Here is a 72,089-nt window from a genome sequence, read left to right on the forward strand (position 1 = left end):
GGAGCGGCTGGGCCTGTGGGCCATGGCGTCTGGGCCTGCGCGTCTGGAGCCTGTGCTCCGCGACGGGAGAGGCCACGGCAGTGAGAGGCCCGCGTACCGCCAAAAAAAAGACTGTCAGACAGAAATGCTAAGAAATCTGGAAAGGGCTGGAATAAAAACTTGCATTCTAGGATGTCTAATGTTGGCTTGGTTACCAATGGTGTTTCTTCCTATTGTAACACGGAATTGTTCTTAAGATAGCAAGAAACTGAACTACACGAAGGCATATTTCAAATCAAAATAAGGACCACTTATTAGAGCTTCTCTACATTGAAATTGGTTGCTTTGGAAATATGAAAAGTTTTCTATCATTGAAAGTGTATAAAAAAATCTAGATAAGCATTTATCAAGTGTAATGTATGTAAGAAATCATTGTAAGAGCTAAAAAGTTGAGTTGAAGAACTGAAAGACCCTAAATAATTCCAAGATTTATGAATTCCACAGAAGGATAATATCAGATTATCTCTTATTAGAAACTGATGATTTTGAAACTCTAACAAAATTTCTGCTGATACGCCCAGTACATTGATATCACTCAATTAATGAACTATACCAACTTGCTAAAGAGTAACTTCCTCCTTTAATATTTTAACAAAGAGGCCCCAAACCATTATTTTGCACAGGTAATTGTTCAAAATTTAAGCAAGTTTATCCTGAAACCTGAGTGTTATGTCAGGAATAGAAGCATAGGCATTTCTTTTGCTTCTATGCTAATCTTCTCAAATTCCAGTTTCCAAATGACTAAAGTATCAAGGAAGCAACTTTCCATGAAAATAATTCACTCAATGAAGAGAATGAAATAGAGAAAAATGGAAAAAAAGAGCAAGAGAAATCTTCTATTTTAGAAAAAGCCCAACATCTAAAGAAATGTACCAAATGTATCAAAAGTGAAAAAAATTGATGAATTATTTAAAAACTCCATTTATTTCATAATTAAAACTCTCAATTCCCACTCTTCTTTCTCCCCAATTTTAAACGTCTTCCTGCTCTCTCTTCTCCATTCCATCTAACCTGTCAGCTTTCAAGCCTTAATCACGAACGTTTGGACCACTGTGGTCCCCATGCTCGTTCTTGTACCTCTGATCATATCATCAAATGCATATATCTTTAAAAACACAAGTCTGATCTTGTAATCAAGCTGTTTTACAATCATTTTGCAAGGGAGGAAACTACAGCTTATAGGATCACAAAGCTATGAGCATCAGGCTGGAACTAGAGTTCAGGTCTCCTGGACCCTGTTCCAGAGTCTTTTCATCTCAGGTCAAGGTCTTCCTAGGTATTGTATGTATATTGTAGGTACTAACAAAATTATGCTGCCCCCCAATAGAGTTTGAACAGAACACTGGGACTGTATTCTTACCTTAAAATTTTATTTACAAAGTACAGAAAGCCTATTCTTCTCAGTTGTCAGAGTTCAGTGTTGCAGAGCAATTGCTCCTAGCACGTTAAGTTGCCTATTTTTAAAATCATTTCCCTCTATTTGATTGTCTGGGATTTAACTCCCTCTTAAATATGCAGCAAGAAGCATTTTATTTTGTTTTCTTTTTTGCTAACACTTTCGTAGTAAGCACGTGGTTCATATATGTTAAAGGAAAATATTCTCAAGATTAACATTTGTAATATTATATCAACTGTTTATATTTTCTTAATACTGTGTAAAATTTACGATTGTAAAGAAAAAAGGAATATCAAGTGTATTCATTTTCTGCTGTTCACTAATTCCCATTTGATTTTCATATTAAAAATTTCCAAATTCTACATTGAAAAATTCATGATTTAAAGTAATGAATTTGACTTACTTTGCTACAATGTTAATACATGCAAAATTATAGTAAGACATGGAATAGATAAATATTTTGTTTTTAAAATTAGTCAGACCTAAAAGATATTCTGTTATATAATTTATCAAATAAGATTATTAGACTTATTGCAATATAATTAGAATAAAATAAATATAACTGAATTATACAATTATGACTTTAACTTTCATTTTCAAGTTATTTCTGTTTTAAAGATATATTTAAAAATTAAAAGTGAAATTTCCTGATAGAAAGTTAAAGTAAGCATAATTTTTAAAAATTCCATCTTTGTATATATCAAGACAGCTAACTTTTAAAAATATTTAGTTTCCTTGTTGTTTTTCTGTGATAATATTGATGCTATAGTACAACACAAAAATATTCAAACGTGTTTCTTAAATTAAGTGGTGAGATATATTTTATAGTGAGTAATATGTGATTAAGTTTTGAGTTATATAAATATTTGCTCACTAATATCAAAATGTGCTTAGACTTGGATATACTATAATTCACTTTATTTACTGTTAGTTTCAATAATAAAATGATCAAAACATGGTCTTGAATATCCTAGCTATTATTTTTAAAACTACCTAGCACCAAGAAATAAAAACCTGCCATTGATGTTGACCACTTCCATTATTTTAAAAGACTGAATTAAATCCAGCACACATTGTGAATTGTTTTTGCTTCTTTTTAGGAGAGTTGTAAAATAACCAGGCAGCCTTATCTTAGGTGAGACTGTTTCGGCTTGGAAATAAACAAAGCTCTCTCTCAATGAGCTAGGTTCATTTCTTATTTGTGTAATACTCTGGAAGAAATTAGGTTTCAATAAAGTCCATTTTTGTCACTGCATGTAGCAATGAATATCACACCCAGCAGGGCACAGTGGCACCTGGCTGTCCAGACCCCAGTGAGCACAAACCATCTGGGGGTAATTACAACAAGGTATTCTTTAAGGACCAGATGGGACCAAGGAACAGAAGCCCCGACCCCTCCCAGTCATTTACAACATAATTCCTTTCAATGATATACTTAATCCTCCCACCAGCTATGCTTTTCAGCTTGCTGTTGTCACTGTTCCTTTATGTTAATTCAGTTTCAAGACGGAGCAAAAGAGGGGGAGAGAGAGAGAGAGTTCAAGAAAAAAAGGGAGGGGGGGGGAGAGAGAGAGAGCCACCGGCGCCTCTGGAGACCAAAAGAAATTATTCATCTCTAAATTGTTTCCACCACAGCAAGTACAGTAACAAATTTTTTTTTAAAGGGGGCTGAAATTATCCTAAAGAAGGTCAATGCGACAGCCCTGTGTGGCACCAGCTGAGGTTTACTCAGCCACCTGTTAGCTAGAAAGCTCTCTGCACACACGCTTATGATGCATTTAACCAGTTTAAAGGGTCTTTATTGTCGGCCCAGCCACCTCCATTCAGCAGGCCCGAGCCTTTAGGCCCGCTTTGTGGTCATATGTGGCACACAAGCCTTAATTCAATTACGCTGTAAGCCTATCCAGTCTGCATCACTGCCCTTTCACTTTTGTGCCATTTGTCTCGTATGTTGTAAAGAATTTTATTTTGAAGAGGGAAAGGCACCCTACAACCCACTTGTCTTTATTTTTCATTTAAGGTTTGTGCCGCAGGTGCGCTGCCACTCCCGAAATGGATTCATCTTTAAGCGAATTTTAGATGGAGCGTTATTTATTGTTTGGTGACAATGCTTTTCTGGTGTTGCTGACTTTTATTTTTTTTTAATTAGGTGTTTGTTCCAACTCTCCACCAAATCAACAGTCTCTGAACTTGAGAATTGAAAATTCAAAAGGAAAAACATAAATGATGGATGGAAATGACAATTAGCCTTGTACTACCATTTTTTAAAAGAAATGCATTTCTTAGAATGAACAAATGTCAAATTTAGGATTTTTGGTTTCCCTTAAGTTTCTGACACCCAGTATATATCAGTTTATATGAATGAGGCTTAGTGAAGCTCTGTTATTGAAAACTTTGTTTCAGATGAGATTATTAGATATATTAAATCTGTTCATATTGTTTGTATTCTGGGGCTTCCAAATTTCCTTGGCATCAAAGCAATGCATATCATTGTCAAATGCTTGGCATTTTTATAATAATTTATGGGAAATGAAAACATAAATAAGATTTCTCAAAGTCAGGGACTCATGTTTACTTTCATACCAAATTTTTCTTAAAAGGAAAGTTTGTCTCTTTAAAGCACGCTCAACCTAACATTCTTATAACTGTCTAAATCCTACCCCTTGAGTTCAGTGTCCATATGAAGGGTATGGGTAATTTCAAGTCAACATTCCCCCAAATCGTTAAGTGACTTGTCATGGGAGACTGAAGGGACTTCAAAGGAGGGAGAGAAGAATCTTCTTTGCTATTTCATATCAATTTCTCACCCAAGTCAAAGAAAGAACAATAGTGCTAAGTTATCAGTGTTACTCAAGTTGTGTGTATCAATTCTCACTGTAGCAACTTTTACACGTCTTTTGTATGGAAGTCCTATCTCTTTAAATTACTGAATCAAAACCACAAATATGAAACATGCAAAACGGACCAAGACATTCTAGTTGGCAAGAAAAAAATAAAGATATTTGCATATAATCTTCAAAATAAATAGGATTTCAAAAACTGGCTTCTGTATACATATAAATTTAATGGATATGTTTCTCTCAACAATTCTTTACCCATTTCCATTTCCTTTAGGTTCCCATTTCATAAATAAGAAAAACTAAGGGTTAATAGAGAGACTAAGTAGCTCACTTAAGAGGTCAAAATTCTTGTGATTTCTTATTGAGGGCTCTTCCTATTACATCATAAAACCTTTATATAATTATTTCATAAACTTCACAATTTTGACCCATCTGCACAATTCCCTATACATATATATATTAGAGCACCTTATCAATATTCTGTGAAGTGTGAATAACAACTGAACTTATAAAAGTCTAGACAAAAGCAAAAATAAACAAATGGGACCTAATCGAACTTACAAGCTTTTGCACAGCAAAGGAAACCATAAACAAAACAAAAAGACAACGTACGGAACAGGAGAAAATATTTGCAGATGATGTGACCAACAAGGGATTAATTTCCAAAATATACAGACAGCTCATACAGCTCAATATCAAAAAAACAAACAACCCAATCAAAAAATGGGCAGAAAACCTAAATAGACACTTCTCCAAAGAAGACATATAGATGGCCAACAGGCACATGAAAAGATGCTCAACACTGATAATTATTAGAGAAATGCAGATCAAACTACAATGAGGTATTACCTCATGCCAATCAGAATGGCTATCATCAGAAAGTCTACAAATAATAAATGCTTGAGAGGGTGTGGAGAAAAAGGATCCCTCCTACACTGTTGGTGGGAATGTAAATTGGTGCAGTCATTATTGAGAACAGTATGGAGGTTCCTTAAAAAACTAAAAATAGAGTGACCATATGATCCTGCAATCCCACTCTTGGGCATATCTCCAGAAAAGATGAAAACTCTAATTTGAAAAGATACATACACACCAATGTTCATAGCAGCACTATTTACAATAACCAAGACATGGAAGCTAAGTGTCCATCGACAGGTGACTGGATAAAGAAAATGTGGTGTGTATATATATATATATATATATATACCCACATATGCACACACACACATATATAATGGAATATTACTCAGTCATAAAAAAGAATGAAATACTGCCATTTGCAACAACATGGATGGACATAGAGATTATCATACTAAGTGAAGTCAGTCAGACAGAAAGAAAAGACAAATATGATGTCACATATGTGGAATCTAATAAAGTGATACAAATGAACTTAATTACAAAACAGAAACAGAGTCACAGATATACAAAACAAGATTATGATTACAAAAGGGGAAAGGGGAAGGAGGAGGGATACATTAGGCTTGGAATTAGCAGATACACACTACTATATATAAAATAGATAAACAACAAGGATCTACTATATAGCACAAGGAACTATCTTACAATATCTTGCAATAACCTATAATGGAAAAGAATCTGAAAAAGAATATATGTTTGTGTGTGTATATATATATGTGTGTGTGTGTGTGTGTGTGTGTATTACTAAATCACTTTGCTGTACACCTGAAACTAACAAAATATTGTCAACCAACCATACTTCAACAACAACAACAAAAAGTCTAGAGTTACACCCAAACAATGAGAAAAATGGCCCAACTTTGTTACATTAAAAAAAAGAAAGCTCTACATAGGTATAAGAATATGTCTTTAGCCACCTTTAAATCTTTCATAGGATTCTGAAGAAAAAAAATGGCAATGAAATTCGGCCAGTTTCACAATCTTCTGTGTGACTCACTTAACCTGCTTGCATTGTGTACCTCTACATTTTAATATCAAAAATATTTGAGACTTCATTTTTTAAGGACATTGGCATTGTGAAATTCTAGAATATCTAAAGGCATCCTTGATATGAAATGTGAGAACCCATGAAATAATGGAATCTGTAATAACCCCATTAATAAATTCATTATTATATACCAAAGGAAATAGCTCTTAAAATTTAACTGTCCGTTATACTTTTTTTGGTAGCTCACTTTATACAACAGGATAGAATTTTACAATATTCATTTTGTATTCTCGGTTTCCAATAAAAATCATACACATAACTCGTGAAAATAACTTATTTAAGGAAATGTTGAACAAAAATATGTAGAAAACCCAAAACAATAACGAAAGCCATAACTGTTATCCTATTTATGTATATATAATATCTATATACAAAATATATAAATATATTTATATAAATATATAAATATAGTTTATAAAATTTATATAAATATTATATGTATAATATTTGAGAATTCAAACTTAATATAGATCACTAAATCAATGGACTAATGAATAGTTTTGAATATTTGTTATTCAGCAGCTAATATTTTCAAAAAATATTCAAAGCTGAAATTTGAAAACAGATCATAATATCAAATTTATAATACTTTAAGAACGTTATTGATTATTTACAAACTCTCATTTAAGGAGAGTTGTAAGGGAAAAGCTCAGATAAAAGGAAACTGATGACCTTCACACTACAGTGGAACACAATTTTAGCTTTGCAGCATACAGATTCTGTCCAACACAATGGTGCCTCCTGAGATTCAAATGTGCTTTGGAGAAAACTATCACTTCACAACCAGGACCTGCTCCTGCAGACCTCCCTTCCCTTTCAATGGGATTTTCAAATGCATTTAATGAACACAGGATGGGACATACATGAATGTCTCTAAGCCAATTATGTAGTTTGAGTTCAAATAAACTACTTCTTTACCAGATTTTCTGGTTCTTAAACATGCATGAAACTATTCGTTAATCTTGAATTTCCAAAATTTGTCTAGAAAATTCATGAGATTTCTGTGCATATCATTTTGCCATAGTCAATGCTAATATCAAGAAATTTCACATGATGTCATGAGTCTAGAGGAAAAGTAAAAAATCAAGTCAACTGTTTTTTTTCTGTGTGCAGAATGCCAAATCATGGGTGGTGTGAATTTTTCCTTGAATTCATCATTTAAATATTGTTTGGCAAAGTTATATGAACATTTTGTTGCTATGGCCAGCACTTCTTAGTTTGGTATGGTAGCTAGAAACAGGAGATAAAATATGGCTTCATGCTAAACTGAAGAATGAAGACAAGCAAATTCTCACTAATTCAAAGGGAGATGAAAATACTAGAATGAAAGCTAGAAGACTGATGAAATAATCTCATAATTATCTTTTATTCTTATGTCTCCACCACCTCAGACACCCAGGTGACCCTAGCTATCTGAAAGAGAAATACGGTAGGTCAATGACAAATGTTCATCTTCAGGGAAAAAAAGCTCTTGGGTATCCTCCTATTCACCCCTAAAGTGGATTATAGATGAATATTACTTCAACTTTCAGCTCTGTAACAATTTCTCAAGGAACACTTGGTTCTGAGATTACACTGGAAGGCAGTCAGTATGGAATGGGCTGTTGTTTCTTTGCATTAAGAAAGAGGGAAAAGAATAAAATGTAGATGTCTGTAAGTACAGATGAATATGCGAGTGGGGAATAGGGTTTTGTGAGATGGTTCATTTCTTGGTTTTGGCACTCTGGGGAGTGTGTGTGGATGTTAAGTGTAGGCATGTATGTCAGAAACACACATGCATCCACATGATACAGGAGAAATTAGCATCGATAGGGTCATTCTAGATTTCAATGACATATTTACTTATTTTACCAAAACAAACACTGCATATTGAGAACGATTTAAACAAAGTCATTTAATCTTTAACAATCCCGCAGCTTCATTGTACAAATAAGGGAACAGAACCTAGAGAATGGTGTAATTTACCAAGGTCACATTGCTAATAAGAATGAAAGCTGGGGTTTGAACCCAAAGATGTCTGAGTCCTGAGCCTGTGCTGGTAACCACTATATGCCGAGAATTAAACATGTGATAGGTAGTAGCTGTATGATATGTCTACAGTACTAATATATTTGCAAATTCTCTTTCCCTTCCTATTATTCTGACCATCATTAGAAGTAGTCATGAAATCTGGAAATTATCACTGGGGTCGCACCTGGATGCAAGAGTAGATGATTATCCATTGTTACAGAGGCTTCCCAACATCTCTCCCACACTCTCTGAAATGCTACCTAATATAAGTTGATTAATCGGCTACATCTTTTGAAATAAAAATGTCTGTTAGAGTAAGGCTCTCAATTTCCCTTGCCTGGAACAAATATAAAGTCTCCATAAATATTTGAATAAATATTTGAATGGATGAACAAGATATTTCATTTAATTATATTGTTCTTTACTACTTAGGGGTGAATGAGCCCACCTACGGGAATGGAGTTTCATTAGATGTTTTGGAGAAGGGAGCAGAGAAAGGAGCAGATGTAAGAAACCTGGCGAAAGGTGGTCCAAGTGGAATGCCAGCGTAGAGAACTCAGGATGGCCTGAAGGAACATGTGAACACACAATGAGGGGGGCAGAAGGCTGCAGAAGATCACAGTTTAGAAGAAAACAGGGGAATGCCAATGATTTTATATATATGCATGGATTTTATTTCCCAAAGGTTCTCTGGCTCAGTCAAGGCTAGAGAACATGTGCAAAATACTATATATATATAACCTTTGCAAAATACTATATATATATAACCTTTGCAAAATACTACATATACATAAACCTTTGCAAAATACTATATATATATATATAAACTTTTGCGTGTGTTTCCCTGACTCTTCCCATGACCATATTAGAAAATGCTGACGACCTTGTCCTTGGGGCTTTTTAATGAGAGGCGTGGTGCATGTGGCGTCGCCGGGGCGCTTCCTTCTCCAGGTCCAGCTGAGGGCAGAGCAGGACCAACCAGCGGCCCCAGGAGCCGCTGGAGCCTCCTTTCTCCATCTGCTTTTCAACTGCAGCGGCGGCAACAACCCCCAGGAAGCGCGGGGCGCAGTCGGGACTGGGCGGGAAGGTGCCTGCAGACATCCTCTGTAACTAACCTTCTGGAAGGCTATATATATATGTAACCTTTGCCAAATACTTTATATATATAACAAAACTGTGGTCCTCTACATCCAGGAAGCACATTAGCTTCTGGTACTAAGAGCAGACTTGTCTAAGCAAGCTGTCAATAAACACAGCAGACTGCCATACAGGCCTGACTCTACTACTCTACCTTCATTGTCATCCCTTCTTTTTTTTTTTTGCGGTATGTGGGCCTCTCACTGTTGTGGCCTCTCCCGTTGCGGAGCACAGGCTCCGGACGCGCAGGCTCAGCGGCCATGGCTCACGGGCCCAGCCGCTCCGCGGCATGTGGGATCTTCCCGGACCGGGGCACGAACCCGTGTCCCCTGCATCGGCAGGCGGACTCTCAACCACTGCGCCACCAGGGAAGCCCTGTCATCCCTTCTTGACTAAGTTAAGAAACATTCTGCCCTTTGTCTGAGGCTTTTTCATCCAATTTCCAATGTTTGTGTATTTTCCCCATATTTTTGCCATTCATGTACACAGAGCGAGAGAGATGATATTATAATATCAACACTATCAGCATGTAACACGTGTTGCTTGGTCACTGGGTGCAGGCACTCTGCTCAATACCTCACATTTTTTTCTCCCAAGAAGGCTAGAGGAGATTTTATTATTATCTTCCTCTTACAAATAAAGCAGCTGAGGTGGAAATCATGGATCCAAGTACACATGTGGAAAGTAACCCAACTGGAATTTGAATCCAAATAGTCTGACGCCAGAACCACACTCATAACCACTGTACCAGACTCTCCCCCTAGGTTTGCTCATTAATAAACCAAGTGACTCATCAAGACCACTAAATGTTCTCAGAACTGTGCTAAGTCCTGGAGGGTAGAAAAATGAATGGAACAATAGCTGCAACAGCACGGAGGAAAAACACCTGTTTCTATCTCTGCTGGTCTGGATATCTTCACGGAGAATGTAACCATATGAATTTCGAAGAATGAATAAGAAACAAGGGAATGTGAAGCTGGGAGACAGTCTAGGCAGGAAAAATACCTCACAAAGCAAACAGGGCAAAGAGTGTTCGCCCTGGCCTACCTCAGGCTTTCCTCCTGCACATGCACACTTTCCTCTGCTTCTGCTGATTGAAACTATTCATGCTCCAAGACTCATCTAAAATCCTCCCTCTCCCAAAGTCTGAGGTTCTCACTGCTGAGACTGAGTCTCACCCTCCTTGAATTCTCTCTGGCGCTTATCTTAATCCAGCTGGTATTCTGATTACTTCTGGACCTGTTTTGTTTCCTGTCCCAAGCATCAGGTAGTGTCTTTCTCATCTCCCTTTCTCTCACTACAGGTCACAAATCCTTTGACTTTCACCACAGATATTCCCTCTGCTTGGTACACTTCTTCCCTCCAGCTCCTTTTTTTCTTCTTCAGGCTCTCCTTTTAAAAATCACTTCCTAAAAAAAAAAAAAAAAAAAATCACTTCCTTCAGTAAGCCGTCTCTAATTCCCCCAGGGTTCTCTTAGATGCCCCTCTTATGTGCTCCCATAGCACCCACTATGTCCCCCATGAGAGCAGGTGGCACACTGTTTCATAATGGCCTTTGTACAATTCTGTATCCCCCCACTGGACTGTCTGCTTGGTGTGTCATGTTCACGTAAAATGGATTTAACAGATATTTGCTGAATGAACAAAAGAAGAAATGGCTTGTTGAAGTTGACTGCTCTCTTCTTCCAGGAGGGAGGCCAGGATTGAAGGGTGTGAGTGGGAGGACCATGGTGATAGGGTGGAGATGAGATACGATCAGATCAAGGATCCTGTTGGATTAAGGAATTCTACCACATTGGTAGAGGTAGATCCATGTGTGCTCCATTTAGGACCATTTTAACCCTGTTATTTAAGAAGTCCTGCCAAGACCCTAACAAAGAAGGTACTTCCCAGAAATCTTTAGGTACCCGTCAGCATTCCCAGACTGAATTTCTCATCCAAGGATTTCAGTTCTAGTCTCTCCTTTTGTTGCAACAGGAGATGGTATCTTTAAACTTCAAAGCTTGTAACTCAACGGGTACGTAAAAATGTCCACCCTCACTGTAGCCTATTTTATTATCTCTACAATTCAGCGGACATCTGTTATTTTTGCCTGTGTAACTTCTTCTAGTAATATTACCTTCTTAAGAAACTATCCATTCCTTGTCTAAAATCCAGGACATGACCCCAGTTAGGTGCTCTGTATCTGAATCTTGAGGAAAATGTCACAAAAATGAAAACCTTTCATAACTCAGTGCCAATATTTCAGTGGCACGCTGAAGATTGTGGTGAGACTGGGTAAGCTGCTTAACTTCTCTGTGCCTCAATTTCTTCATCTACTAAAATAATAATAATAATCTGTTGGCCCAAAAATTCATTCGGGATTACGGAAAAACCCGAACAAACTTTTTGGCCAGCCCAATACTACTACGACTACTACTACTACTACTAGTAACTACCTTATCACACTGCGGTGTGGATTAAAGATGTTTATATGTGTAGAACACTTAGACAAGGCCAGTCACAGAGAATGGGCTAAATAAGTGTTATCTATTGATATTACAGCATGGCTGTTAGAACTTTGAAGTTGCTCTGTTTCTATCCACTATGAGGCCTGGCTGTAGGATTTTTCCTTCAGGTTTCTAGGTTACTCCAATATCCTTCCAAAAAGAATTTTTTAGCTTAAGTTGGCCTGAGTCAGTTTGTGTTTCTTGCTGCCAGAAAACTCTAATGTTTGCTTCTTTCACATACTGTAGGTCTTTTCTCCCCAAAGTGTTTATTAGACTCTAGAGGACAATAACCATATATTATTCACCTCTGCATCATCTAGAACACCAAGAGTAGTGCTTTGTATGCAAAGATATTCATTTTGGTGACTGGAAGACCAAATACATGAATAATACCATTGACCTCTTTCTTTAGGACTTTATCACTGTTTTTCTTAGCAATAAAAATCAGATCCAAGAGCATCATGATCACCTCCAGGACTCTAAAAGTGGCTCATCTTGCTTCTGTTTTGAATAGTTTTTATAAGTATGCTTGCATTTTGACTTAAATATATCTCATTTTCAAAATTTAACAATATTTAAATATTGGTAATAAATGTTATGGCTCATACCTTGTTGGTATTCAAGAGATATTCAGTAGATACACTTCATAACCAAATTATATTTATATCTGTGTGATGGAACACCTTGGAGAACTATAAGTGCCCCTTTGATGATTACGGCCACATCCAACTTTAAGATCCTGGTAATTACAGTATATACACATTTAATTTTCCTGAGCATTTCTCCTAGTTCTTCATTTCTCCATTGGTGAAGATGGAGCTGGAAAAGGAAGTCTGAGGAAGAACAGGCTTTAGTGAATCTGTCTTGAAATTATGTCATAACTAGAATCTAGGTTTTATTTAAATAATTTAGCATAATTTGGGGAGGAGTTGATAGAGATTATGGACTCTTAAAAGCCCTTACCCCTCACCCCTCATGCTATACTCTAGATAGACAGGTACATTCTGTGAGGTATGTGGTCTTATATAGGGGCAGACTGGGACAATACAATGTGGCTCCTAATCCACTCATTGGGGGCAGGGAAGGAAGTGATTCCTCAGCAGAGATTTAAATTAAAAATGGGGGTGGAGGCTGGTATATGGATACTGAGCACAAGGAAATGTTCAAAAAAAAGTGAACAACCCATACAAAAGCCTGCAAGTAGGAAAGGGCAGACCCTTCTGAGAACTGGAAGTACCTCCTAGGGGATAAAGTGTACAAGGTGAGGGTAGGAATGACCAAGACCAGAGAGGCACATAGAGGAGAGGTCTAAAGGACTTCATGCTACTTTTCTAGTTAGCTCTTTAGATGACTCTGGCTGGATTCACAGTATGTTTACTCTCATTTATTTATTCAGAAAATGTTTATTTACTGCTTGCAATATGCCAGGCTATACAGAAACAAACAAAACAGACAAGAGCCTCGGGACTTCCCTGTTGGCACAGTGGTTAAGAATCTGCCTGCCAATGCAGGGGACACGGGTTCAATCTCTGGTCCGGGAAGATCCCATATGCCGTGGAGCAACTAAGCCCGTGCACCACAACTACTGAGCCCTGTGCTCTAGAGCTCTCGAGCCACACCTACTGAAGCCTGCACGCCTAGAGCCCGTGCTCTGCAACGAGAAGCCACCACAATGAGAAGCCTGCGCTCTGCAACAAAGAGTAACCCCTGCTGGCTGCAACTAGAGAAAGCCAGCACATAGCAAGGAAGACCCAATGCAGCCAAGAATAAATAAATAAATTAATTAATTAAAATATATATATAAAGAGTTCTGTTGTTGTAGAAATTATAACTTGGTCAAGAAGGCAGAGACTAATTTATCAAATAACCACAAAAATAAACGTGAAATTACACATGAGGTGCTCTGAGTGTGCCAAGGAGTACTGGACCATGCTGAGAGCTCAGGAAGGATACATAAGAGTTGTAGAAGGATAAGTAAAAATTGGCTAAACCATAGGAGAGAAAAAGGCATTCCAAATGGATAAAATTTCATGTGAAAAGGTCCTGGGGTAAGCACAGTGAATGATAAAAACTGAAAAAGAACCTTGGGGCCCAGAAGACAGAGGTGGGGATGGGTCAGAACAATAAGATGGAATCATATTAAGGAGTCTGTCTTGTCAGTATCCTAAAAGCTGTTGGGAGCCAAGAAGTTTTCGCCATTAGAAGATGGCCGACACCCTGCTTCTCTTCCTGATTTACGAGATAGAAGTTCGCGCCTAAAATGAAAGCCCGCGCACGCAGCACCAATGATGATTAGCCAAGTACTTCCCTCATTCTGAATCCCGCCCCCCTTTCTCTGCAGTGTATAAATACAGCTACCGCAGCAATAAAAGTTTGAGGCTTGATCAGGATTCTGTCTTGCCTCCATTCTTTCGCGTCTCCTGCCCTTCCCCCTTTTTTCAACCCCCACAGGTTCCTCCTCAGACTCACAAGGATTTGTCCTGCTGGTCGGGACTCCCGGGGACGCCCGGGGCCGTACACAATTGGCGCCCAACGTGGGGCCTGAGGAACGGATCCTGACGGAGGTAGCACGCTTACGAACGCCTGGCCAGGCACCCACTGAGCCGCCGCGAGACTTACTCGAAAGTGCAGCTTGATTAGGTCCCCGGAGGACTGGCCACCCTTCGGCAGTCGTGACCTGAGGATAAGGTAAGCGGAGCTATAAATATGGGACAGGAATTGAGTTCCCATGAACTCTTTCTTCAGGGGATCGAGGATTCCCTCAAGATGCGGAAGATTAAGGCTAGAAAAAAAGATTTGCGTGAATTTTTTATGTTCTTGTCTGATGTTTGCCCATGGTTCCCACAGGAAGGGACAATAGATAAAAAATGCTGGAATCGTGTAGGAAATTGTTTAAATGATTATTATCAAACCTTTGGGCCTTCTAAAGTGCCTGTGACTGCATTTTCGTATTGGAATTTAATTAGGGAGATTCTCATGGGTCATTTTTTTGACCCCGATGTCCAAAAGGTTGTAGAGACCGGGGAAACAATTCTTAAAGCAGCCTCTCGTCTCCATTCAGCTTGTCCATCCGTTACCATTGATATGGGTTCAAATGAAGAGTTCCCAAAAATTCCAGAAACCGGTCATCATTATCCCACAGATGATAAAGTTATCCCAAAGATTTATCCTTCCCTTACTGCTATTAAGGGTGATCCCAATGATGACCAGCTTTCCCCCCAAGATCAGGAAACTCTCGATGAGCAGGCTGCTCGTTATCATCGCAATGATGATTCCTGGGGATTCCCCCTTTTGAAGCCTCCACCATCTTATAATACTCCTCATCAGATGCCTGCCTTTAGCGCCCCTGCTCCCATTGCCCCCCTGATTGATCCCCTTCGACAGGCTAAGATGGCCTTAACCCAGGAAATTTCCTCTTTGAGAGATGTTTTACAACAAAAACGGGAACGCTTGGATCTCCTAAAGGAGCTTAAGGCCCTTGAGGTGGAGCTTACTTCTTTTAATGTCTCGAACGGTCCCAATAAACCCCCGCTTCGACAAAAACCAGGATCCATTAAGTTAGCCTTCCCTGTTACTCGCAGTCAAAATTTACCCACTCAAGGTGAAATTCAAGCTGAAGATAGTGAGGAAGGGGAAGGGGAAGAGGAAGAGGGAGAAGAATCTCCTGAACCTGATGAGGGACCAGATATTCATAATTCTTCTGGGGGCGGCCCTTTTGAACATAAATATCACCGCCTCAATTTAAAACATATAAAAGATTTAAAATCTGCTGTCAATAATTATGGGCCCACAGCCCCTTATACATTGGCAATCTTGGAGGGATTAAGCGATCGCTGGCTGACCCCAAATGATTGGCTTACCCTGGCTCGGGCCACCCTTTCTGGGGGAGATTTTGTTTTATGGCGCACTGAATTTGCAGAAAATTGTAGAGAAACTGCCCAAAGAAATGCTGAAAACAGAACTTCCCGATCATGGACCCGAGATAAATTACTTGGCCGTCCCCCCTATGAATCCAATGAGTCTCAGGCTGCTTTTCCCCCTGGTTTGTTGGCTCAAATACAAAATGCTGGCCTTAAGGCCTGGCGCCGTCTTCCGCCTAAGGGTTCGCCCACAACTTCCTTGGCAAAAATTCGCCAGGGACCAGAAGAGCCTTATTGTGAGTTTATTAGCCGCCTCACGGACGCCGCCGAGCGTGTAGTGGGTGATAGTGAAACTGATAATGCCTTTGTTAAACATTTAGCTTATGAAAATGCCAATCCGGCCTGCCAAGCTGCCCTTCGGGCTCATCGTGGTGGTAGCCTGGCTGATTACATTAAGTTGTGCTCCGGAATTGGTCCCTCCCATTCTGTTGGTCTTGCGATTGGAGCTGCTCTAAAAGATTTTATTAAAGATACATCCGTCCTAGATAAACAACAAAAAACTTGCTATAATTGCAAACAACCTGGACATTTTGCCCGGGATTGTTCATTACATAGACAAGGACAGTCATTAAAGGCTAACCCACAACAACCCCGATATCAATCCCGGGCTCCTCCCACCACCGTTTGCCCTCGTTGTAAAAGAGGCAAACATTGGTCTTCAGAATGTTTTTCAAAAACGGATATAAATGGCCAATTGCTCCCCAAAAAACAGGGAAACTTTTCACGGGGCCAGCCCCTGGCCCCTTCCTTGGAACCAAACCAAGGGGCAATTCGGTTTGTTCCTCAAAAATCTGGACAAGTTCCCTGCACCCGGATGTTGGCTCCCTCTGTCGAGCCACACCCGGAAGCGCAGGATTGGACCTCTGTGCCTCCACCGACTCAATATTAGTCCCAGAACAAGGAGTACAACCAATTCCCACAGAAGTTTATGGCCCCCTGCCCCCAAATACTTTTGGTTTAATTTTAGGAAGAGGTAGTTCCGCTTTGGCTGGCCTCCAAATTATACCTGGTGTTATTGATAATGATTATTCAGGTCAAATTACCCTTTTGGCATCTGCTTTACAAGGCCCTATATCAATCCCTAAAGGTCAAAGGATAGCACAGTTAGTATTGTTGCCCCTAAATTCTTTAAATAAGAGCCATACTAATTGTCCTAGAGCAGATGCTGCTTTTGGCTCCTCAGATGTTTATTGGGTCCAACAAATTACTCCTGAAAGGCCACTCCTAACCCTGTGGTTAGATGGAAAGAAATTTGAGGGTTTAGTCGATACAGGAGCCGATGCAACAGTTATTTCGGAAAAATATTGGCTCTCCTCTTGGCCTTGTACAGTGTCTATAACTCATTTACAAGGCATAGGACATTCTACCAATCCTAAACGGAGCTCTAAAGTTCTTACATGGATAGATACTGAAGGTAATACTGGACAGGTACAACCTTATATTTTGCCACATATCCCGTTGAATCTTTGGGGACGTGACATCCTGTCACAATTAAAGTTAATCATGGCCAGCCCCAATGAGGTGGTGACCCAACGAATGCTAAACCAAGGGTTTCTACCAGGCTTAGGCTTAGGAAAAAATAATCAGGGTATTACACGACCTATTTCCCTGGCATCTAACATAAATCGCCAGGGCCTAGGCAGTTCGCCTTTTTCTTAGCGGCCATTGACCTTCCTGTGCCCCATGCGGACAAAATACGATGGAAAACTAATGATCCCGTTTGGGTGGACCAATGGCCTCTAACAGAAGAAAAACTTACAGCTGCCACAAAGTTAGTGCAGGAACAATTGGCCGCTGGACATTTAGAAGCCACTACTTCGCCATGGAATACCCCTATATTTGTGATAAAAAAGAGATCTGGCTCATGGCGACTTCTCCAAGATCTTAGGGAAATTAATAAAACAATGTTTACTATGGGAGCTTTACAGCCTGGCTTGCCTTCTCCTATTGCCATTCCAGCTGGCTATTTTAAAATCATTATTGATCTTAAAGATTGCTTTTTTACTATCCCTCTCCATCCTCAGGATAGAGAGCGTTTTGCATTTAGTCTCCCAGTAATTAATTTTAAAGGCCCAATGCCACGTTTTCAATGGAAGGTCCTCCCGCAGGGTATGGCCAATAGCCCCACCTTATGTCAAAAATTTGTTGCACAAGCTGTAGACCCTCTTAGGGCTCGTTGGCCTGGTATCTATATCATTCATTATATGGATGATATTCTTTTGGCTGGAAAATCAACTGATGAACTCCTTAAGTGTTATCAAGATTTAAAAGATAATCTTGCTTCCTCTGGCCTTCAAATTGCTTCAAATAAGGTACAATTAAAAGATCCATACTATTATCTTGGTTTCGAATTAAACAAAAAAATAATTACCACTCAAAAGATACACATACAAGTATCACATTTGCAAACCCTCAATGATTTTCAAAAATTTTTGGGAGATATTAATTGGCTACGACCGTATCTTAAACTTACTACGGGAGAGTTAAAACCCTTATTCGAGATTTTACAAGGGCCATCAGATCCCTTGTCACCCCGTAGGCTGACTAAGGAGGCTAAAAATTCTCTTCAATTAGTAGAAAAGGCCATTAGATGTCAACAGATTACCTTTTTAGATTATGGTCGTCCCTTTAGTTTGATTATTTGTGCCACTGCACATACACCCACTGGAGTCCTATGGCAAGATCATCCCCTCTTGTGGATACATTTGTCCGTATCTCCTAATAAAGTGCTTAAGACCTACCCTTCCTTAGTAGCACAGGTTCTTACTTTGGGCAGAGAAAAAAGCCGTCAATTTTTTGGCAGAGATCCTGATCATTTGATTCTCCCCTATACCAAAGAAGAGCTTAGTTGGTTATTACAAACTGATGATAAATGGCTTGTTTCCTTATCCTCCTTTCAGGGTAATATTGATAATCATTATCCACCTGATAAGCTCCTTCAGTTTGCTAGAAAACATCTGTTTATATTTCCCAAAATCACTTCTGCTGTTCCTCTGGGAGATGCTGCCCTAGTATTCACTGATGGATCATCATCCGGTGTTGCTGTATTTGTTATAAATAATCAGCCCTATAGGGTACAGTCCCCCTTTTTATCAGCACAACTTGTTGAGCTTTTTGCCATTCTTCAGGTTTTTGAGATGTTACAGAATATCCCCTTTAATTTATATACGGACAGCTCATATATAGCTTTGTCCGTCCCCCTTTTAGAAACTGTTCCATATATTAAACCCTCTTCCAATGCTGTTCCCCTTTTTCAACAACTTCAAAGTCTTATACTTCGAAGACAAGCGCCTTTTTTTATTGATCATCTTAGGGCTCATACAGATCTTCCTGGACCCCTCTCTCAGGGCAATGATTTAGCTGATAAAAATGCCCGCCTGATGTGCACCGTAACCTCTGATTCTGTTTCTCAAGCTACTCAATTTCATCAGCTACATCATGTTAATGCACATACTCTTCGCTTAATGTTTAAGCTTACTCGAGAACAATCAAGACAAATTGTAAAAAATTGTCCAGGGTGCGTTACATTTTTACCTCTTCCACATCTTGGGGTAAACCCAAGAGGTCTATTACCTAATGAAATCTGGCAGATGGATGTTACCCATCTTGCTGAATTTGGAAAATTAAAATTTATTCATGTGTCCATTGATACCTTTAGCGGCTTTATATATGCCTCCCTTCAGGGAGGAGAAGCCACAAAAAACATTATTTCACATGTGCTCCAATGTTTTACAGTTTTAGGCAAGCCTCAAATAATTAAAACAGATAATGGGCCTGGGTATACCTCCCAGGCTTTCCAAGATTTTTGCACCCGGCTTCAAATAAAACATCTTACGGGAATTCCATATAACCCCCAGGGTCAAGGCATAGTAGAAAGAGCCCATCAAACCCTTAAAAATACCATTTCCAAGCTTAAAAATAATGATTTAACTGCTACAAAAAATTCCCCCAAAAATATTCTTAGTCATGCCCTGTTTGTAATTAATTTTTTACAATTAGATAATAATGGTAGATCTGCCGCCGATCGCCTTTGGCATCAAGAAACTAAAAATCAATATGCACAAGTTATGTGGAAAGACCCTTTGACCTTTAAATGGCATGGACCCGATCCACTCCTCATCTGGGGGAGGGGATCCGCATGTGTATATAATACCAAAGAAGGTGGAGCACGCTGGTTGCCTGAGCGCCTTATTAAACCTATAAGTTCTATAAAGTAATAAATTTTATCCAGGGCCCTTTTCCCTGAGATTGTATTTCTTTTTCTTTTTCAGAAAAAGATGGAGACCCTCCTAATATTGAAAGAGCGGCAGAGACGACATGAGTTATCCGTTGTGACCCTGATCCTGTCATCTTTGCTGGTTGTTGGACAGGCTGAAAGCACTCCCCACTTGCCTCAAAATTTAACCTGATACATTACCATCGCCTCGCCATTACAGAAGCAGAACCAAAGGATGATTCTGGCTGCCCCTCCACTGGAGCGGCATGAAACAGAGACATGCCTACCCCCCTCTTTGATGGAGGGTATGGGTACCGAGTTGAGTGTGGCAGCAAAGCATGCACAAGGGAAAACGTGTATATATGTATATACAAGGTAATCTCTGTTATTCCCTGTGAGTATACCTGAATTATGATAGAGGTTGGTATCTAAACATTGTTTTTGGCTTTTAGTAGCTAAGATTATCTTTGGCTCTGCCTCTCCTCCCCAAAAGATACCAAGAGCCGATGAGTGTGGACACACATACCTTGTCCACGGGAGGATTCAGGTCACTACTCCCTCACTCGGTTAATGCCCACCTCCTTAAAAGAAATAAAAAGGGAGGAAATGTTGGGAGCCAAGAAGTTTTCGCCATTAGAAGATGGCCGACACCCTGCTTCTCTTCCTGATTTATGAGATAGAAGTTCGCGCCTAAAATGAAAGCCCGCGCACGCAGCACCAATGATGATTAGCCAAGTACTTCCCTCATTCTGAATCCCGCCCCCCTTTCTCTGCAGTGTATAAATACAGCTACCGCAGCAATAAAAGTTTGAGGCTTGATCAGGATTCTGTCTTGCCTCCATTCTTTCGCGTCTCCTGCCCTTCCCCCTTTTTTCAACCCCCACAGGTTCCTCCTCAGACTCACAAGGATTTGTCCTGCTGGTCGGGACTCCCGGGGACGCCCGGGGCCATACACAAAAAGCAATAGGAAATTGAACAATGTTCAGCTGAGTTGTGACACAACGAGATATGCACTTTATAAAGATTACTCTGGCTACATTGTAGAAAACATATTTAAAATTTGAAAGAGTATATTCCATGGTGACCCAGGAGAGGGGTTTAGCACCTTGGATTTGGGTGGTAGAGATGGCCGCGGAGCATTTTGGGTATACTAAGAAATCGTTAAAAGGTAAAATCCACAGGACCTAATGGATTAGATATGAAGGTTAGGAAGATGTAGGTAATTGATCTACATCTCCATTTGGTTTCTTTATCATATGATTTTTTATATCTATTTTCTTACTTCTTGCTTATTTGAAAAATATTTAAGTTCAAAGCATTACGTATATCTAAATATGAGTGAAGAATATTAATGCAACAACATGATCAAACTAGTTGTTCAGAAGTAAGATAAACATTTATTTCACCATAAAGAAATTATTTATCATGTTGTATTGATTCTGTGTGAAATAAATTTGATATCATTATGCTTCTTTTTCTTTGGAAATATGACTGTCTTGTTTTTTGCATTTATTTTTGCTAATCTTCCCATTAAAATTATGTTTACAGCACGTTAGTGAATACCTACCTCGGTTTCCCTATGAGTAAAGATAGAGTAATAAATCCATAACGTATTAGGAAAAGAAGTGGCATGTTTTAAGAATGCGAAGGAAGATGCTTCAAACTCCTTAGAAGATCTCAGTCCAACTGATTTACAAAAATAAATGGGTCATTTTAAAAACAACAATAGCTGCTTTAGAACCATGGCTACAATTCCCCATTTAGCAATTTTTAAGGAAGGAAAACTTGCCAGTTTGATTGAAATTTGGTTTAAGCAGGATCTGTCTATTACAAATTGAAAAGGAAAATTAAAAACATGATTAGTTTGAAGCAAAGGCTTGTATAAAGATTGGACTCATTTTTATTTCAGTTTTTAATATTTTAAGACTTTCAGAAAACAATTTCATTGTTGTATGCCTGAATTTCCATTAGAATGCACTAATTACAATATTTACATTGAGTCCCTTAGAAAGAGAATGAAATATTATATAGAAAATAGTAAATATTTAAAACAGAAACAGGGACTTCCCTGGTGGCGCAGTGGTTAAGAATCCTCCTGCCAATGCAGGGGACACGGGTTTGATCCCTGGTCCGGGAAGATTCCACATGCCACGGAGCAATTAAGCCCATGTGCCACAACTACTGAGCCTGTGCTCTAGAGCCCGCAAGCAACAACTTCTCAGCCTGCGTGCCACAACTACTGAAGCCTGCGCACCTAGAGCCTGTGCTCCACAGCAAGAGAAGCCACCGCAATGAGAAGCCCACGCACCGCAACGAAGAGTAGCCCCTGCTCTCTGCAACTAGAGAAAGCCCACGTGCAGCAACAAAGACCCAACGCAGCCAAAAACAATAAATAAAATAAATACATTTATTTAAAAAAAAAAACAGAAACAAAATAATTCTTCATGGAATGTTCAGATGTTCAGTCTTTTTAAACAAAATAATATTTACATATACTAAATCCAGACAATGTGTAGACAAAAATATACTGAAGCATTGAAAACTGGAGAGCCAGTTTGCATTTCAAGAATAAAAGATAAAAATACTGTTTAATTGTAAAAACCACTAGTAGAGTTTGATTTTAATATCTGTAGAATAAAAAAGGTCAGCATTTTGCTTTGTGTTTATATACTATCTGGTTATTACTCAAAAGAACTTAAAGGTAATGGATCAGTAGCCAAGAACTTGGAGGATGTCATCTCAATTTTCATACAAACTTTGGAGACACAGATAACTTCTTCCGATTTGAGAGGAACTTCCCCTGAACTACAATAGATTTAAATAAAGAATAGAAAGTATAATTTAAAAATCTGATTCCTGAATTTGGGGCCAGAAACAACAAAGAGAACATGCTGATGAAGTCAGTTTCCCAAAAAGGAAATTGAGCTTTTTGCTCTGGCAAAAAAGAATTCAATATTTTCATCAAATTTGATCCCAATCGTACAGTGTTCTCTCTCTCTGTCTCTTTGTCTCTCTGTCTCTCCTCCCCCTTTATCTTTTTATCTTTATCTCTGAGTATATATATTCAGACATCTGTACTTTCCAGATTTTTTATTGTTTATGTATTTATTTAAATAGACTGCAAAAAAGAGTTGCCAAGGGCTTCCCTGGTGGCGCAGTGGTTGAGAGTCCGCCTGCCGATGCAGGGGACACGGATTCGTGCCCCGGTCCGGGAAGATCCCACATGCCGCGGAGCGGCTGGGCCCGTGAGCCATGGCCGCTGAGCCTGCGCGTCCGGAGCCTGTGCTCCGCAACGGGAGGGGCCACAACAGTGAGAGGCCCGCGTACCGCCAAACCAAGAAATACTGATCATTTCTTTCAAATATTCTGCATGCTTATTTCTGGTGCAACCACTGTATTTGTACTGTTTACTATAAATTGAATTTGATTGAAGTACAATGAAGTAGCTGAAATTCATGAATTCATTATTCAAAAATAGTTTTATCTTATCTCTTTCCTGACACTGGATTCTTAACAAAATTCTCATCTGCATATTTCAATAGAGTCCTAACTGCTCTGAGGTCTCTAGCAATTCCTTTCCAAATCCATCCTACACATTGCTGCCCGGTTCCAACCTCCTGTAGTTCATCTTCAGTCATTGCACTCCCCTGCTCAAAATTCTTTAAAGTTTCTCTACTGCATATTAAATTAGGAGCATTCATGAGACGCAGGAATTAGGTCCTTCACGATCTGGCCCCAGAATCTTCGCTGCCTTACACATTGTAGTTACCCTCTTTACGTACTCTACACTCAGTTAAACTAGACTACTATGCTACAACTTTGCACTACGTTGCCTGCATTTGGGTTTACTGGTTGCTTTTTTGTTTGTGGGCCTTTATTGTTGATCCCTTTGCTTGATATATTCTTCTCTGATACCCACATCTCTATCTCTTGAAATTCTACCTTTTCATAAAGGCCCATCTCAAAAACCATTTTCTCCATGAAACTGTGTCTGATATTCTCAACGAGATGTGAGGTTCCTCTCCTCTGACTCTTAATGCATGCTTAGTTCCTCATTAAGACACTTTTATTTGGCATCGTAATATATTTATAGGTCTGATCCCATGGTCATATTTGTCTCTGACCACCATAGCACCTGGCAGTATTATGATTACAGTAATCTAAAAATATATATTGAATTCCTAGTTAAAACCTAGAACCACTGAAGTCCCTAATTCATCCCAAATTCTAAAAAATGAATCCCAAATTCTAAAAACACACTACTCATCCCAAATTCTAAAAACACACTACTGCATCTCAAATTCTAAAAACATCCCAAATTCTAAAAACACACTACTACAATTTTGCCTTCTTTAAGACACAGTAGGGAAAGTGAAGTGAAAAAGAACCCCCAAACAAATTTTTTTTAAATGTTAATTTTGTGATGTCAAAGGTATTTGGAGTAGAAAAGTTGTGTCGAGAGAAGATGATATAGTCTTGAATACTGCTCCAGTATGAGCACATGTGATTTTGAATGTGTTATATATGTATGAGCCCATCTACCTACTTATTAATCTAAAAAAATACTAGAAATGCACTGTCATCAGTTGATTTAAAAATGTATATTATTCTTACTATATCATGTTGCATGAAATTTACTTCATATATAAAAAATGACATGCTTATTTAGCCTCCATCTCTAAAACTGGAATACGTACTAGAGTTACTTAACTACTGATATTTAATTATCCATGTTAGGTGTCATGTTTTCATTCTAATACTTCAAGATTCTCTCCGTGAAGAATTGTATTAATAAAGACTATGTTGCTGTTATTATTCAAAAGTATTCTTTTTAAGCAGGGCAAGATTTTTCCAGTGGAAGACACACATACACAACACACACACACTCATGCAACAATCTGAAATCAGAAGGGCAATGCTAACAATATTCCAGAACCTCCCCCCCAGAACATACAATATATGTTTAAAAAATATTAAATACAGTGATCATGTGATTAGTCTCACTATCAATATTACGACAAAGTCTTTTACAGATTGTATGTATATTTGGCCCCAGAAAATGACTTTTTTTAAAAAAGCTGATCGTCTGAAATACATACTAGGAAAGACTAATGTAAGATGAATATGCAGACACTGCTCACAATACCAGCAAACGTCTTTGTTGTAAATACTTTTTCCACCTCCCAAAATATTAGATTTACATAAAGAGTGTTCTGATTTCCTGCAGATACAAATACACTTTTAACTATTCTTCTGGATAAAGGAAAAAGTTGGAGCTATGAATTTATTTGTGTATTCTTTCCTTTGGCTCATTTGTTTGATCACTGATTTGTTCATTCTTTCAATAGCCATCTTTTACGCTCTTGCTAGATGCTATGCCCCATGCTAGTTAGTCAATGGCCTATCAAGGTAAGACACAACCCTGCCATTTTAAGTAGAGAAGAAATGCAGCCCAAGACCCCATTCTGTTTGACAGTAAGTTTGGTGCAAGACTAAAGCCATATTCTGTAGAACTGGTATTACAGAATTCAGTAGTCATAAAGTTATATTTCTATACATTTGGAAATAAATCGGGAAATTTACTCATCAAGCCGTGCTCTTTTAGATTGGATAATATATGCAAAATAACAGTCGGCTATGTTTATTTTCCTTGACTCACCTTCCTACTCTGAGGAACTATTAATTGTCTAAGAGGTCTGATTGCACCTTTCAAGCAAGGAGGTTTTGACCATGATAACCCTTCCAAATATACCAACACTGTGATCAAAGTCTTGATTCCACTTATATTTTAATCCATTTATAAATGCCATTTTTGTATATTCAGCTAATCTCCTTTGTTTCTCTCTACCTTGGATAATATAGGTCACTCTTTCACTTTTGTATTCTATAGATGCCAGACCGAGGCCACACATAAAGAACAGTCCCAGCTTCTCCCCTTTACCCTCCTTTCGTAACATGTTTTATTTGCCAGCTGATTAAAGATTGTGCTTCTAGACAACCCTCCGTAAACAGTTGGTAGAAAACAATGGATGCTGCTTTGTTTACCTTGTGTATTCACAAGTGCTCCTACTGGAAGAACCCCAGAAGTCCCCCTCACTTACATCAAGTGCTTTTAACAATGGTAAGTGTGCCTCCTTTAGTTTGCCCACATGTGTGATATTTCGGAATAAACCGAAGCATGGAAGAACCTATTCACATAAACAAACACAACATTAAAACAGAACTGGTAAAAACACTGAGAGAATCACAGAAAGAAAAATTGTAAAGATCCATTTGATCTCCATGCATAAATAATTATTTAAAACTTAACAAACAGAAAATATCAATATGCATCTGTGAGTAAAGCTTGTTAGCTGTCCTTATTATTACCTGCTTCATTAGCCTTGAGGACATCCCTTCTAAAATAGGAAAAGCACAATCTGTATGCTAGGAAAACTACAAAGAAGCAATAAATTATTGCTGTAATGACATGCTAATTAAAATTTTGCTTGTAACTCATGTAAGTGTTTGAAGCCCAGCAAATTTCTCTTTTCATTTGTGAAGTGTGAAGGTAAATTGCCCAGTGACAGTGGGACATCGCTAACAAGTACAAATTGAATAACATGCTATCTTGCTCTATTAGCCCTGACTAGCATGTCTGAATTAGATATTCAGCACACTCCCCATTGAAGGCCTGATTGATAAATGCTACGGAGAATTTGTCAAAACAACAGGGGCTACACCCAGTGGGACATCAATATGCCCCATTTAGTCACCCACACAGCACTTCCTACATAGGATTGTCACATAAAATTAAGACTAGCCGCTAACCAGCCATCAAGCTTGTAGCAGACGTCAGGCAGCCTGTGTTCTGTATGCATATTAGTCACATGCTTAACAATTTGGGCTGTCAGGACAGAAGCATGCAGTGACCTCTGGAGCAGAGGTTGAATTTTCCAACTATATGGAAACATCATGCTCAGCTGTTCAAGATTTTAGACCATTTCCTGCCAGATCTGTGCACAGATGCAGTGCCCTAAGCTATAATCTGTGGCCGCGTCCAAATGACAAATGGCACAGGGAAGATTATTGCATTATATATTAAGTACCACAAGTCTGTAAATTATAAGTAAACTACTGTTCAGACTGTCTCCTCCAGCTTTCAGGATGATTTTCCTCTCCATTCTTTTTTAAATAAACCTAATAAATATTGGGTGAACCCAGAGATGAAAGCCCAGAGTTTGAATTAGCCATCTCCATTGCTAATTAGCTGCTTGAATATCAAACAGTTTTGGACCAGCTGTAATTTAATAAGGCATGATTGAGGTTGGCCTGATTTTGTTTCCCCACTGAAAATTCTTCTCAGGTGCAAGTTTGTATGATTTTAGAATTCTTGGTGATAGGTTGTTTTTGTTATTTCCCTTGTAAACATAATTAGCCATAAGTATGGAGTAACAATAATAAAAATCATTACAAATCTAACAGAATTTTTAATTGGGTCAGTTATCTTATTTCTATTGCATTATATTTAAGCTCTTCATGTATGAGGTTATCAGCTCAGACAATAAAGAACTAAAATATAATAAAGTCAATAGTGTGAAATAAAATGTATTCTCTGCAAAATCGAAAAACTTGTCATCCTTTAATTCAGATCTTGCCATCTGGCATGAAAGCTAGGATAACATTTTAAAATAAATTGCTTAAGCTTTGTTTTACAAATAGTCTAACAAAACATCTGTATGATATGTTAAAGAGAATATGTCAAATAATTTTTGTCTTTGAAAATCATATATCTGTTGAAACCTGAGGAAAACGATTCTAAAAACACTTAGCACTGATCAATATTCTCCATGTATTTTGGAATTCTTGCTTTTGTTCTGAGACCCAAAGCAGAATTACTCAATTAACATGAGAAATTATATTTCTTATGGCACTCCTATAGAATACAATTACAAGAAATATGTGGTATGTGATGAAAAATCACTATTAGACTTGAATAGTATTTCTTCTTTCTAGGACATAACATAAAGACAAAGCATATTTCTTTTTTCTAGGACGAAAGGCAACCTGCTACTCGAATTCTGTATTTTCCTTTTCAGAGATAACACGTAAGTGAAATCTTGCCTTTTGCTACATTCTGAATTTTATATAACCTACAGTTGGAAATTTTTCAGCTTTTTGATACATCTCAGGGTATGTATCTCTGTTTACGTAACAAATCTAACCATAGGACTCCTTCCATAAAATCATTATTCTCCATGAAAATAAAAGACAACAGCTTCCTTAGCCTATACAAAATAAACATTGAATTTCAAAAAATTGGTGAGCTGTGAAATTCTCATTCATTTACCTTAAACTACAGTAAGCTGTATGTCAAACCTAAAACGAAGTTTGCTCAGTGTGGTTCAAGTGACAACCAACATTGTAACAATGGTCTAAACAATGGCTAGGTACCATCACATTGTTGGGGATTATTATGAAGGCAAGTTAGGGCAAGGAGGAAATAGTTGAACATTTAGCAGTATTAATCTGATGATTTCCTCTGAACAGCTATAAACCTTTTTTCTTCCAATATTCTTTTAAAATTAAGACCTATCCCAGTAATATGAGTGGGATAGCTCACATTTATTAAAGCTAGAAGCAGCAACCAATTCCATTTTTTAAAAGTGCTCATTTTAAACTGTTTGACAAGAATTTTTTGCATAAACTTTTTATTATGAATTTCATAAATTCCCATTTCCTGCCCCCACCTCCCCTCAGTCTTCCAGTAAGAACAGAAAAACAAAGGACAACAGGGTCCTTTTGCCTTAGGCAACAGTCTGCTGATGGATATTGCAGCAGCTGAATTGCTCCCCATTCACATTCTAAACCCTCTCTCCTAATTGTCATCAGTATCATCAATGTCACTAACTGAGACTACTGACACAATTTTACAGCCCTTCAGAGCAATATTGCCTTTGGCTTTTCTCCTGGGGCTTGCTCCTTGCTTGGTGCAATCTGTGGAACCACTTAGCGAAGGATCTATGTTGACTTATAACAGGTACCAGATGATGCTCCCAGACCTCTAGGCTAGTTTTATGCCCTTATGGTTGGTGCGCCTGCCACTGATGTGTGTGTGTGTCCAGATGTCAGGGAAGAGATGACATTTCTGCTGCCATTTTCTTGAAAGAGCTTCAGGTTGGTGGGAATGAACTCAACAGTATGTGAGAAAACTTGATGTGTAAAAGAAATAGTATCTTTCTTATTCTTGATAGCTTTGTACATTATTGAACCTAACCCAGAATTTTCACTAAGCATATTTATATGTCTGTGTTATTGTGATGCTTGAGAAAATAGATGAAATTGCCTCTCTCATCTCACTGATTTCCTTGATATTTAAATATTCTACATTGTTCTTGCAATTTATAAAATTTATGGAAAAATGTTCATATTTACAAGTTATATATAAGGATTTGGAAAGAAACTACTCTCAAGTGGCTATTTTGAATAACAATTTTTATTAATAATGTTCTCTCAATGAGAAAAAAATCATTTCTTTTCCCATAAATTCATATTTAATATTTCTTCCTAAGGGTCAAATTTGGATTAAAGTTCATCCGTAAACATATATACACAAACATAACTTGAGGAAAATTATATTGTCTCTGTAATTGTTACATATCTCTCTTAGTAAACAAATAATTAGATATAAATAATAGCATTCACTTCTCATGGGGTATAAATATATTTGGCATCGCCAGATATATTAGCAATTAGGACAACTGTGTTTGTGAAACAGGTCATGATATATCTACATTTTCTCTATCTGAACTTCCATAATTTCAGCTAACAATTGTGAGTTCTTATTGAGATTATTTTATCAATTAATGTCTTCTTCTATGCACCTGTAAACTCCATGAGAGACGAGATCATGTCCCCCTTTTTACTTATCATTTTATCCACAGTGACTAATAAAAAAAATATCTGGGTCATTGTGAAGATTGGTTGAATGAATTATTATATGAGCAAATTAATAAAGGAGTGGATGAATGAATACATAAAATTACTGGAATTACTAGGAAATTTTTAGTACTTCAAATAAACATTGAACAGGCAGCCTGACATGAATACGGTTAATTCTCAATGCTGTTGAGGGGCTCACTGTGCTGCCTCTACCTGGAATAGCATATTGCCACCTCCTCTGAACTTTTAAGTAGATCCAAGTCTTGAGGAAACTCACTTTAGGTAAGCTGTTCGAACTGGAGAACTGGAGAACAAAGAAGGAAAATTCCTGGGATAACTTAATCTTCAGGAGGGATTCTGATAATTTACTCTTTCATTGTACCTAGGGAATGCCACTTCAGTTGGAATATCTTTTAAGAATTGGGCTTTTGTAATGTATTTATCCTCTCAAAATATGGAAGAAAACAGGGCATTTTTTCATAAGGTGGATACAGTGAAATAGTTATACAGCAGTTCCTCTATTTTAAACAGAGTATCACTAGTAATGCATTTGATTTCTTTCCCACATCTTGGCCTAGGTGGAGATTTCCACCATTTCTCTCTTTTCTTGGTTCTATGATGATTTGCTATACAGATTGGATTACAGAAATACTGTTTGCCTAAGGTTTCCCCTGAGGACCACCCAAGAGCTTTCCCTGCCACAAATGGTAACAGCCTGTGACTTTAGAGGATTGTTTGCCTAAAGCATATAGTACCTATAAAATATAAGGGGCATCTGTCCTGCAGTTCAGATGGTTATGAAGTAAATCATTTCAAAATCTTTCTGAACAAGTCAGTTCAGTATAATGCTTTTGACAGATAATCAGCAATGTTTGATCCTAATGATATCTGTGTGTGTGTGTGTGTGTGTGTGTGTGTGTGTGTGTTTAAGAGTCTTTAGAATACCCTTATTTGTGCAATTAAGGTCCATCATGGCCATCTTCCTGCAAAAAGCAATACAACTGGTTAATGCCAGTTTGTCTTATTCTGCATGGAAGAAAGGATTTTTCTAGGGTCATAAACTAAATTTGATATTCTAATAATACATCTTATATAATAATCCTTTCTGGTAAACATGAATTTAAAATTGTTTAATCCTTGAGCCAATAAATGTTCTGTAAAGTTAAAAACAATGTAATATAGCAGAAGTGATGTTTTATGATATTTACTATATACTGTTTATTTTCAATTGTAATACATATTTAAAAAGTGAAAAAATATGCTTATGACTATTAAACTTTTATTTTCAAGGCAAAAATTACATACACACACAGATTGATTCTGTACGGGAAAGCATAGTGGATAAATAACTGAGAAATATGGTTTCTGCTATAGACAGCAAATTAAATCATTTAATTCCAAAAATTTAATTAAAAATTGAAATCCATATTAGATTTCCACATTGATCAAAATAATGAGGTAATTTCCCCAAATTCACTTCATTCACTGTGTGTGTATGTATTCATACGACTATGGTAAAGAAAAATTCATGTATTCCCCAATATCACTTTTAAATCACCATGCCTAAAATAAAACCTGTTTTTTTTTAATTTCTTCTTATGATTCCTTATTTTATCCAATATTGTCACTGTCAGATTTTCAATCACCTAAATGCTTATAGTTAATTTTGGACCCTCCCTCCTTTGTAACTGCTACAGGACTTGGTAACAGTCCATTAGTTAGAAGAGCTATACATAAGTCCTACACGACTGCTTTTAAGCCCTTCCGTGCTTGCCAGTTCCAACTGTCACTACTCTATTCCAGGTCATTATCACTTGCCCTCTAAAATTCTCTTTCAGCAGCCTCCTAAATGATCTCCTTGCGTTCATACCTCCCACACTCAGATAGCCTTAAAAAAAAAAATTGTTCATTTTATTACTAATGTCATCAGAAGTATCCCATGGCTACCCATGGCTAATAAGGTAGTTCTGACCTGCTTTGGCAGAATTCAGGGCTCTTGATAATTTCCCTTCAACCTCACTTTCTGTCATTGTCTCCCACTCATCACTCAAGCTGGACTGTTCTACTTGTAATGCTCTGAATATTCCTACTTCATTATTTCTGTGAACACTATCACTATTTCTTATACTCAAAATGACCTTCTCACTTCAAACCACCTAGGAACCTGCCTCAGTCAGCCTTTCTAATTTCCTCATCCCTGATGCCCTGCTTTTTAGTAATCACTTAGCCCTTGTGCTATATTATATTGTATGATTATCATGTTTATGGTTACATATGTTTTACCTACCAGCTAATCTCATGGCTCTAACAGAGCCTGTTTCCTCTTTCCCCACTGTGTGCATCACACAGGTAATGTCTCCAAACTACTTACTGAGAGAATAAGAAACTCTACACAAAGGTTAAACTATTTTAACTGTATAAATACTTTACCTGATAGAACCAAACATTTCCTAGCCTATTAGATCATATCATATCAAAATGATCATATCAAGCAGACGTTTTATATAAAATACATTTCCTTTGATGCCAAGATGTGAAATCTCAGTAAAAATGAGCAAAACTGAAGTTAAATCCTAATAAACTTATCCTTTTCTTTGAGAAACACCCACATGTCTCTCATAAATAATCATGTTATTTGAAAACAAAGAAATTTTTAAAATTACATTTTCATATATATATATATATATATATATGAAAATTATTACAAAATGCAACCTGGGTGAGTCTTATTCATTTATCTACTCAGGGACTAGCAGAGTACCCTGCATATATTGTACGTTCAAAATAACATGTATCTGGAAACAAAGTGAAATATTAATGACTGAGATCCCACAAACTATAGTCAGAAACTTGTCCAAGTGCACAATGGATGAGTTATTCAGCTTCCTCCCACAAAACAGTATTTTAAAAGCCACCACTAACATAATGTTATAATACAGTTTAAAATTTAAATATCACATTTGCTTCTGTGTGTGACACTCTGCAAGAATTTTTATCTGCAAAAGCTCTTTTTACCCAAAGATTAGTAGCCATAATAAAGTGTATATATTTAGGGTTGTTTTCCGTGACATTTTTGATGATTTTTTTTTTTTTTTTTTTTTTTGCGGTACGCGGGCCTATCACTGTTGTGGCCTCTCCCGTTGCGGAGCACAGGCTCTGGACACGCAGGCTCAGCGGTCATGGCTCGCGGGCCCACCCGCTCCATGGCATGTGGGATTTTTCACGGACCGGGGTGCGAACCCGTGTTCCCTGCATCGGCAGGCGAACTCTCAACCACTGCGCCACCAGGGAAGCCCTTTGATGATTCTTAAAAGTCCAAAGTAAGCTTGCTCATTTTGCAGATTTGGGCTGAGAAGTACAAATGATTTAGTAGAAAGCCACCAGAAAACTTACATTTGCGGAAACAGGAACACCGGGGGATAGAGCCTTTCTTTCCATGACTTGAGCAAATTATTTTATGGAATTTGTTATTCTGACCACTGTGACACTATTAGATGAATATTTTTTAAGTTACTTCTCAGTTTCTAACATCTTCCTGCAAGGCCAGAGAGTTAGAGCAGTCAGTTAGTGTAGGACTCGATTAATATCCCCCGATTCATCAGACAGACTTCCTCTGTCATAGAATCACAAATAAACTTGTCATCTCATTTAACGTGCAAACCTGTGCTTCTAATCACAGTAGGATGGAGAATTATTAGTAGGTCTTTTCTGACCACTGAAAACAGAAAAGTAACTCAATCCTTTCATGATGAGGAGTAGCAGCACCAACTTTAATTATAAGGAACAGAGGGGGGCTTCTCTGGTGGCTCAGTGGTTGAGAGTCCGCCTGTTGATGCAGGGGACACGGGTTCGTGTCCCGGTCCGGGAAGATCCCACGTGCCGTGGAGCGGCGAGGCCCGTGAGCCACAGCTACTGAGCCTGCGCATCTGGAGTCTGTGCTCTGCAACGGGAGAGGCCACAACAGTGAGAGACCCGCGTACCACAAAAAAAAAAGAAAAAAAAAGAAAATATTTTAAGATATATTTTTGTCCTGACCATTATATTAACATACAAAATAATATTCAAATGTATCTTGTTTTTAACACTGCAAATGCAGATCTACTATAGTACAGGAAGAATTAACTGAAAGTAACGAGAGGTCATATCTTTAAAAGATATATTGCTGTTGAAAAATATGGTTTAATCACACTGGTTGACTTTTTTCTGAAAATGGGTTAAAATTTACACACCACTGGAGATCTGTTTAAGAGCATGTGGGTTAAACACACTGAATCTCCATCCCAAACACAGTAAGGCAGCTACAAGTCAAACATAATGACAGTGCTGATTAATTAGATACTCCTACCCCCAGCACTTCAGAGTGATTTATGGAGACACATCTCTAGCCTGATCCATTGTGCTGACTGGATTAATGGAGTGAGCTAGAAAAATTCACTGGCAACAGTATCTGGCAGCCCAGCAAAACATTAACCCTTGGAGTTTTCTTATCTAGCCTATTGACAGAATATTAATTATGACAAAACGTGCATGTCTCACCTAATTATCTTTTGATAGCTTGGTTTATGTTTGACATATAAATATAGATGTATATATTGTGTTGAATATTTGGATATACAGAAATTCCTTGCATTAGAAAGAAATTGCACATAAACATTTAAGAACAGAATTAGAATAAACTGTGTATCCATTATGGAAAGGAAACTACGCAAGCATGTCTTTTTCCTCTTAACTATATGCTTAGAGACACAGAAATTTCTTACAGAACAAAGAGAACATAAAAATTATTTTTCAAACAAAAAATATTCCCATTGCATTAAGAAATATCAATGTGTAGGTTGCCTGGTGGTAGTGAATTCTAGAATAAAGAGAAATTCTGCCTAAGGGAGAAAAAGATGTCACTGATATATAAACAATTAAACATATTCTGAAGTATGTCTGATCAGAAGTGAGCATATTAGCACATAAATTGCTTCTGGTGTATATAAATAAAGAACCATATATTATCTGAATCTCAAAATTAAAAAGCTTCATAGTGCTATTTCTGCACAGTATTTAAAGCTTTGTAACAGTGAAATTGAACCTTCCCTAAAATATCTAGTACAGTTATGAGATATATCAATACATTCAACTTTAATTATTTTGTGGTATTTGAACCATCCCAGTTATATTTTCTAAATATGTTATGTTAAACATATGAAACACAACTTTTAGGTAGACTTGCTTTAAAAGTCTCTGGATAAAAATGTCTTTCAATTGGAAGCAAAAAATAGAACCGAGTAACAAACTCCTAATCAAGCAGCTCTACCTTGCACTGAGACTAAATGAATAAAGAGTTAATTAATTAAAATATTGGTAAAAACTAAGTTATTATAACAGTATAGAAAGGATAATATAAGGAAGCTTGCAAAACTCTGTATTCTTACCTCTCTGATCACTCAAGGTTCATACTTAGAAGGCTTAGATTGTCGTGTATTTTCTTAAGTTCAGTCATGGTACAAAAGAAAGGAAATGCAAAACTGACTAAATCTAAGTTCATGAATTTTTATTGCTCATGCCATCAAAAAATAGAAACTTAATATCAGGCTTTAATGTCCATAGGTACCATGCCTCGTGAAACCAATAGGTTAGATCAAAGCTGCTGTCATAAATTGCCAAGTTGGAGTTTCCAACGGTTCTGCAAGGGTGATGCTTGGTTCTCAACTGGGGGCAATTTTGCTCCCCAAGGGGACATTTTCCAATGTCCAGAGACACTGTTGATTGTTCAAACTAGGAGCATGTTACTGACTACTAGTGGATAGAGCTCAGCTGATAAATATTCTACGGTGCACAAGATAGCTCCACACAATAGAGAATTATCCAGCCCCCAAAGTCAGTAATGCTGGGGTTGAGAAATCCTGCCCTAGGTAGAGTACATTTAAATAATTTTATCTGAAGTTTTCAAACGAACTTATTAATGTTGAGAATTGTATCTATGAATAAACGTCAAGGCTTGATGATCAGTTATTGCAAAAAGTGGTAGTATCCACTTAAGGATAAAAAAGTACTCTGAAAACTGGAAAAGTGAGCATAAAGCTGTTAACACTCTCAAAGGGTGTCATCATTAAAACAACATCAAGATATTAAGAGGCCCTGAAAATAGAACACAGACTAGTCGATAATTTCATTCATAATGTTTCAGATGCACAACTTTTGAATTTGAATATTTTGGACTTCTAAGGCCATAGAGTATCTAAAAACATTATTAAGTACCAGAAGAAAAGCTTTTTCTTATTTAATGATGCTAAGATTATGAATAGTGTTTAAAGAAAAAAATTAGTAAACCATCTCATGCAAAATATTATAAAACATCACAAGTTAATGAAATAAGTATCTCCACTGAATACATGACTGAAGTTAAAATTGTGCATGAGACGAAAAATTTCAATTTTATTTTCCAATTAATGAAAACATTTTCAAACCAAACTGCTCATCTAATTTCATTCAAAGTTTCTATTTAGCAAAAAATAGACTCCAAAAAGAATAGCTTCTCCTTCTAATCATTGCTAGTAACAAATTTGAGAAGTTTATGTGGCTCCTGTCTCCAAGCTTTTTAATTTCAAGATTAAAATCTAATTATTAACAATAATAACAGCCTTTGCAAATGGTTGCTTCTCACTTGGGAAGGCTTTTTCATATTACAAATCTATTAAAAAATTTCTAGGTTCAAATATAGTCCCAGTCTAGTCAAATCTAGTCAAATCAAATCAAGTCAAATCTAACCCTTCCCAGCAATTCCAAGTCGCTCACAAACATCTTTTCCTCTTAGAAAATTAGAGAACTTAAAATTTGTATCACTCATTTTGGTACTTAATGCTGTATTGCCTCACTTTTTTTCTTAATTAAATTTTTTCCATTTATCTTTTTATCTTCCCAGTTAAATACTCAGATTATAAATTCCATATCATAAAAATCTCTTCTAGTGATAAACTTAGTAATATTAAAAGAAGTAAAGGAGGAAAGAAGGGATGGAGGGAAACAAGAAGGGAAAAAGGAAAAAAAGAAAGAAAAATGGAAAAGAGAGAGGAAGAAAGGGAGGGAGATGGAAAAGGAAGGGTGTGTGTGTGTAGAACAGTCCTTTATATCACTCTTGTGTTATTCAAGAATAAAAGATTTCTCTAACTCTTCTTTAAAATGAAAGTGTTTTCAACTGGCTCAGAGATGCTGAAATGCATCAATTTCAATTCAGAAATGCAGACCCTGATCCCTATGCCTAGGTGTAATATTTGAGGTTTCTCTAGTTTTTCTCATTTGAGATCAGTAATTCTTAAAAATAGAACTACCATATGACCCAGTAATCCCACTACTGGGCATATACCCTGAGAAAACCATAATTCAAAAAGAGACATGTACCACAATGTTCATTGCAGCACTATTTACAATAGCCAGGACATGGAAGCAACCTAAGTGTCCATCGACTGATGAATGGATAAAGAAGATGTGGCACATATATACAATGGAATATTACTCAGCCATGAAAGGAGACAAAACTGAGTTATTTGTAGTGAGATGGATGGACCTAGAGTCTGTCATATAGAGTGAAGTAAGTCAGAAAGAGAAAAACAAATATATGCTAACACATATATATGGAATCTAAAAGAAAGGGATGGTCCTGATGAACCTAGGGGCAGGACGGGAATAAAGACACAGACATAGAGAATGGACTTGATGACACTGGGAAGGGGAAGGGTAAGCTGGGACAAAGTGAGAGAGTAGCATTGACATCTATACATTACCAAAGGTAAAATAGATAGCTAGTGGGAAGCAGCTGCATAGCATAGGGAGATCAGCTTGGTGCTTTGTGGCCACCTAGAGGGGTGGGATAGGGAGGGTGAGAAGGAGATGCAAGAGGGAGGGGATATGGGGATATATTTATACATATAGCTGATTCACTCGGTTTTACAGCAGAAACTGACACAACATTGTAAAGCAATTATACTCCAATAAAGATGTTAAAAGAAAAAAAAAAAAGTATTGGAAGCCCTCAACTTGTAAATGGTCAGGCAGGTCAGAGGCTTGAGGAAACCCAAAATTTGCTGCTGACATCTGAAATGGGGGCATTCTTGTGAAGGACTTGTGGGGTCTGCACTAACTCTTGGTAGTTGGTGTCTGAGAATTGGTGTCAGCATAGTAAACATAAAATGATTTTATTCATAATTTAAAAAATGAGATTATTAGAACTATCAGATTCTACAACATAAAGTTAAGGTTTGGGAGAGTAAGAGGAAAACAAATGGATAAGTTGAATTTTTTTTACATGTATTAAAACTAGACTACACTGCATGTGAATTTAACATATAATAAATGGTATTTCAAATTACTGGCCAAAAAAAAAAAAAAATCAGTAATTCTAAGCTCTACTTTAAGAGAGTAAAACCAGCTCTCAGGGAAGAATATTAGAATATGAGGCAGGATTAACTTGAAAAACATAAAAAATTTAACATAATTACATATTTAGAAGGAAAACCCTTTATTTTCCTAAAATAATATACAGAAAGCAAAACATTTGCAGTCAGGGTAGGCTTCTTCAACCAGATCTCAGCCAATTATTTTCCCATCGAAACCCTTAAATATCTTCCCATCTCCTGGAAGATGAACTCTAATTCTTAAACTGTATAGGCATTCTTTCTACTTCTTTAATCTCTTCTCTTTTTAGTTGCTAATTCAGACTCTTAGCTTGAACCAAACCAAACTTGTTTACCTTTTCCTAAAGCTCCATGCCATCTCTCTCTTTACTTTGCCTATAGTCATGTACCTCAACCCAATTCCCAAGCCTCCTGGTCCCCAACACATGTATAAGTGCATACACACGTACACATATGCAGTCATTATCTACTTCCTACTTCACTTCTTGTAGTTATTCCAGGACCAGCTGCTTCCAGGCCAGGTGTCAGGTCTCTGGGTTCCTCTGAGAATCCTGTACTCCCTCCGGAACTTCCTCTCTCCTGACAGAACCATACAGAATGAGATTGCATGCATGGCTAGTATGTAAGCTCTGTGAAGACCTCTTTTCCTCTCTTACTCTCCTGGTGTTTCTACTGCCTAGTACAGAGTCAAGCAGATATGTGTTTCAATAGATATTTATTAGACTGAACTAAAACAAACTGAATTGGTCAGATTAAATGCATTTAAGTTAGATATACAGATGCAGAAAATTTTTACGTTGATCAAAAGGGGATTTGGTGTTTTGTTTTAAAAGATTGATAAACACATGTGCTCAGATCTCCATAAGTTCTCAATGCCTTTCTCCTGTAGGGAATTCATTTTGTGTTTCACCTAGATCTTTTTCCTTACAAGAGTCAGCTCAAGACAGATGTCAAAAATTCCTAGGGCTACTCAGTGGTTACACATCTGCTATTACATAACTGACCTTTTTTCAGTCTTAAGAAGACTTTCTTCCCTTAAATGATACTCTCCTCTACTCCCTCAAAGCACCTTAAATTAATTTGTAATATGTTCTGTATTTAAAATTGCAGAAAATTTTACTATTCACAGTGTTTCTTTACCAAAATATCTTCTAATAAAGGTTTTCTTTTCCTTTCCAATAATTGAATTAGTAAATAATCATTAGTAGAAATTTTGAAAGATACAAATATAAGTAATATCACACACAGTATCCCAATATCCAGAGATGGCCCTTGATAACATTTTCTTGAATTTATTTTCCATTTATTTTCTATGCGTGTACTTTTAAAGTTAAGATCAATCAGGGAAAATACACTATATCCTGAATTTCTAAAATAATTTTATACCGTAAGTATTGCCCTATGCCATTATCTTTGTACTACACTTAATTTTAAATGACTAATAGTATTATATGAATATATCACAATTTACTTCCCCATTTCCCCATTAATAGCCATTTAGATTTCTCTATGTGTTAGAGTTGTTTTCTGCTTTCAGGAAACAGAGGCTATAGAAGCCCTTGTGCCAATGTACTTGGGTGGAATTTTTTTTCTTCCTTCCTGGTTCATGTAACTTGCCATACAACAGTTGCTTCAGTACAATGATATATTTAGAGAACTGTTCTATAAGTGCACAAATAACATAATTGGGAATTTGGGGAAAGAACCATGTCTTCCTTTGCCTTACACATTGCTGATAAATACAGTCATGACTCAGGGAATGATAATGAGTCATTTAATTTGCTTAAAGCACTTCCCCTCAGATTCAGCGAAATGGCAAGCTTAAAATTGCTGGCAGCTGAAGATGTTGTAGCCCTTTTATATTTAAGGGAGTAGGAGTGCTTTCTGCACCGCTTGCCTGAAGATCGATTGTTCCAGAAGCGTAAAAGATATAATGACTGCATAGCAGTACCTTGGTATGGCAATAAGGCCAATAATGACGATAAACGGATCAGGTTTCAGCGTTCCAAAGGTGTGTAGGTATAGGGACAGGTTCTCCCACAACTTGGTGAATTACAGCAAAACCCATTAAAGTGTCTATAAAATGAATTTTTCTAGATGGACATATTCTTGGCAAAAAGGTCAGTAACCTGTCTGTTAAGAAAAGTCATTTATGCCAACAATTTGCTTCCACTATTGATGAGAAAGAAAGTCAAATAACTGGATTAAATGGCTTTTGCAGTTTGACCTCCCGGAACAGGATGAAAAAAACCCCAAGTGCTCTAAATGCTCAATTAGAAAGTGCTTTGACGATGAAACACCCTTCCTCGGTCCTAGACACTATATTCCCCGTAAAAGATTTGACAAATAATTTCCATTTGAAGGATACTCTTGTTAGGATTTTCTATCCATTTGAGAGATATTACATTTTCTTACCTACAAAAAGAATCCAAGAAAGGGTAAGAAGAACTCCAAGTTCATTCATGAAGTTAGACCAGAATTCAAGGACTCTAATTTTTTTTAATTAAAGAAAGCAACAGAAATAATAGGAAAAACCTTGGTCTTAGTTGTAAGCCTGGCCATTTGACACCCCATGGCATAGATGGGAAGGTCTCATAGATGGGGGAATAGAAAACAAAAAAGAATCTAAATAGGAATGTGGGACAGAAGGAGGAAGCATCCTGGAAGAGTAATAACACCAGCACTTGTCCTGATAGTGCCCCAGAGGATGGCTGTGATGGGCCAGGCCTGGGGACTGTTGCAGACCAACTGAGTACTGACTGTAATTTCTGTAGCAGATGGCCAAACAGGCAGGTGGGTTTCTGAGAGGACGCTCCTGGACCTTCACCCACATTCTCCACGTACCTGGGTACGCAGATGGTAGCACCAGCTGGCAAATGAAAAAGATGAAGTTTATGTGTTGTATTTACTCCCATAAATTATAGAGAACAAAGTCTATCTTCTTATATGTACAAAATTAATTCTCAACACCATATATATCACTTAACTCTGATGTATTCACTTAACTATGATGATTCTATTTTTATTAAGTTTTTAGAGGCTATAATTTTCCATATTGTTTGTATAGACTATCTAGGTTTTTTGAATGACATGTTTTAGCTTGAATATCTAAGAGAGTGCAAAGAAAATTTCCAAGAACAAAGAAACAAAAATCTCATTTTATACTTATATTTTCTATATTCATTCAAAAGAGTTTGAACTAAAAATTTAAAAATATTTAGAAATTCAGAAAGAAACTGTTTCTTAACTACTACTAATTCTCAGTGAGTGGATCATCATCATCTATTTATTACTAAAAGTACCATAATACAAAACAATACTTTTCCATACATTTAAAAATACTTTTAAATAACTAATTATTTCATATTTTAGGTGTGTACATGTTACATATAGATATGAATAGAAATGCTATCACATAAAACAGTATAATTTCATTTTAATCAAATAGCATTTATTGACCCTTTTTGAAGCATGCTTTTTGGAAATGTGTGTCAAAGTGAAAATGCTTTCAAGTGGTTTACAGTTTGGTTGAGGAGAGAGAGAGAGAGTACATAAAAAGGACTCAACCAAAAGCTTGTTATGGAGAAGCAGAACAAGGAAAAATTAATATAGAATAAAATAAAATTTGTTTTAAATGACCGGGAAATAGCGGGGCTAGTAGTATTAGCTGACTTTTTATGATTAATAATGGATTTCCAACAACAGTAGAAACCGTATAATGGCTAGTTTTTTCTTAAGTTCATAATTTATGATACCTAACTATATAGCATCAATTTTTAATCTGTATTTTGAAATCCAGATAAGAACATTCTGAAGTGATTCCACATTGCCAAAATAGACAATGCCATTTACGCACCTTGAAAATCCCTGACAGAAGTAGGAATGTATTAGGCATTTGAGTCCAAAGAGGTTAGGTTGGTCCTAGTGGTTCTCCACATGGGTGATGTTGATCCTCCAGGGGACATTTGATGACAATGATGTCTGGAGACACTTTTGCTCGTCACCACTAGGGAAGGGGGTCCCACTGGCATTTTGTGGATAGAGGCCAGGCATGTGCTAAACATCCTGCAACCGTCACCCAGCCCAAAATACCAGTAGTGCTGAGACTGAGGAACCCTGGTTTATCCCCATATATATCTGCTAAATCCTCAAAGGAAAGATTAGCTCAAAAGGATGAAAAGATTGGCCAAAAAATTAGGAGAGCGTAATATAAGAGATTAGCCTGTTCTGCAATCACAGCTATATTTTACATGAAGTTAAATCACTTTTTAAAAAAGTTTCCAAATCCCTCTTCAATTTAACCCTACTGTTTGAATTAGTTCTCAACAACTTCCTCAAAATGGACTATTTACTCTGGTCATGTGAATCTCCTTAGGGTCTCACAAGTAGTTACAGTTACTGCCATACCATTATTTCTATTGCTCTTTTAACCTCCAACAGTTTCTTTTCTCCAATACCTTTCCTCTCCATCTATTCAAATATTTTATACCCTCTGATAGTTACATAAGATCATTTTCCAAAAAAAAAGAGAACAAAAACTGAACTTTTGTGCATTTATTATCTCCTTCACATAATTTATCATTTAATCATTGCCCATTGTCTTTTGTGGCTTTATGTCTTGCTACATTAAAAAATGTAGACTATATGCTCTTGGGGTAAGGATCAGACATCATCCGTAAACTGTATGATTCTCTTGGTATCCAATACACAGACCTGCATATACAGTAAACGTTCATTAAATTCTCATTACTTTATTAAGTTATCCATTTAGAGTGATAGGAAAATCAAGGTGAAGAAAGATAAGGAGGAAAAGGATAAAATCAAGGGAGAAAGAGGCCTTGTGACAAGTTAATAAATATTTTCATTGATCTTTGCTCACGTGAGTTGTATCTCTTATAATTTAGTCTAACTTGAATTTTATCCTGTCTCAGTGTATATTTATGGATGTGGAAATAAGTTACTGTATTCTAGGAAAAACCAATCGAGGGGGAAGCTCTCATATACTCACTGGAAAGAGCAGACCTGATTCTAGCAATGGAGAGTGGGGACTTCAGTTGGTCTTTGGAGACAGACTAGCTGGGGCTGAATCCTGGATTACCCACATATTAACCGTGTGACATTGGGGAAGTCAGTTTCTCTGACTGGGAGTGTTTCATCTATTCTATGGGAACATTAATAGTGCCCACTTCAGATGGTTGTTATGATGACTAAATGAGATAATCTCTGTGAAAGGCTTAGCACAGTGCCAGGCAAAGCATGAGGGCTCAGTAAATGTGAGATAGCCTCATTACTCAAAACATAACTTAATCCTGTGATTCCTCAAGATCTTATCTGTTAACATGACCTTAGATCTAAGATCTTCAAATCACCTGAACATTTCAAACATATGGTATAATGTCCTTTAAATGAAATTATTTTTTCTCAATCCCTCAAGAAATAACGTTTTACAATTCACTGTGTTTCATGTGGGCAGATTCACGTCATTTTCAAATGTATTTTACATTTTTAAATCTGTCTAACTTAAAAATCTAAAAGTAAAGAATAAAAATGTTCTTAATCTCACATACTATAAATCTGCTTTTGTGTGTTCGTAAACACTGGGTTCATGGTGAAATAAATTAGCACTGTAAAGTACACATATGTCAACAATTACTGGGTGCAGTAATTTAAGGCCTGATTCACTAAACTTTCCTTTGGCCAATAGGCACCCTTGAACAAGAAATGTGATTTAGGGCGGGGAGAAGACTAAAGCGTAAATATTGCACTGAATCCATCTTTCATATTCCAAAGTGCTATAACTTTCAGGGTACTATTTCCTACCCAATTAGCTCCCTCCCACCAACATTTATTTATGTCATCATTTTCCTTGGATTAGTTCTGATTCATAAATAAGCATTCTTGTTGAAAGCAAAGTAGAAGTATGATTTAACCCAAGGTAAGAAAGATGTGTAGTTTAGTTGATCAAAACTTGTAGTAGGCATTGGTGAAAAAAATTCACCTATACAATAAATGGCAAAGTGTTTAAGCTTTACCTGCTTGATTTAGAAGGGTAATTAAGTCAGAATCCATTCTTCTATTTTTAAATGTAAAATTTTAATTGATAAATAGTGACTTCCAGAGGTGTAACACAAGACTTCTCAGCATGGCTAGAATATCTGACTTCCTAATATTTCACCTGGATTCATTTTTTTAATTTATGGAAACCATTTCAAAAGTATGACTCTAAGAGAGAGCGTTTATATTTTAGAAAGAAATACCACATGTGTATTTCTGCATATTGTAAAAGGGAAGAGAGAACATCACAATGTTATTCCTCACTAAAGGGTACTTGAAGTAAGCAATAGGTCAGTCAGTAACCTAGAAAATTCTTTAAAGGCACCCTTCTCCCCTTGCCGCAAATTAAACAAGCAAATAAACATACAATGACAGCAACAAACACCTAGAAAATAAAGTGGCTGAAATGTGCGGAATTTATTGTTAAATTTCTTTACTACCAAGAGAATTGGAAGGTTTAGCTTAAGTACTCTAAGACCAGCAAATGTATATTAATTCATGTCTGTCATTAACAAATAGATATGATTGCAGTGGCCTCTTTATTTGCAGTCTTTCTGTACCTCTGGTCTATGTAGTATATTTCTCTTGGATTATTTTCCCTGAAAATGCTGATTTAATTTCACTCTCTTCTTCTCTAAACATTCACGGCTTATTGTCTGTGTGATCTTGAAAAAGTTATCTTTCCTAATTCTCCTCATCAGCAAAATCCCTATTACGGGTTTAATGAGATAATGTATGTGGATATAATAGAAGCTGAGTCGATTTGAGTTTAACATGAATCTGAAATATTCTGTTTTTAGAAGCATATTCCTGTGGTTCATCAGAAATACAATTAGGCACAAATCCAATAGAAATTGAATAAAATGTGTATTGAATTGGTTATAATTATCCCTTCTAGATCTTCTTTACCCCAGTTTCTCCAACACCAATGATTTTAATACTATTTGCAGATTAATATTCTTAAACAATGTCTCTAAGGGCATCATTCCTCTATACAAAGATTTTCCATGGTTTTAAATTGCTTAAGAAATGAGGACAAACTCTAATCAGTTAAAAGCCCTGTATGACATAACCCAACATACTTTCTACCTCCTCTCTGGCATCCAATGTTAGACCACAGGCTGCTCCACGTATTTTCAGTGTTCTCCTGCCTTTACTTATATTCCTCCCTCTGTACCATTTGGGCTTGTTGAACTTCTGTTGAAGGATTTTCTCAATAACTATTTGATGAATTGAATGCAAATTAATGAACTAAGTATAATTTGTTCTTTAAGTTTATAAGATGATCTGTTTTATTCCCTAAAAACTTACAACCGGAGGGTGGGAGGGAGGGAGACACAAGAGGGAAGAGATATGGGAACATATGTATATGTATAACTGATTCACTTTGTTATAAAGCAGAAACTAACACATCATTGTAAAGCAATTATACCCCAATAAAGATGTTAAAAAAAAACAAAACTTATAACCAATTGACTCTGAGTTCAGGTAAAATCAGTTTAGTGTAAAAAATAGTACAGAGTTTATTTTTGGGGTGATTTGACTGAACATTTAACTTTTCAGCCAGTTAAGCCTATGTCAGAAAGACATGCCAAGTTACTAATGTGTCACTTCACACTTTTGTAGAATTGCTTTGGAGCCCATTTACTGCTATTAATAAATCCAAAATATGGGAAGTGTGCAGGACATTTTCATTAAGATTTGGAACACTGGAGGTAAACAACACACATCTTCAGAGCGAACCAATAATTTTATTAAAGCCACTTGCAAATACATGCATTCTTTCTAAATTTGGATGTTAAAATGAATAAAGTAAATGAACAAGAAAATAGCATACATATTTTTAATATCCAAAATGAGATTGAGAAGGCCAGAAGTCTAGTGTGAAGGTCACATCTGAGCAGTTGCACTGATATTCTCTGACATGATTTGTCCATAGAGACCACAAATTGAAAATTGAGTTTAAACCGAAAATTAATCTAAAAATACTACTCCCATAATTCACAGACAGGAATTCTGGCATGTTCAAAGAACATTGCACGTGCAAGATAGTTTGATCACATTTAATACTAGTTATTTAAATTAACTCTCTTTTCTAGGCCCTGATTTGCTTCTTGGCAAGTCTTTTACGCATGTAAGTTCTGAGGATGTTTGTTGAAGGAAAAAGTGAGAGCATGAACAGCCACATAGCAGTGATTTAATTATCTTACTCTCACATACAGCTCAAGATTATTTGTAATTGAGTCCCAAGATCTCTCCTATTTTTTTTTACAAGGACTGGATTTATTAATCTAACCCCTACCAAGTGCCAGACATAATGCTAAGCACTGGGGATAACAATGAATAATAATTCAAAGTCTTTGCCTAAACGAGCTTACAGTGCAGTGAAAAAGAAAATGCAAAGTTTAAGATTTATAGAGGAGCTGTGTGAGGAAGTCATCAATCAAGACCGATGTTCTGTTGAAGTTTAAGAAGATAGAGAAGCATTGTTTGAGGAAAATATGAAGACTCTGGGCCACTGAAGCATTTCAGCAAAGATCTATGAATGTTAATATTATTTTTGTTTACAATTTTTGATTCTTTTTCAAATTGTCCGTATTCCCAATTCTCATTCTTGGTTACTCATCTACACAGAAAAGGCTCAGGTCTGAATTGCAGATTCCCCATCTTAAAATATGTACTAATAAAACTGATGACCTAACATTGTTTCACATTGGACTTTAAACTTTGTACTTATTTTCATACTGAGGGTTATCTAAATGTTCCTAACAAAAATATACTCCAGGCTGGAAGTAATTATTACCTCTGAGGGATTTAAGGGAATAAAGAGAAGGAAAACCTCACTTCTTATTTTACCTACTTCTGTATTTTTATAATGACTATATCAACTTTGGTGATTAAAAGTAAATTAGAAAGTGTGCATAAAAAAAGAGAGTGAACATTTATTGGTCTAAAACCACATACAGAAAACTGAATCAGCCTAAAACACTGATACTTACTCCTCTCATTTGAAAGCAGAATGGCTGTAGTGTCCTGGCAAATATGGAGAAATCAACTTATAGTCTAACAATAGATGGTATGGAAGAAATGGTTGAGTATGGTCTACACAACAAATTAATAAAACTCCCACCACAATAACCAAGTGGTTGACTAAATTTATGTTTTCTCAATGTTTGAATAGACATACACACTTTACGAGTTCATGTTTAAATGCTTAAAGAATTATGGGAAAAGGAGGATATATGATGTTAACTGTGTGTCCATTATCCATTTTCTTCAAACTCACAGGGTTAAGTTGTTGTACCTAAATACATAATATGGTCATTGCTCATTCATAATATAGGAATTTAATGTTGATGATTCTTCTTTGTAAAACATATTATCTAAATCTGATGCAATTAAAAATATTTTAAAGAGATTATTAAAAATAAAAACAGATGATCCACAATGTAATAATGATTATTCAGAGGAGAAAGAAACTAAAGTGATGCAAGTCCTGTATTTTCCTTAGCCTCTTAAAACTTGCTCCTCTGTCTAGTGTAGAACTAGCTTAAATGTTAAAGTTGGAGGTCAAGGTCCAGGAATGTGGGAGATGTGGTTAGGAGTTGCCTTCCTCCCCCACTTGGCTCCATACTTGTCTTTCAAACAAAAACTGCTCTACTGGTAATTAAACAAGAATTGAACAGCCACCACATGTAAGGCACTCCACTGGGTTGCTGGAATACATGCACAAATAATCATCCTACCTAGGAACTTGCGGATGCTGTATTTACCATTTTGTCTCAGAACTGAATCTTCTAATTTTTCTTTTTTCAGGGATTCTTCCACAAATGTGTTCTTTAAAATGAATCGACAACCACATTTCTTGCCCTTTGACTTCAACATTCTTCCTTTCAGTTACATCTTTGTTTATTTCAATTCTCTGATTATGAGATAATTCCCCTCCTTCGAAATTTTGTCTTAAAGGTGTACTTTTATTTCCAGACACCTCATCTTTTTGCCTTGTTTTTTAAGCATTTTAAAGTAAAATATTTATGCATATAATAGAGAAAAGTACATATTTCCTAGATGAACAGTGTGATGAATTTTTTAAAAATGGTCACCAGAGAAACCACTATTATCTCCCCAGGAATAACGACTCTAATGATTTCTATCACTTCAGATTAGTTTTGTTTTGAACTTTATATAATTGAAATTATGTAGCATGTACCTTTTGTTGCTAGTTTCTTTTGCTTAACATTGTGTTTGTGAGATTAATCCATATTGTTTTGTGTAATGATAGTTCATACATTTGTATTGCTATATAGTATTCGATTGTATCCATGTTTATTCACCATTTGAATACCCACTTTTACTAAATGCTCATTCAAGTAATTTGCCCAAAGTGGGTAGGGAGTGAGGTGGCTCTGTAGTGTGTTTATTGATTTGAAGAATTCTTTATATATTCTAGATTCAGAGCCTTTATTAAATATATATATTACACATATTTTCTCCCACTCTGTAGCTTGTTTTAGTGGTGACTTTGGGTAAAAAGACGCTCTTGATTTTCAAGAAAGTCTAATAACTGATCTCTCCTTTATAATTAAAGTTTTCTGTCCTATTTGCTGTCTGTAAAGCGATGAAGTTATTCTCCTATTTAAGCTTTTGGAGACTTTATTCCTTTAGGTTTCAAATTTAGATATACAATCATCTTTGAATTTGTGTGTGTCTGTGTGTTTTGTGTGTGTATGGTGTGAAGTAAGAATCCAGATTTTTTTTCATTTAATATCAAAAACAACATTCATTGAAAAGTTCATCCTTCCCTTCTGGCACTAGAGAAGTGCATTTGCCATATATCATTTAACAATACATGTCAGTTTGTTTCTGGACTCCATTCTGTTCCATAGATCTGATTGCTTTCCTGGGCACCAATTTCATGCTGTCTTAATTTCTGAGTTTAGAACGTCTTAGTATCTGCTACTCTGTTTTCCTTCAAGATTGTGTTACTTTTTGTAGTCCTCAAATTACATGTAAGTTTTAAACTTAGCAGTTTTCACTAGGACAACCAGCTGAAAATTTGAGTGAAATTTCTTTTAATCTATAGATCTTGTCTGTAGATTATTGACTGTAGGCCACATCTGTAGATTATTTTGCATTTTTAAGTACACAGTCATGTTAACTGCATATAATGATAGTTTCCTATCTTCCTTTACATCACTATATATGTTGCTCATTTTTCCTGTCCTCTTGCACAGTTTAGGACTTCCAGGGTACAGCTGAATAAAAGTCTCCCCCTTGCCTTGTGTCCAAATGCTGGCGGAAGCCTTTTACTCTTTTATTAAATATGAAGTCTGCTACATACTATATAATATTATATTGATAAATTAAGGTCATTTCTTCTATTCCTAAATTGCTTAGACTTTTTATCATAAATGGGTGTTGATTTTTATTAAGTGTTTTTTCTGCATTTATTGAGTTATTCATATATTTTTCTTAAGTTAATGTGTTGAATTAAATTGATAAATTGTGAATATATAGCCATACTTGGATTTTTGGAGTAAATTCTACTTTATTATTTCTTTATGTTCTTTTTAATATATTGCTTAATATAGTAGGCTAATATTTTTATAATTTGCATTTATGGTCATAAAGAGAGGTTGACCTAAAATTTTTCTCCCCTTTCAATAGTCTTTTCACATATTGGTATCAGGGTTGTACCAGATTCATAAAATTAGTTGGGAAGTGTTTACTCTTTTTCTATTATCTGGAAAAGTTTTTACATTTTATTTCATCCTTGTATATCCCCTGGGAAAAAATGGTTGGTTAGCTTGGTGTTATATTTTCAGTATCTAGTTGCAAGAATTCACCTGGCAACTCAACCAGGCCTGGAGTTTTCTCTATGACAAATTCTCAATTTTTGTGATAATATTGCACCGTATGGATTTTCTATGTTGTGTGTGTTACTTATTCTAAGGTGTTATTTTTTCCAGGAATTTTTTTCGTTTCATCTAAAATTTCAAAGTTATTTGCTTAAACCTGTTCTTTGACCTGTTATTATCTGGAGGTTATGTAGTGACATCCACTGTTTCATTCCTGATGTTAGTAATTTGTGTGTGGTGTAAGGGAGGTGGTAGAGGTTTGATCTGTTCTATTAGAAGTGTATCAGAATATCAGAGAACACTATAATTCGAAAAGATACATGCACCCCACTGTTCATTGCAGCACTATTTACAATAGATAAGACATGGAAGCAACCTAAATGTCCATCGACAGATGAATGGATAAAGAAGATGTGATACACACACACACACACACACACACACACAGTGCAATACTACTCAGCCCTCAAAAAGAATGAAATAATGCCATTTGCAGCAACATGGAGGGACCTAGAGATTATCATACTAAGTGAAGTAAAGCAAGACAGAAAAAGACAAATATCATATGATATTGCTTACATGTGGAATCTAAAAAAATTACAAATGAACTTATTTACAAAACAGAAATAGACTCACAGACGTAGAAAATAACCTTATGGTTACTGAAGGGGAAAGGGAGGGAGGGATAAATTAGGAAGTTGGGGTTAACACATAAACACTGTTATATATAAAATAGATAACCAACAAAGACCTACTGTATAGCCCAGGGAACTCTACTCAATATTTTATTTATAATATAGGTTATTTATACAGGTTATTTATAATAACCTATAAGGGAAAATAATATGAAAAAGAATATATAACTGAATCACTGTGCTGTACACCTGAAACTAACACAACATTGTAAATCAGCTTTACTTCAATTTTTAAAAAATGGTTGTCAGGATTTTTAGTCTTTTCAAAGAACACATATTTGTCTTTGTTGATTTTCAGTATTATGTTTGTTTTCTATTTAATTATTTTTTTTGTTCATCTGATTTCTAATTTATTTAGGATTAATGTGATTTTATACCCATAAATTCTTCATATATATCCTTATATGATTGATGTTCAGCCTTTCTTATTATTTTAATATTTAACCCTATATATCTCTAAGCCCTATTTTACCTGCATTCCCTAAAATTCTATATGTGATATTTTCTTGCTCATCTAGCCCAAAGTATTTTATAAAATTGAATTTTCTTCTTTGTCCTACAGGTAACTCATAATCGTGTTGCTTAATTTCTTAATATTTGGGTATTTTGAGCTATGTTCGAATTCTTATTCTAGTTTAACTCCTCTATGGTCAGAGAAGGTACTTTGCAGGATTTTTAATCATTTGATACTTGTTGAGATTTGATTTATCATCCAGGATATCAATTTTGGTTACTATTCTATATAATTTTAAAAGATGAATATGTATTTACTACTTTAAAATGCTCCTTATTATATTTTCTGAATATCTGTGCCCCCATCTCTGATCACTTTCCTTCTTTCTGAAGAGCTCCCTTTACTAGTTCTTCTATTGTTGGTAATATATTATTTCATTTTTATTGTTTTTTTCTCAAACGTCTTTATTTCACTTTAATTTTGGAGATATATTTTCACTGGATTTTTTGTTGTTGTTGTTGCGGTACGCAGGCCTCTCACTGCTGTGGCCTCTCCCATTGCGGAAAACAGGCTCCGGACGTGCAGGCTCAGCGGCCATGGCTCATGGGCCTAGCCGCTCCGCGGCATGTGGGATCTTCCCAGACCGGGGCACGAACCCGTGTCCCCTGCATCGGCAGGCGGACTCTCAACCACTGCGCCACCAGGGAAGCCCTTCACTGGATTTAAAATCATAAATAGGCAGCTTGCTTTCTTCCTTCCTTCCTTCCCTCTTTTTTTTTCTTTCTTTCTTCCTCCCTCCCTTCTTTCCTTCCTTCCTTCCTTCCTTCCTTCTTTCTTTCTTTCTCTCTCTCTCCCTTTCTTTCTTTCTTTCTTTCTTTCTTTCTTTCTTTCTTTCTTTCTTTCTTTCTTTCTTTCTTTCTTTCTTTCTTTCTTTCTTTCTTTCTTTCTTTCTTTCTTTCTTTCTTTCTCTCCCCTTCCCTCCTTCCCTCCCTTCCTTCACCTTAAAAATGTCATTCCAGGGCTTCCCTGGTGGCACAGTGGTTGGGAGTCCGCCTGCCAATGCGGGGGACGCGGGTTCGTGCCCCTGTCCGGGGAGATCCCACGTGCCGCGGAGCGGCTGGGCCCGTGAGCTGTGGCCGCTGGGCCTGCGCGTCCGGAGCCTGTGCTCCGCAGCGGGAGAGGCCACAGCGGTGAGAGGCCCGTGTACCGCAAAAAAAATAAAAATAAAAAGTCATTCCGTTGTACTCCAGATTCCATCATTTCTGTTGAGAAACCAACTGTCAATCTTGTGATCACCTGAAGTTAAAGTGTCTTTTTTCCTCTGTCCACCTTTAAATTTTCTGTTAGATTCTGGTGTTCAGCAGTTTGCCAAATATGCCTGAGTGTGTGTTTCCTGCCTTGTGACTACAGAATTTCTTGAATATGTCACTTCATAATTTCATCAGTCCTGAAAAGCTCTGTCCCATTCTCTTTTTTTTTCTCTTCCTGAGACTTCAATTATAAGTACATTACTATAATTTTTCACCTGACTTCACATATCTTTTGTGTTCTTTTGTACATTTTTCATCCTTCTTTCTCTCTAGCTTGATCCTGTATAATTTCAGCTAACTTAACCTTTTCGTTTACTAAGTCTTGCTTCTGGTCTATCTAATTTACTGTTATACCCATCCACTGAGTTCTTAATTTTAGATATTATTTTTTTCAAATATCTAGGATTTCTCTCTTATATGGTTTCTGTATAGACTCCAGGGCTCTGGTAAGATTTTCCTCTTTGGCATCTATTTTCTTCAGCATACTAATCATAGCTATTTTAATTCCATGTCTGATAACTTCAAATATCTGAATTACAAGCCAGTCTACTTTTTAATTCACTGATATTTGTTGAGATTTGCTGGGTTTTGGGTCACTTCATCATATCTCAATAAATGGGTTGTTTCTATTTTTTCACAATGACAATCAACACCACAATAAACATCTTGATACATGTCTTCTTGTGCTCATGTGTAATAATTAAGAATGAGTATAAGTACAGTAGAATTGCTAGGTAAATAGATCATGCACAGTACAGGTTTCCTAGAAACTGACAAACTATTTTCCAAAAGGATGGCATCAATTTACATTCCCATCAAACATATAATATTTCCCATTTTTCATAATCTCAGCAACAATTGCTATTGCTAGACTTTTAAATTTTCTAATCAGATATGTGTGATGTATTTTTATTATGATTGCCCCCCAAATCATGTTACATCTTAAAAAAATTGTTATGTTCCTAAAGATTGAGTTTCTGTTTCAAAACTGCAGGTAAGTTCATCTTGGGTAACATGTAATTAAATGAGTAACAATCATTTAAACTAATATATTTTATATCATTTGTGGTTGTTTAAATTTTATTAAAATTGTTCCTTTTAATTTACTATTAAGATGTATTATTTTCCTAATTCACTAAATGAATCATTGGCTCAGAAATGATTTATTAAAAGGCAAAGGGACACAAAAAATCAGATGAAAAATAGTGTTCAAAGCTAACACTGAAAATACAAATAGGGAGCAGATACATGGTATGAATATAAAATATGGCTCAGTATATGATGCAGTCAGTAAATCCAAAATGTAACGATTTACATAAGTGGACATAAAGGAGAAGAAGTACTAATAGTAATCGTAACCCTCTGAATGTTGGATTTTATAAGATTGTTGTCCCATTTTCCCCTTTCCTCCATTGCCTTGTCTGATAAGAATATGGCACTGGGATTTTTTAACAGTGGTGCAAATGGATAAATTGTCAAGAATTTGACTTTTTTTCTAATATTCTTTAGTCTGTATTTACTTTCCCCTACTAGATCCTAAGGTGGTGATGCTATGTTGGTACTTGGCATTTACTAATATTTTATAGATAACGCTTATCGCTAAGATTGTGAACCAAAGAGAAAGCAATGGTTTTAAATCTACTGTTTGTCTTCTTGAGTAATTATGCCCCATGAATTATCTAGTGTAAACTACAAAATGATTAAACTATTTTGATGCAAGTAAAAAGAAAATGACTGCATATGTTTCTTCTTTATGCACCTTTCCAACTTTATGTAGAAAGCAATGGATTTATTATGAAACCATTTCATCTAAATTTATTCCAAGGACTCTAACTGGATATGAAATTTTAAAAAGTTATGCAATATTATTTTAAATTTAAGATTATTTTCAATGATTTACCTTACATCTGACAGTGTTTAAATACCTGTAAAAAGTACACAGTCATTTTTCTTCCTTCCAAGACAGTCAGTGCTGAGAAGTGTCTAAAGATTCTTCAGAAGTATTTAGTGTTTTCATGCTGAAATCTACTTCTTATTTTTACGCTCTCTGGTTTTTCTTGGTGTGTTCCTTGACCTTTTATTCAAGTGTATTTGTACTGGGCAAGAAGCCAGTGGTATTAGTGCATGGAAACCAGGTTAGTTGTCAGAAGAACTGTGGCAGCATGTCTAATTTTGCTATATTAAATCTGTCACAAAACATTAAGTAAGAGATTATAGGAAGTATGCATAGAGCACGTGGTTTGTAACTTAACAAACTTGTAGTGTTGGGAACAAGCTAAAACCCCTCTCTTTTATCTTCTTTCCCATTTGGTTTCACCAATCTCTTTAAACCACTGCTAGAAGAATGGGTGAAACTACAAAAAATTTTCATGACCACAAGAAAGCTCTCTCCCAAGTAAAGCCATACCAACAGTTAGTCAGAAATACTTGAGAAGTTAACAAGGATTTTCTTTTCAATCCACACAAATATCTATCTCATATGTCATGAAAGTATGATGAATTCTTATAATTGCTCCTGTCTAAATAGATTTTTAATTTCTGACAAATCAGATTCTTTGTGTAACTAGCAGCGTCTGTGGTAGAAACCAAAGGATATCTCAATACAGTTGTTTTTTTTTTTAGGACAGAAAATTTTGAGCTTAGAAGTAGGTAGTACTTGCTGACTTTTTTTTCTTAATGAGCACAGATAGATCTAAGAATTGTGGTGCATGAAGTGTGCATAATTTGGAGGGCACTGTTTCAGAAACAGAAAAATAATTTACTAGTACAAAGTTAGGTACAAGAACTAATATGTAATTAGACTATGAAAGAAGTCACAAGTTAAAAAGGATAAAAAGCTGACAAATACCACAAAAATCATGAAAACAACAATATTTTTATGAAGTAGCAATCTTATATGTCCTTGGTTATATACTTTAGTACCTAGTATGTTATAGGTTCTATACTGTGGCCTTGGAATGGCTAAGGCTCACATTGTTTCTTCCAGTCTTTTCAGAGGTCCTTTTGACCCTTAAGAGTATAGCACATAATAGGCAGTAAGAAATGTTTGTGGAATAAAAGTGGTCTAAGAAATAAATTAAAATAAAAAGATGACTGTTGCAGCCTTCCTACCTTATAAATTCAAAGGTTCATCAAGTCCACAATAATAACTAAACTAACGAAGACATTGTGAATTAGATTGATACATGACATTGTGTATGATATAGGGAAGGATTTTTCTGCACTCAGGAAACAAAACATAATGAAAACAAAGCTATTTAAAGTAATTTAGCCTCTGAAGAAAAAAATGATGCAAAAAGGAAAATGATTGCATGACCTCCTTTTCAATAAATGTGTTTGCTGTTTCAAAATATAAATGGGGCCAGAGCCTCTATCTTCCACATGGGAAATCCTAAAAGCAAATGTTGGATACAGCAATCAGAAGCCTTGATATAGGCTTAGTCCCAAAAGCAGATATGGAAACAGAATGTCTAAGTGTGGAAAACTAAGTTAAAATGCAGTCAGGTCAGCTGGAATGCAAGTAGGGGAAGTTTACATTGGCTGCCTGAAAGGCAATAGGGAGAAGATCAAAGACAGGAATGGGTCAAGGTCAGGTTTAGTTGAAACAAAAGAGGCAAAGGTAGCAGGTGAAGCATAGAAAGGGATGTGTAACTATGTAATCCTAAAAGCAGAAAGGTATGAGCTGACAGATATGTATCTTTTTACAAGCTAACATCTTCTGCTATGGTTTTAAATGAACTAGGAGTCCAGGAAGTCCAGTTCCAGAACTGTAGATGTTGTACAGCCTTTAAGTCCAGCAACACTCCTTAGGCAATACCTCCTCTTCAGGGTAACTCAAGTCTTCCAGAAGTCCAAAATGACCTGAGTGTTCCCAGTATTGCAGTCCGTCACTGTTTAAGTCATTCCCTTTCTCCCTCCCCAAGCTAATGCTCTCTCAATGTTCCCACCCTTTATAGGGTGGCCAATTGTTCCAGATTGTCTGGGACAGAAAGGCTTCCTCAGATGCAGGACTTTCAGTTTTAAAATTAGGACAGTGAAGTCAAACCAAGATGAGTTGATAACCTTGTGGTCCAAATAATCTTGCAAACTGGGTCTAATTTCACCACGGAATAGTGATAGGGGCTAACTTGTGCTCTGAACACTAGACTTCCAATCCAGTGTACCTTTCACTATAGTTTGTTCTTATTATGATTATTAAGTCCTTTTCTTAAAAGATGCTAATTTAGTAAATGTGATGGCATTTATTTTCACATTTACAAAAGTCCTAGACTGATAAAAAATAGATTTGGGCTACTAATATAGAGATTTTTGGTTTTATTTCACAAGTGCCCTCTATCTGTGTGTGTGTGTGTTTAAATTACAGTTCTCTGAATGAAGTAGGATGAAATTTATCACCAGATACTCAGACACCATGGAACAAAAATTCTCATTCTGATAACTACTCAATTTTCTTGGAGTGGCCCTGCCATGGAAATGAGCCGTTGAGCTACTGAGAAAAAACATTTTCTAAGCTCTACAGCAAAGTAGATCTTATGAAGCCCATAAATTAACATTTGGAATAAGATTAATGCATCATAATCTCACTCCATTTTGCAAATTCAATCCTCTATTTCAACCTACAGACAAACTGAAATAATGAAGAGCCTCAAAAGGTCCATCTCACCTTAGAAATGCTAAGCCAATGGTGGTTTTTTTTTTTTTAAACCAGCATTTATGACTATATATGTGTGATACAGGATGGGGGATTGGAAGCTTGGTCTTCTTAAGGGATAAGAAGCAAATTATGTACTTTGAATCTACTTGGATGTCTGTAAATGATGGAGCTCAGTGTTCTGGGGATCTTAGCATTTCAAACTTGAACACTTTGTGTTGAGATTTCATTGAGTGGTCCTCTTATATTTCTTTGTCAATCATGTTTAGCGTTGGAAAAAAAAAATGCAACCCTGCACAGTGAAAGCTGCTGAAGTATTCTGAGAGAATGTGAGTTGTAATCATGCAATATTGATTGTGATAGTCCACAGCCCAGGAACTGATGTATAGGAGCTATGGAGATTAAGGCATATATCCATCATTGTGTTCACTCCCAGGTTCTCAGCATGATATAGAAGGAGGAACCCTGGATTGGGCAATAAAATGGGAGACCTGACTGCATGTCTGTTCATACTGGTTGAGAGCTTACTACATTATACTAAGAGCTTTTTATACGAATTTTTAAATTTAATTCCCAGAAGAACTCTATGAGAAAATACTTTCCCATTTACAGAGGAGGACACTGAGGGTTAAACAGTTTAAACAACTTGCCCAAATTGACCCAGTGGCCAAGCCATAATTCAATCTCAGGCCACAAAGTCCACCAGAATTCTTTCTCTGTAAATGAATCTTGTAATACATAATGAAGCCCATCTCAGGCCCGGTGAAGATACGCCAGCACTACAAGTTTCATGGGGATAATTTTAAATTCTGTGTTTATTTAATGGAAACTCTCAAAGGCATTACAGTGTTTGATTGAGGATACAATATAGTTTTTACCAAGATGAGACAAAAAAGAGGATACAAAAGTATATTTACAGGGCTTCCCTCGTGGTGCAGTGGTTAGGAATCCGCCTGCCAATGCTGAGGACATGGGTTCAAGCCCTGGTTCTTGAAGATCCCACATGCCACAGAGCAAATAAGCCCATGCACCACAACTACCGAGCCTGCACTCTAGAGCCCACAAGCCACAACTACTGAGCCCACAAGCCACAACTACTGAGCCCACGTGCCACAACTACTGAAGCCCACACACCTACAGCCCATGCTCCACAACAAAACAAGCCACTGCAATGAGAAGCCCGCACACTGCAATGAAGAGTAGCCCCTGCTTGCCACAACTAGAGAAAGCCCATGTGCAGCAACAAAGACCCAATGCAGCCAAAAAAAAAAAAAGTATATTTACACTGTGATTAAAGTTAAGTTAAATAACATAATTTCATAAATTAAAACCAGAACTGTAAAATACCAAGAGTGATAGAGTTATGCATATATTTTCTATAGTGTGATAATATTATTTTAACGATGAAAAATTCAGTAAATTTGCAAAATTAAAAAAAAATGGAATAAGAGAATACTGGGGGGAGAAAACCCAACATTACCAACATATTAGAAACATAAAGTGTGACTATTTTTACCAGCAGAGCGCTATTGGAAATTAAACCTATAATAGAGTCCTTAATTTCTGAAATGAAGTCCATTTCAAGTGTTAGGTGAACTATAAAAGTATTTTAGTGTTTCAGTCCACAGATTTTTTAAAAAAATATATCATTATCCTCTTTCAGTCCTACCAGGGATGAATATTAAAGGGTGTGAACCATTCATGCATGAAGGTGTGGGCCCTCTGTAAATATTAATGATTAACTGACTGACCATATGACACATTTACCTTTTTTTCTAAAACATCCATCTACACCTGTTTTCTTATAACCTTGGTTACAGCCTGAACCAATTAATGTACCTGTGTGAGATTATCATTCGCTCAATGAAGAAATTTTATTCAATCATGTATGTTTAATATTTCATCTTTTCTCACAGACTCTCCTACCTTGGAATCATAAAAGGCTCTTCATTAACATCTGCAATTTAGTCTGATTAGTATTTCACAGAATCACCTGGCATTTTGTTAACTGTGACTTATTAGGCTAATATCATTCTCTAATAACAGGTTTGCCATAAAAATAAAACCCTGGTGAAATACTCTGAATTTTAAGTAAATTTGTTGAACATGGTAACGCAATTTATGATTATCACACACAAAAGTAAATAGGATGGAGAAAAAAATATGAGGCAAGGTTGTAGAGTAATAGATATTTTAAAACTCCATCAACCTATGTCATGTTTCAATAATATAATTAACAATAACTAACCCTTTAAGGTAGGAATTATTATCCTCATTTAAAAATGAAGAAACTTCTGCTAATTAACGTCAAGAAACCCAGGTATCTCCAGCTTCGATGTCCATGCTCTTAACTACAGTTCACACTCCCTCTAAAGCAGTCACCTGAGGAAGCTGGTGAAATTACATTGCCATCACTCAAAATATTGCTCTTACTTGAGTTGCTTTCATAGAACCTTAGGAGAAACACTCCAAATTAATTCCTGTTACTTTATAGCCTCAATTCTCTATTTTAGCCAACTTTTTTCAAACTTTTGGCTATTTCCAAAAATCTAGTCTTACCTATGAAGAATAAAGATCCTACATCAATGGGTAAGAATCTACTCTGAAGTCTGATCCAAAAGATGATAAATACTTTGAATAATGTCAACGGTGTTAAAGCTGATGTACAGTCTCCAAAGGTGGAAACTCTGATGGCAACATACTCGTTAGGAAGTTTATGTTTGATTTGTGGAGTGGATAAATAGTTGGTGTCAATGTCAATGTAAAAGTTGTAGAAACTGCAGGTGATGATGAATTCCTTTGAACACATAGATATTAAGATTTCCTTTGATGAAATATATATTGAGATTACTTCTTGTGTGAAATCTGTTATGGAATAAATTAAATATTGATTCATATTTAAACAAAACATGCAATTCAGTAATATTGCTCTCAATTTTCTCCCATGATTCATTCCACTATGGATCCATTTCTCTGTACTGTTGTCCTCTTCACATTTCTCTATCTTGTCTCCAAAAATTTTATGAGACACTTAGGAATATACCTACCCGAGATCCTGAAGAATTCTCTTTTCAGAATATTTCTGCTACATCCCTGTGTAAAAACTAGTTTACACACTGAGTATTAAGTGTGTTTAGAAAAGGAAAGGAACATTACTAAATGAAGTTGTTTTGAATGACTTTATAAAGAACTTGGGACTTAAATTGCACTTGGAGGATTTGAAGGACTAGGAAACTTATGAATTACTGACAAAAGAGTTAACACATAATATAACTGCAATCTATCTACCATGTATATAAAACTGTGTGTGAATTTATAGAGATCTGTCTTTAATTCCTTCCATAAATGCTATCCCCAAACTTCTTTTTTTTTTTAACATCTTTATTGGCGTATAATTGCTTTACAATGGTGTGTTAGTTTCTACTTTATAACAAAGTGAATCAGCTATACATATACATATACATATATCCCCATACCTCCTCCCTCTTGCGTAGTGAAACTAAATAATATCTAATCTGACGCAATTTTCAAGGCCCAACTTAATTCTCAATTTCTTAGTAAGGTTTCTCCAAACTAAAACAGCTCTAATTGTCTTTCATTCCTCTAAATGCCTAATGTAACTTATTGTCTGAAGCTCTCATTTTGACATTTTATTAAACATTATCTTTATAATGTTACTAGCTCTTTTACTATATTTTTAATTTCCTCAAGATAGATTATAAACTTCTAAAGAAATTTGATCATGTTACATACATTTTGGGTTTCCTACACAGCAGCTATCTCGATAAATACTGGCTGAATAAATAAGAATAGTTAACATGGTTGTTTTCTGACCATACCAAGGATTTGGGTATATCTATTTAAATGTAGGTGTGTGTATGTGTTAAAATTTATATTTTCCCAGTGCATTTTTTAATCAACAATTTAAATGCAGGAAGCAAATACAAAAGCTTGACTAATATAATACAACATGTGTAACAACTTATAAACCATCAACTTTACATATACAATGCTAAATATCATTAAATTAATTCCAACATCACTGTATTCCTTTGCACTTCTGGTATAAGTTGGGTTTTTGTGCTTTTTTATGCTTATCTTATTCCCATAATAAGGTGTAAAGTTATTGAGAACAAAAGTTGGTCTTCGATATATAGGTAATTTTTCAAGATACACAAAAGCTTTTCTGCCTTCAAAGTACACTGAAAGTATTTGACCAGCTTCTGTAATCATGAAGCTTAAATAGGAACTTCTGCTCCCTCCATCAGTGACAAAAGCAACCTGAAATCCAGCCATGTTCTGCTTTTTAAGATAGAGTTTGCTGATTTATCAGTTTGTTTATTTTCACTCTATCTATGTGACTGTCATTTTAAAAAGGACCTGCTGCAGGTTCCCCTTTCTCCTTGAATTACACCTGCAGTTCTTCAATGGAAATATCAGCAGGAGGAAAGCCTGTTACCACTGAGAATTATTCCCCATCATTAACTGAGGAAGCGATGCCTTGCTACAGCTGGAGTGAGACTTCTTCCCAAACATCATGGTGTGCCAAACAGCAGAACTTCCTGAATTGGGTGTTAACATACCTAGTTCTAGTCCTGGCTTTGCCATGAAGCAGTGTGTAACCCTAGGTAAGTCACCTTGCCTCTCTAGTTTCAGTATAATTTTCTATAAAGTGAGGAAGTTAGATTGGATTGTTTTTGAGGTCCCTTACAGATCTACGACCGTATGAATTTCACAGGTAAAACTGCTCCTTCAGGCAACTGAGGTAGACCTAATAACAAAATGTTTATTTCTAACATGCATAAAAAAATCAGTATTGCTTTCCCTTTTTTGAATAGCACAAGTCCTGCACCCCTTTTTTCACATATCCCTTTTTGAAAATGGTGAAGCCTGAAAACTTTCAGGAAAGAAACAGCTTATGGTTTTCCCTCATAAGAATAATAAAAAAAAAAAAACAATAAATAATAGTAAGAACCCACTTGGAACAGACTGACTACTACTCTATAATTACCAGGTACATCAGAGAGAGCATAAATCCCCCATTCATATATCTACATGGAAGGATGAAGATTTAATCTTTGCTTTTGTTACTAAAAATTGGAAATAAGTATTTGAATGGTACAAAATTGTAGGACTTGAAGACTTCAAAGCTTCTTTTAAATACAACTGTAAAATGAATTTTTGTATTTAAAAAGTGTACTTACACTTAGGGCACCTGTCACAGTTTGACTGCCAGGGGAAGTTTTGCACCTATGAAAGGTAGCCTGCATCCAAGCTGTCACACAGAATGCCACGTTGTATCCCCATAGAGGGAAAAATCTCCTTTAAGAAAGATGGTATATGGGATTGTAACGCAATTCAAGGTTCTGTTTGGTTTGGTGTGGTTTGGGTGTCTTACTACTCAACTCACCTCTCCATTTGTCATAAATGCCTCCATTTCCTGAGTTTGTTTAGCTGCATAACGAGCAAAAAGAAAAAAATCATCGGAATCACTTCAACCGCTGGGAAAACCGAAGCAAAGCTGCCTGTTAAAAGCTGTTAATTGCAGTTTACAAAGGAGAAATCCCTTATCTTTGAAAGTTCACTTGCTTGAGTGACTCATTCTTCCTGGGAGGGATTAATGCTTAATTAGAAAAAGATGCTAAACAATCTGATGTGCTTCCTGAAGGAAAACCTTACCTTAGTTTGAAAGATTCTTAACAAGGTAATATGCTAATTATTTAATGAATGATTTGTGCTGAGAACTAGAGCTATGTGTTAAAATAGCAGTGCTTATCGAATCTGGCACAGCTCCCAGAAATCAGTGCACTGACTGTTCTAGGATTTGGTGCCAAGCCTGTTTTCTGTTGTGCTCTGTGCTGGGTTTTGTTTTCCCATCTTTGAGTGTAAACATGTTTGTCAAGGTACACTGTTGGGAGGGAAAGCAGAGAGGATCAGGGTGGGTAAGCCTTGTGGTCAAGGAGGCCAGAGGCGGGCGGGGGAGAGAAGAGAGGAGGAAAAGGCAGCCAGAACGCCATCCTCCTGTTGGAGTGTGACTGCATTCTGCTTACAAATACCTGGAAATAGCAGCTCTCCAACAGAGCTGTGGGGTATGAGGAAGTTAGAGCAGCATGTACACTTCAGAGGAAGGTAACAAGGCATCACTGCAAGCCCAACTTCACACTTTGCTTGTCTGTCAGGGGTTTTTCTCCTTCATGACAATACCCCCAATGTTTTGGTAGGCAGACTCCAGTTCACTTAGTAAGTGAGAGGCATGGGTGGAATGCCAGGTATGTCTACAGAGCAAAGCAGTGCAGGCAGGCTGACGCCAGGAGAGAATAGGCAGGTACCTATTGAGTTACAGGATTTCTACAAATCTAATCCGCATGTAATGTGAGACTTATTACAGAGCTAGCCTCTGCTAGGGCTGTGAAGTCTGAGGATATGAACAGTCTCTGAGGTAATGATCCCAGTTAACCCATTGCAACCCAGCTTCACTTGACCAAAACTAATAGCCTCTTATCCTTGTAATGCTATTTAAGAGTGATAGTGATTACAAGTTGCTTACTAACTGTATAAAAAATACTCAGAGTAAGTAGGGCATTACTGAACTGAAACAGAGATGTTTAATATGCCTACAAACAGTGAACAATACAAACACAGCAACTAGGGCTATTTTAAGGTACTTTCTATTTAATATGTCTGACACTGGATAGTCTATACATTACTAATGATGGGTATCTATAATTTATGGTGCATTTTTGCATGTGATAAATTTGTTATGAAATTTTTAAATAGCAAAGTTATTTATCAGTATTTAAAAAGCATCTACTTAAGGGAAGCAGTTTTTTTCCTGGGGCATCTTCATTAATCATCATAATAAATTGATGACACACTTATCAAAGGAAGAAAATCAGAATTGCCAACACAAATAAGAAAGAGGCTCAGGTACTAAAATTTCAAATATTCATGATGTATGTCGTATACTTTTGTTGATCATCAGCTAACAAACGTCTTTGGAAAGTGGGTGAGAGAAATGAAAACATTGTTTCTAGACTTAATATATGATCAAAAGAATTCTCTAAATCAAGCCTGATTGATTAAAAATGATCAGTCTTGGGCTTCCCTGGTGGCGCAGTGGTTGAGAGTCTGCCTGCCGATGCAGGGAACGCGGGTTCGCGCCCCGGTCCAGGAAGATCCCACATGCCGCGGAGCAGCTGGGCCCGTGAGCCATGGCCGCTGAGCCTGCGCGTCCGGAGCCTGTGCTCTGCAATGGGAGAGGCCACAACAGTGGGAGGCCTGCGTACCGCAAAAAAAAAAAAAAAAAAAAAAAAGATCAGTCTTCCAACAAGCCCATAATTACACAAAGATTAAAAAATTAAGACAATAGTTCTTTATCAATGTCATAAAACTCCAACCATAATACAAATCTCCATATTACAGATCATTCTTAAGACTGATTCACTAATAAATAACATTTAACCTGAGAAATTTTCTACAAAGAATGGCTCCAAATTACCTTTATGTTTTTCTTACAAGTTGATACCTTCCCCACAGGCATTTAGGTCTATTACCATATTTAGATGCCTTGAATAATCTGAAACATCTCTTCGTAGAGTTTTATATATTAACACAGAGGTACCAAAATCAAGGAATTAAAGGTCTAGATACTGATATGAGAAATAATATTTATAAAAATGTCTTCTGTGACCCATGTATTCTAATAAGTACTTTAGCTATGTTAATTTATTTATACATTTTTATCACTAGAGATCTGGGTTGAAAAACGGCTCTGCTTCTTGCTAATTTCTGAACGGACATAAATTGTAGAGTTTCTATGCACCTCAATCTTCTTGCCTTTAAATAGAGATGGAAAATTATATCATCATGTTTTGGTGAGGACTGAGATAAAACTGATGCCCATAAGTGTGTAGACGGTGTGTGGTGTCTTGAACCACGTACTGTTCCTATCCGCATACACTGCATCGTACAAGTGATTCTCTATTTTGAACGTGGGCGGGAGGGGGAAGGATAAAAAACAGGTCATCCTGCTCCTGGCTGAACTGGCAGAATTTACTGAAGGAGCTTGCCTCTGAACAATATTGAAAGTTTGCTTTTAAGTTGGTTTGTAACATTAAAGCCAGCCCCCATCCTAAATTTGTTCACTCCCCTACTCCACTTGTTTCTTTCAAGCTATTGCCAATCTTATCCCTGTTTAACATTTGTGGTAGATAAGCAGATGCTATTAAATCTTGGACTACTGAGTAGGCCTCTTGAAAACAGCAGTCAGTATTTGACAAAAGAATGTAGAGAGATATTCTAAGCAGTTTTTTTTTAAAGCAAAAAACATTAATTAAAATGAATAAATTGAGGACATTTGTAAAATAGTGTCTTTTTGAAGGTGTTCTTAATTCCTAAATTAGTAACATCTTTAATATTTGGTAAAGATAAACATGCTCCAACCTACTGAGTGATTTTACTGGGTGATAGTATTCTATATTAATTGCTGTTTTGACTTTGGTTTTAGTATGGTATGAAGCATTTTTCTTTAGGCCAGACACATATTTGAAATACCAAATGTATATCTTTAATTAGATATATATCTGTATATTATGGATGTTACATTTAAAATTCCCAAAGAAAATGTGGTTTATAAGAGTTCATTTCTACAATAAGCAAAGTAGAATAAATGCTTGTAAATTAATTTTTTAAAGAAATGCTACAAAGATTTAAAAGTAAAGAATAAAATACCTTAATAATAAATGGAATCTAAGTCTGAATTTCTTAAAATTCAATTTCTTTGTAAATATTCTATGTGCACTTGAAAAAAATGTGTATTTTATTGTTATTGGGTGCACTGTTTTATAAATATTAATTAGATTAAGTTGGTTGGTAGTGTTCTTCAAATTTACCATACACTTGACTTTCTGTGTACTTGTTCTATCAATTATTCAGAGAGACAAGTTGAAATCTATTGCTATAATTATGGATTTATTTCTTCTTGCAGTTCTATCAGTTTTTACTGCATGTGTTCTGAAACTCTCTTGTTTAGTAATTATTTGTGATTGTTATGAATTGATCCCCTTTTCATTATGAAATGACTATCTTAACACTGGAAATATTCTTTGGTCTAAAATCTACTTTGTCCTATACTAATATAACCAGTCTAGCTTTCATTTGATTGGTGTGGCAATTGGTATCATTATTTTCCCTCTATTGATCTATTTGTTTCTTTATATTTTAAGTATATTTCTTGTAGACAGCATATAGTTGGGTCTTGATTTTTTTAATTTAATCCAACAATATCTGCCATTCAATTGTTTTGACCATTTACAGTTAATGTGATTATTAGTATAGTTAGGCTTATATAAATTTTAATATGTCCCATCTTTTCCTTATTTCCTTTTTTCTCTTTTTCTGGCTTCCTTTAGACTGGGTATCTTGATGATGCCATTTTATCTCCTTTGTTCATTTATTAATTATAACACTTTGTTCGTTAATTTTGTTAGGCTGTATGGTAAGACAGTAACTTATCACTGTCTCTGCCATCAAGTGATATTATCCCACTTCATGTATAGTATACTTTCATTTCTCCTCTCCCAGCCTTTACGCTCTTACTGTCATACACTGTATTTTTACCTATATTTTAAACTTCAAAATATATTATCTTTGTTTAAACAGTCAATTTATACTTTAAAGTCATTTAAATAATAAGAAAATAAAGTCATTTTAATAATAAGAAAATATACATATCTGGTTCTGATTTCCAATATTTTTTTGTGTAGATCCACAAAGGGTTTCATCTAGTGTCATTCAGTTATATTTCATTTCGTATCATTTTTCTCCTGCTTGAAGGACTTCCTTGAATATTCTTTGTAGTACAGATTTGCTGGTGATCAATTCTTTCAGCTTTCATATGTCTTTATTTTGCCTTAGTATTTGAAAGATATTTTTGCTGCTGAGTATAGAACTCTAGGTTGACAGATTTTTTTCCAGTACTTCCGAGATGTTGTTCCACTATTTTCTCACTTGAGTTGTTTCTGATGAGGACTCTGCTCTCATTCTTGTGTTTGTTCCTCTGTATGTAATTTTTTCCCCCTCTGACTGCTTTTAAGATGTTCTCTGTATCACTGTTTATGAGTACTTTGATTATAAGGTATAGTTTTCTTCACATTTCTTGTGCTTGGAGTTCACTGAACTTCTTAGATATATGGATTTATTGTTTTCATTAGATTTAGAACAGTTTTGGCCACTATTATTTCAATTCATTTTTCATCCCACTCCTTTTCTTCAGGGATTCCAAGCATGTGTGTATTAGGTGGCTTGAAGTATCTTCCAGGACTCTGAAGCCCTGTTCATTTTTAAAATTTATTCTCTTTTCCTCCTTGTTTTATTTTGAATCATTTCTATAGCCATGTTTTCAAGTTCATTAATCTTTTCTTCTGTAATATCTAAACTGCTGTTAATCCCATCCAATTTATTTTTTTATCTCACACATTGTAGTTTTTATCTCAGAAATTTGATTTGGGTCTTTTTATATCTTCCATAATCTCTACTTAACTTTTGAACATATAGAATACAGCTAAAATAACTGTTTTAATGTCCTTTTCTGCTAATTACAGCATCTCTGTCAGCTCTGGGTCAGTTTCCATTGGTTGATTATTCTCCTCACCATGGGCCCTATTTTCCTGCTTTCTGCATTTCTGCATATCTTTGATTGAATGCCAGACATTGTTAGGTGAGGAATATTTTGCATTCCAGTAAATATTCTTGAACTTCATTTTGGGATGCTGTTACTTGAAATAGTTCAATTATTTTGGGTCTTGTTTTATGATGTTTTTAGGTGAGCTTGGCTCAGTGCCCATTCTAGGGCTAATTATTCTTTACTTCCAAGCAAGATTTTACTAAGTACTCTACCCAATGCCCCTTGAATTATGAGTATTTCCAGCATGGATGGTAGAAAGAGTCACTCTCCCAGGCCCCACGTGAGCAGTAGGTACCGTTCCCTTTACTCATTTTAGGTGGTTCTTTCCATAGCCTCAGGTAGTTTTTTCACATGCATGTCTGCTGAATATTTAGGTGGCTTTCTGTAGATCTCTGAGTTTCTCTTTCTATGTGGTGTTTTCCTCTCCAGTACTTGCCACCTCGGTCTTCCCAGATCCTCTGCTATGTCTCCTCAATTTGGGGAGATCTCCAGACTCCACATGGTTTTCCCTTTCCTGTGGTACAGCCGAGATACTCTCTCAAGGCAGAAAGCTGGGACAGCCATAAGGTTCACCTTACTCCCTGTCTCTTAGAAATTACTATGTCTTGTTGTGTGATGGCCAGTGTCTTAAAAATCACTGTTTTATTTCATGTTTTGTCTTTTTGTTGTTGTTATTTCAGTCTGGAAGGTAAATCTAGTCACTGTTTCTCCATCTTGGCCAGAAACAGGTAAAATTCAATTTCTGAACCAGACAGAGTAATTTATTGATTCTAGGAACAGGAAATATTCTTGCTAATTACTAGCTAATTCCTTATTGTATAGCTGAGGACATTAATGCACAAGAAATTGAGTATTTTTTATAATATCACACAACTAGTTATAGTATTGTTCTTATGATTTTTACTATCTTTTAGTACCAAGAATTTATATCTTCTTGTACTTGTTTCCTATAATTTATCTGTGTAGGTCTTAGTCATAGATGAATTTGAAAGGAGTCAAAAATGTCATCTTTTTTCACCCACACCCCCCGCCATCCTTAATTTTCACATAATGAAACTGAGAACCAGAAATATTATCATATTGTGTGGAAACAAAAGGCTACTGTGGATCTGGGCAAAGAAAGAGAATTAGTTGTTTCCTTCTTCTGAGTCCTGTTCTGCCCCAAGCTGAAAGCAGAACACCAGAGTTCAGCTTTGGGAAATAGACCTACTGTGCTGATTCCAGTTTAGTCATAGTTTGAAGACTAAACCAAAACCAAGAAATCTGCCATGTAAAGAGAAATCTTATGGAACCATTTTATCCTAAGGAAGTCAGGAAGTTATAGAGCCAAGGTGGTTTGGCAAAAAACAGAACAATTATCAATGGCATTGCCTAAGATGATCACTAGTTCCCCAAGTAAAGGCTCCTGCTAACCACATGGTTAAGGATAGATGAAAGATGAATAAGTGAATATGGAATTTATGGACAATGCTTATGCCCCAAAACTAGTCCTTTTATTGCCCTGCTATTCCCTCAGTTCTTTCTTCTAGAATACCACCTACTAAAAAACCTCAAAGAGACACTGATTTATACTACAGATTAAACCTCTGAGAGACAAACACTGGTGTTCCCTCATCCAAGGTATTTATAATTTGAAGGAAGAATCTAGATAATTCTAAGCCAGCATTTTCAAAAGTATATTCCATGATTATTAATAGATGGTCACAAACTTTAAAAAAAAGTTTGAGGGTTAAATATTTGGCTTCTCAAAGTTAAGCAGCTCTCTTTATTGTGGGTTTTTCAGTCTTTAAGTCACTGTCAGACATCATGCATCTCTAAGAGAGGAAAGAAAATATTCGCCATTTCCCAAATTTCTTCATAGAACCATTATCTCGACTAGTGTTCTATGAAAAATATGCTGGGAAAAGTTAACCTAAGAAATAAATGCTATGGTTACATTTTCAGGTGCCATGGTAGTTTGACGAGAAAGCATTTTTGATGCTAAGAACTATTTTTGATATCCTAAGAGAATGAACAACTTTGATCCTTGTAAAAATTGACCTTATGGATTGGTCAAATTAATATTTTGAACACTATCTTTCTAACAGGCTTTCATAAAAACTATGCTTGAACAAGAAAAATGAATAGAAAATTTCTATCTATGATGCTTCCCAAGCAGGAACCATTACCCCTTAATTACAGAACACTGAAACTGTATTTTGGGGAACAAAGAGGAAAAGCCTTAGATGGGTGGCATAAGGAGGAGGAATTAGGGGTTCAGTTTCATTTCCTTCCAAACTAATTGCCAAGGAGCTTTTTATTTCATCAGGAAGTACACTAACAAATGGCCTCCTTGACTTTTGCTAATCACTTTATTAATGCTTTAGCCAGATTTTAAAATATGTAGTAGTATGAATATCTGTGGAGAAAAACCTTTATTGTGCATAAATTACAAATTTACTATCTCAATTGCAGTTGAGTTTTAATATTTCCTTTCCAGAAAAGCCCTAGTGCATATTCTTCAGGGAACAATTCTGCACTCTTAAGGGAATGAACTGAATGACCTAATGGGTCCTTCCCTCTTTAATTTCTGTAATTCAGGAAAGCCTCATAAAACACAAGCTTCCTTTGTGAATTAACTTTCTCTGAAAGTATTGAAACCACTTTCTTGCACACTTTGGAAGTACTTTAAAATGTTTAACAATATTAGAAATACTTAGTGGACCCATATTGAAAAATATCAGCTAAGTAATACTTAATGGTTCAAGTGTAATTCTTCCGAAACAAGAATTATGGAAGAAATACAGCACATGACTTCTTCACTCCCTTTCAAATTATAGAAAGCCATCTTTTCACAATACCAAGAAAAATAAAGATTTTTTAGAAAGAATCTAAAATAAAAATCAAACTAACAAAACTAATTATGAACTGTCTTTTATGCATAAAGTATGGTGCTAAAGTATCATTGTTAAAAAAGCAAAGGCATTTACTGAAAACACAAAAGGCGTATTACATCTCCATCTTAAACTATCTAGTAAATGTAAAATAAATAAGAACTTTTACTGAAAGAAGAATGTGTGCTAGAGAGTATGAAAAATTTAGTGGAATATAAGCCTGGCTGATTACCATAAATGTTTGCAGTTTAAGAGGGAAAACAAAACAACCACAATAGGACAATTAGAACATAATGAGTCATGAATTTTAAGCTGTGAGAGTTCTGTTGGCACTACAAAGGTGAGAGTATGCATTAAGAAGAATGAGTTGAGGGGTGATTTGCAACTCCTATCTGTACCTCACAGAACTTTGGGTTAAATATCCATCAAGATTAGAATTTTTTACTCTGGAATTCAATATTTGGAAGGGCTGGGCTTGGAGTTCCATGAACCATAGTATCATCTGAGAAATTGTGTGTGCGTGCCTTTGCATTAAAGATTTTTATGACGTATTTCACAGGTATTTGTGACCCTAATATGTTTAAAGAGAATAGGTATTGTCTTTATATGGCTATAATTCTAAACTAGCATAAAAATTCATTTAAATAGCATACATTTTAACATGCAAAATAAAACGTATTTAGATAATATTAATGAATTAGTAGTAGCCCAATTTTGTGACTCAGCTAATGGAAACTGTGAAGTTATTTCCAATTGCATATTATTGACAGTGGTAATAACTTCATTTTTAGCATGTATCTTTCCAAAGTTCAAACATAAAGCTACACCAAATGGACCTTAACTTTTCTATGGGCTGTAGACAAATGTAATATTAGAAAATGACATTTCTAGTTTAGAAAATTATGACAAGTCCATGAACAAATCAATATATAAACAAAATGTAGTATAGAGATAAAATGAAATATTATTCAGCCATAAAAAGGAATGAAGTTCTGATACATGCTACAGCATGGATGGAACTTGAAAACATTATACTAATGAAATAAGCCAGACACAAAAGGACACATATTAAATGATTCCACTTATATGAAATATATTGAATAGACAAATTAGAGGTTACTAAGGGCTAGGGAAAGAGGAGAATGGGAAATTATGGCTTAATAAGTACAGA

Source organism: Pseudorca crassidens, chromosome 3 (assembly GCF_039906515.1).
Source record: "Pseudorca crassidens isolate mPseCra1 chromosome 3, mPseCra1.hap1, whole genome shotgun sequence".
Lineage (NCBI taxonomy): Eukaryota > Metazoa > Chordata > Mammalia > Artiodactyla > Delphinidae > Pseudorca > Pseudorca crassidens.